The 72,089-nt window shown below is 32.9% G+C and overlaps 4 protein-coding genes and 3 pseudogenes across 7 annotated transcripts in view; 5 read left to right on the top strand and 2 right to left on the bottom strand.

Annotated features, from left to right (window-relative positions):
• The first annotated feature begins 33,492 nt into the window (after positions 1 to 33,492).
• Positions 33,493 to 36,329, top strand: LOC107646359 (acyl transferase 4-like; annotated as a pseudogene). The gene is made up of 2 exons (XR_015885909.1): positions 33,493 to 33,938; positions 35,337 to 36,329. The product of XR_015885909.1 is annotated as an acyl transferase 4-like (transcript).
• Positions 36,330 to 42,462: 6,133 nt separating this feature from the next.
• LOC107648005 (uncharacterized) lies at positions 42,463 to 45,126 on the top strand. The gene has a single exon (XM_088489412.1). It carries the CDS (start codon positions 42,463 to 42,465, stop codon positions 45,124 to 45,126), a length of 2,664 nt encoding a protein of 887 aa, XP_088345538.1.
• Positions 45,127 to 49,470: 4,344 nt separating this feature from the next.
• LOC107646358 (ABC transporter B family member 11-like) lies at positions 49,471 to 52,400 on the top strand. The gene is made up of 8 exons (XM_088490370.1): positions 49,471 to 49,719; positions 49,809 to 49,863; positions 49,958 to 50,133; positions 50,228 to 50,449; positions 50,562 to 50,800; positions 50,878 to 51,403; positions 51,500 to 51,773; positions 51,868 to 52,400. Exons 1-8 carry the CDS (start codon positions 49,471 to 49,473, stop codon positions 52,398 to 52,400), a joined length of 2,274 nt encoding a protein of 757 aa, XP_088346496.1.
• A 543-nt stretch (positions 52,401 to 52,943) lies between these two features.
• Positions 52,944 to 54,243, top strand: LOC148554564 (ABC transporter B family member 21-like). Its single transcript, XM_088489411.1, has 4 exons — positions 52,944 to 53,072; positions 53,159 to 53,422; positions 53,518 to 53,811; positions 53,887 to 54,243. Exons 2-4 carry the CDS (start codon positions 53,177 to 53,179, stop codon positions 54,241 to 54,243), a joined length of 897 nt encoding a protein of 298 aa, XP_088345537.1. The 5' UTR covers positions 52,944 to 53,072; positions 53,159 to 53,176.
• A 1,370-nt stretch (positions 54,244 to 55,613) lies between these two features.
• LOC107645658 (kinetochore protein NUF2 homolog) lies at positions 55,614 to 59,791 on the bottom strand (annotated as a pseudogene). The gene is made up of 11 exons (XR_015885699.1): positions 59,492 to 59,791; positions 59,104 to 59,334; positions 58,772 to 58,865; positions 58,514 to 58,693; positions 58,166 to 58,255; positions 57,535 to 57,642; positions 56,962 to 57,015; positions 56,663 to 56,770; positions 56,258 to 56,422; positions 56,085 to 56,180; positions 55,614 to 55,808 (listed from the first exon to the last, which is right to left on the bottom strand). The product of XR_015885699.1 is annotated as a kinetochore protein NUF2 homolog (transcript).
• Positions 59,792 to 61,443: 1,652 nt separating this feature from the next.
• LOC107645657 (uncharacterized) lies at positions 61,444 to 64,203 on the bottom strand. Its single transcript, XM_016349731.3, has 7 exons — positions 63,929 to 64,203; positions 63,750 to 63,824; positions 63,596 to 63,653; positions 63,186 to 63,241; positions 62,826 to 62,888; positions 62,576 to 62,644; positions 61,444 to 61,943 (listed from the first exon to the last, which is right to left on the bottom strand). Exons 1-7 carry the CDS (start codon positions 63,986 to 63,988, stop codon positions 61,635 to 61,637), a joined length of 690 nt encoding a protein of 229 aa, XP_016205217.1. The 5' UTR covers positions 63,989 to 64,203; the 3' UTR covers positions 61,444 to 61,634.
• Positions 64,204 to 70,505: 6,302 nt separating this feature from the next.
• The window catches only part of LOC107645656 (protein transport protein SEC23 A-like), a 3,914-nt pseudogene continuing 2,330 nt past the window's right edge, over positions 70,506 to 72,089 (top strand). The window contains exon 1 of the transcript XR_015885698.1: positions 70,506 to 72,089. This exon is cut by the window's right edge and continues 925 nt beyond it. The product of XR_015885698.1 is annotated as a protein transport protein SEC23 A-like (transcript).

Genomic DNA, 72,089 nt, shown 5'->3' with positions numbered 1-72,089 from the left:
GCTCCAACTGCTGCTGCCGCAGCCGATACAAGATCTCAAGTAACAGGCTCCAGTTCCACCAACAGTTTATGATAAACAGAGTCAGGGTAATCAACCCCTCCCAAAGAGTGGGAGGGGTGGTAGTCAATAGTGCCTGAACAATATCATGGATTGGTTTACTCCATCCAGCTAACACCAAACCGAATCCAATGACTCGTAGATTCCACTCCTCATCGCGAAATAATTTCCGTACTCTATTTAGTCTCAGAAGAATAAAGAACCAACCGAGAACTACAAGTATGAAGAACCAAAAAAGGCCTTCTTTGAGCGGAAGAGGGGAGGAAAAAAAAAAAAAGGCAAACTGCTGCCGTAAATGCAATCACATTGGCTAACTCCATATATATCTAGCTATGATTCTTCAATTTATTGAATAGAACTAGCTACAGGTACATACAATATATAAAATCCTCAAGTAGAACTAGCATAAAATGATCAAGGAGTAATCGAAGAAGGAAAGTACGTGCTGATTATGGAAAGAGAGAGAGAAATACTAACTGACAAAGAGTGTTAGGGCCAGTAACTTTTGTGATTTGTAATTATCAAGTCGTCATCAATAATGATTTTAATAGTGTAAAATTTTATTTAATGGCTCACTTTTCTTTACTAGTTGCATGTTGGCCAGAATTTAATAAAATTGCTGTCCCTAAACTTTTTCTTAACTAAAACTATGACATCTTCGACTTTTGAAAGAGAAAGTCTAGGAACAAACCCAACAAGCTAACATAATTCAATTTTATTATAATTTAAATTTTATAAATAAATAAAAATTTTAAATTTCAAATTTAAAAAAAATTCTACAAAGATTTATTCTAATCACATTTATAGTACACAATAAAAATAATTCACAAAAAAAACTTAATCTATTTCTTTAAAAACAGTCAAATTTAACTAACATTAATTTTTTAATTTCTTTTCGTGCATATGGTAAGTCATTATATATAGGAAAAAGCTTATCTAAATCTATAAGTACAATAGAAATATATTGTTTCTTAATTTTGATGTAATTTTTTTTAATCTTAGTGAGCAGTTTTATTTTAGATCTTATTTAAATTAAATTTATTAAATTTTTATCAAGACTAAATAACAACTCTTTTTATAATAAAGGTTAAGTAGGCATTTTTCAGTGTTATTATTGATTCGAGAATGATGGAAATTTTACTGGTTCTTATTCCAAAGGTTGAATCACTGGTATCTATGAAAGATTTTAGGCCAATTAGTCTCTGCAATGTAGTTTACAAGATCATCACGAAGGTCCTTGTTAATAGACTCCGTCCTCATCTTGCGGAGATTGTTGGCCCACTTCAAAGAGGATTTATTTCGGGACGAGGAACTCCTGACAACTAGGGCTAGCAATTCATACCCTACCCGTAGGTACCAAACTCGATCCAACCCGTTCGGGTAGGGTAGGCTACCTGACCCGCTGCGGGTAGGGTAGGGTACGATCCGGGTATGCCTGCGGGTAGGGTAGGGTACGGGTTTAAGGTGTACCCTACCATACTCTACCCGCACCTCATATATAACACATATTTTATAAAAATTAGGTATATAGTGATGGAAGTGAGAGTTAAACCTACAACCTCCCTTATGTAATGACTTACAATAAGTGAACAACCACTAAATTAATTAGTTAATTTAGTAATTTAGAGCATTAGTTTTTTATTTTTTATGTTATTAATATGTATAAAATTTGAAATGATTGAATTTTATATTTACTTTAAAAAAATTTGATATTTCTGCGGGTAGGGTAGGGTTTAGAACTTTAGGGTGCGGGTAGGGTTAGGGTTGAGAATCTCTCAACCCGCAGGTAGAGTAGGGTAGAGTTTTAAAAAAAATTTCAACCCGCGGGTAGGTTAGAGTAGAGTCCAAACCCTACCCTACCCTACCTATTGTCAGCCCTACTGACAACATCATTATTGCTCAAGAAATCTTCCACTTTATGAATAAGATTAAATCAAAAAAAGGCACACTAGCATTTAAGATTGATATTGAGAAAGCTTATGACAGAGTTGACTGGAGGTTTTTAGCTCATACCCTTAAGAGCATTGGTTTTCTTATTCCTACAATTAATTTGATTATGAATTGTGTTACTGCTTTCTCCTTATCTATTCTTTGGAATGGGAATTGTCTGAATGGCTTTACTCCTAGCCGAGGTCTTAGACAATGAGACCCTATGTCACCCTATCTTTTTATGTTGTGTATGGAGCAATTAGCATGCTTTATTAGTCATCAGGTTGATTTGAATTTGTGGGATTCGGTTGCTATTTTTAGAGGGGGACCAAGAATATCCCACTTAATGTTCGCGGATGACTTGCTTCTATTCTTTAAAGCTACAAAGAGACAACTGCAAAATGTGATGTTGGTTTTAGAGACTTTTTGCAAAGCATTTGGGATGAAAATTAATGTGGAGAAATCTAAAGCACTTTACTCCAAGAATGTCTCTGCAACAAGGAAAGATGTTTTCACTTGGGTGTCTCTATCAGATTTGTCCAGGATTTAGGCAAGTATCTTGGAGTTACCCTTAGCCATTCTAGGGTAACCCGTTCAGCTTTCAATGGTGTCCTAGATAAGATTTGGAGTAGACTAACAAGCTGGAAAGGGAGTTTACTCAATCGGGTTGGTAGACTCTTCTTGGTTAATTCTGTTGCAGCCGCTATTCCCACGTACCAGATGCATGTCTCTATTTTTTTCAAAGGAATCATTAGTAAATTGGAGTCTATGATGAGGAATTTTCTTTGGAAAGGACACGTTGATGGAAGATGATTGAATCTTGTTAGTTGGAAGGTACTGGTTACTCCCAAAAAATATGGAGGTTTAGGAATTAGAGATCCTTATTGTGTAAATATTGCTCTTCTTGGGAAGTTAGTTTAGACTTTTTTCCAGTAGCAAAACAAGTTATGGGTCCAATTGTGTTAGATGTCAAATACCGATCATTTCTATATGATTATTTTAGTTGTCCTAAGAACAAGGACTTTCCCATTTGGAGGAGTCTTTGCAAGGCTTGGGAAGTATTGAAGGATGAGTTTGTTTAGTGTATTAGAGATTCGAACCAGAATTTTTGGTTTTCTAGTTGGAGGAGAGAAGGACGATTATCTAATGAGATGGATTATATTCAAATTTCTGATTCGAATCTTTGGATACAGGATATTTGGTCGGTTGGTAGGTGGAATTTGGATACTCTTTATTCTTCATTATCTCAAAATCTGAAAGGTAATATTCTCTCTTACAATCCAGATGTGCAAGCAGGTCCGGAAGTGGGTTGGTATTGGTTTGGGTCTACTGCCAAAGTCTATGACTCACGCAATGGTTATTTGTGGTTGTGTAAGCAGCTGTTTGGTTGGGAGGAGCGGGAGAATTGGCTTTGGCTTTGGCGTCAGCTTGTTCCGGAAAAGCACAAGTTTCTTGCTTGGTTGTGTCTTAAGGAGACTCTTCCTACTGTAAGTTTTTGCTTTAGAAGAGGGATGTTGTCATCGGATAGGTGTCCAAGATGTCTTTCTGGCTAGGAATTAGTTTTACATTATATTCAGGATTGTCCAAAAGCTCAACTTGTTTGGCATAGGTTGGATATTTCTTGTCATCCTTTGGTTTTGAAGAACTGGTTCTTGTATCATAGTAGAAAGCATCCGTTCAAGTTCTTTTCGGGACTTTGGTGGATATAGCGAGTAAGGAATAATGACATCTTTAAGCCTCATGAAACTTCGACCTCCGAAAAAAGTGATTTGTCTGGCATTAACTTCAGAAAAGGAGCTTAGGAATATTTTTGAATTACAACGTATGTTCCTTCCCTATGCTCTAAATGGTTTTTGGAATCTCCCATCTATTGGTACTTTTAAGATTAATTGTAATGCTAGTTATCTTGGTTCGGGTGATAGTATTGGTTTTGCTTGTGTTATTAGAGATTGTAATGGGAGTTGGCAAAGGGGGTGTTTGGGAATGATTGAGAGTAATAGTATTTTTCAAGGGGAATTGTTTGCTATTTAGAGAGGATATCTCTTAGTTTGAAATGTGAGTCAACGAGATGTTATTTATGAGACAGATTGTGTGGAAGCATTTAATCTTGTTACTAATCACCAAGATGGTTTTGGGTTTATTGATCTATTGGTGCTGAAAATAAGAGATATCATGCATTGGAATTGACGTGTTGACTTTCATTTGATTATGAGATATGCAAATACGGTGGCAGATACTATGACAAATATGGTGATGAAGTTACAACTTTCTGATGTAAAACTTTCTTCACCTTGGGAGGAGTTTAAGAGTAGTCTTAAACGGGACTGTCCCTCTATTTAAACAGTTTCTTTGTTTTGTTTGTTTTATTTTTTTTTTATTTAGTTTATTTAAATCACCAAAAAAATTATTATTTAATTATTTTTTTTAATTTGTTCATCCCCTACGAATAAGTGATATTTTGTATTATGTTAGAATATTTAATTTGTTTATCAAATTTATTATTCTTGAATTATTGTTATCCTGAATTATAATATTTTATACTTTTCTATTCTTGCAGCAGTAGTCAAGATTCTGTTCAATGTTCCACCAAAGTAAAAAATATAAAAATCCAATCTCAATTTCCCTTTCATCATTATATATATCCATATATATGCATGCCCCATCCGATGCGTCATTTGTTAATTTGTCATATCTGGTGAACTTGCTTAGAAAATTATTGAGTTGTTAAAAGTTGGTGTTGAATTAAATGAGGTAAAAGGTTCAATGCAAATGCATAAGTTATAAAGCTTATTTGGGTAGTGTGCCATGCACTAAACCATATTGTTATGTCTTGCTTTCTGTACCAAATGCAGATGTGCTTGGACCTCACTACTAATAATTCAAAGGAATCAATTTTTCTATATAGTGTAGTCTAACTCTGATATCATGATCCACATAAATTAATATTTTGCATCTAGTGTTTGTGAGTTGTGCATTTCGTTCTCTAAGCCTTTCTGTATATACTATGTGCTATTTCTTTTTTTTTCGTCTTTAGTCAACGAAAAAAAAGAGTAAATTAATCGTTTATTATCATTATCGTACCGGTACTTATAAATTAATCATTTGTTAAAATCCCAATAATCAAGATTTTTTTGAAGGTGAGTCCAATATACTTTCTGTTTTGTGTGTTCAGAAGCTTGGCTATAGTGGAATGACAAGTCCAATTTATAAAATTAATTAGAAGCTGATGAACTATGAAAGTAAGTAAGAGAAGCAAAGGAAAAAGTTATATTAAACCTAAAATAAAATGGATATATATAATCTGACAAGATTTGATGTATGTTGTGTTGGGTGCTTTTTTTTTTTTATATGAAAGTAAAAGTAGTGATATATTTTAATATTGTAATTTTTTGTAATTTTTAAAAGTGTGGAAAATACACAAATCGGAGGGTTCAATTTTTATACTTTAAATTTTTTAATTTTTTTTAACAGAAATCCCTCTTTCTGTACTTTCACAAATCCCTCGATCCGATTTTACAAATCTCTCAGTCCGATTTCTGTACCCTCACAAATCGGACGGTCTGATTTCTGTACTTCTCACAAATCAGACGATCCGATTTTTGTTTATCTATTTAAACGGTTCCACATTTGAGAATAATATCCCATCAAAGTATCAACCCATATTTTAAAAAAACACCGTTGTTACTCCAATATCAAAATCAAAATCTAGTGTTGGGTATGAAGTAAAGGCTAAAGAAGAGGCTTCATGCGACAAGTAGTCTTGCACAATTATTACATTGCCATGCATGGTTCGTTCTTTTCACTTTTTTCTTTGTATCATTAAGCTATCAGAATCTGACAAGCTCAAGGCAATGTCAATATGCATTGTTGGTAGCAGCAATAAAGTCCCTCTTCTCCTCTCCAAGTGCCCTTCCCCAGCAGCTTTAAAAGAAGGATTTGGTTCAAGAGATTTTATAGTTTTGCAAGCATTTTTAAGCAAGGGTGTTCGTGGTGCGGTTTGGTTCGGTTTTAAGAAAAAAAAGTCATTCAATCCCGAACGTTTAATAATTTATGTGCGGTGCGATTTGGATTGGGTGAAATTTTTTTGGAAATCCGATTCGATCTGATCCGATTACAAGCAGTTTGAATCGGTTTGTATTTGCGATTTTTCAAATAAAAAAATTAAATACATATAACAAGTCTCAACATCAAATTTTAAATAATCAACAATGACATAACAAGTCTTTTAACAATATCTTAAAAAGCCAACGATAACATAACAATATAAATAAAATTATAAATTAATTAAAATAAATAAATAAATAACATTTTGAACATAAAATATTTATTGAATAATAATAATACATGAATGATAAAAAAATGTATAACAAATTGAACATATTTTGTGCGGTTTAGATTGGATGGGATCAGTTATGAAAAGTTGATCCAAAATCCGATCCAATCCAACGGTTTGCAAAAAATAAAATCCAATTAAATCCGAATTAGTGCAGTAGTCGATTTTCAATTTGGATTAAATTGGATGAACGGTCTAATTTAGATCGATTTGAATTTGAACACCCCTATTTTTGAGCATTCCAAAAATATTATATTAGTGTTTTTGTAATTTTAGTAATTGATCTTAATTATTAAATAAAAATATTATTTATACAATAAAATTATTTATTAAAGTTAGTCTATATATATATATATATATATTAATTTATTTATTTATATTTTATATTTTAATATGTATTTTATTCTAATAATTAATTTTAATAATTCATTTTGATGTATATCTAGCATTTTAATTATTAAAATATATTTGATTAAAATTTAATAATGAAAACTACTAAAATACTAATATTTGTTAGAATACTTGAAAGTTTAAAAGAAGGATTCGATTTAAATGAAGAGAATCTATATTTTTATATCTAATACGTTCTCTTTAGATAGATTATTAAATGTTAAGGTTTTATATCGTATACTATCTTTTTTATTAAATTATATTATGAGTTTAATTTTTGATGTACTAACATGATCATTTAATTATATTCACATGTGTATTTAGATATTTTTTGAATAATAAATTTTAATATTAATTATTTTTATTAATGTAACAATATATAATTAATTTTGTGTTTTCATACATGAAATTAAATTCTTATATTATATATCTAATAACTATTAAGTAATTTCTCTCTATCGAAAAAGTATGGGAATATATTTAACTTTAAGTAAATAATTAAATTAATTCCTTAAAGATCATTTGTTTTATAAAGTTGGTCTTTAAAAGTTCTTTTTAATCAAATTTATTTTTTAAATATTTTAAATTAATCATATTAATCATTCTGTCACTTTCTTTGTTAATGACTTTAAAGTTTGTTGATATTACATGTTAAGTGATAATACAACATACACCAGTAAAAGTTGAAATTGGCTACAAATTTTTTTTTTTTTAACGAAAGAGCTCAACACTACAATGGAGCAAAGAATCCAAAACAGGAAAAAAAGGAAAAACAAATCCAATGCCATCTCCGGCATAGCTATCAACAACATAGATTATTTACCACACCACTCTGCAGCACATAAGAAGGATTGAGCCACACAATCAACAATTTCTGTAGTCTTGCTCTGGAATATGGCCTCATTCCGTCGTAACCAAATGTTCTATATAGCTGAGAAGAACCCAATTAGCCAAAACTTGCGCCTCTCTTTTCTCATCGGCATTGATATCCAACTCTCAAAGTATTCTTTCAACGTACCGGGGGCAACCCACACCTGATCAAATTCTATGATCCATGCACACCACACCTGCCAAGAGTACTCACAAGTAACAAATAGGTGTTGTATATTTTCAACATCTTTCTTGCACAACACGCACAAATTATCATTTTGTGGTACTATTCCCAGCCTATTTAGCCGATCCTTTGTGTTGACCCGGCCTACCATAACAAACCAAGTGAATAACTCGACTCGAGGTGGAACTAAACTACCTTTCCAAATTTTCTTTGTGAATCTTGATCTTAGAAGCTCCTCATCCAAAGTCTCTTCCTGCTGCACAAATGAATTAGTCGAATAAACGCCTTCCTTGTCAAATTTTCACATAACTCTATCGTGCACTTCTGCTATCAATTTAACAAAATGCAGGACATGAAGCATCTGGTCCAAGGAATCTATTTTTCATTGACATAGTTCTCTCCTCCATTGGAAGTGTCAGACCCACTCAATCCCATCCCGAAACCCACAATCCCCAATTACTGATCATTTTTTGTTTGAAATCAAGAAGAGTCTCGGAAAGGAGTCTTTCAGCTTTCCCACTTGGAGCCAGGTATCCTCCCAAAATCTGGTAGATCTACCATCCCCCACTTCCATAGCAAGGCCATCAATCATCTTCTGCCTTACATGTTGCTCCTTTAGTTGCACTTGACAAATGTCTCTCCACGGACCTCCTCTTTCTGGCAGTTTCTGAGTTGACAGCAGGTGATTTGGGTTTAAGCTATTACAGGAGCACACAATCTTCTTCCATAGGGGGTATTCCTCCTTAGAAAAGCGCCACCACCATTTAAACAGTAAAGCCGCATTACGAATTACCGCATCACCCACCCCCAAACCTCCTAATTTCTTAGGCACCTGAATCATCTCCCACTTCACAAGAGCCATTCCAGGCCGGCCATCCTCCTTTCCCCAGAAAAACCTCGTCTGAAGAGAAATGATTCTTCGAGCAACCGCATTCGACATCTTATACAAACTCAAGTAGTAAATAGGCAGGCTATTGATTACCGACTTAATGAGAACCAGCTTCCCAGCCTTGCTTAGAACATTTGCTTTCTACAAGTTGAGCTTCTCTTCCACCTTATCAATCACCGGCTTCTAGATTTTTACCAACCGCGGATTTGCTCCTAGACTAATGCCAAGATACCTCACTGGTAAAGCCGCCTCCTGACAACCCAGTAGCTGACACATTCGTCTTACCCACTCCTAGCTGCAGTTTACTAGTATTAAGTTGGATTTTTCAAAGTTAATGCTCAATCCAGACATCATTTCAAAGCACCTCAACAGCCTCTGATAGTTTCGCACTGTCTCCTCCTCCGGCGAACAGAATAATATAGTGTCATCAGCAAATTGTAAGTGTGATAACTCTATATTATCTCTACCAACTGAGAGTGGAGATATTCGACCGTTCCTAACCGCCTCTCCAATCATTCTGTTAAGCACATCCACCACCAGCACAAACAGAAAAGGTAATAATGGGTCGCCTTGACGGAGCCCCCTCTTCATCTTAAAAGGTTTCGATGGTGACCCGTTTACCAGAATCGAGATAGATGCAGATCTAATACACTCCCAGATTCATGCCCTCCAAGTTCTACCAAAACCCATCTTCTCTAGTACAGTATCCACAAAGCACCATTTCACTCTATCATAGGCCTTTTGATAATTTAATGATTATTCTTACTCCAACTTATTCTTTTCGTCTAATGTTCTAGTGCGATTGTCTTTTGCCGCAATCGTTTACAATGCATCACATCTATGAAATACCTCCATCGAGTTGTATTCACTGATTCGGGTTTTAACTACATGGATGTAAGCGTCCAAAGAAGAGGCAGTAAACTCTATTTTACCGAAGGATGGTTGGATCTACTCACATATTATGACTAACCTAATAGAATAATGTGGGTAAAATTAGTTTTCTTGGGAGAAGCTCAATTTTTTATTGAGGAATTATTTCCACGGAGCTTTGTAGGCCAAGTTCAAGTTCCATCCCCTTCATGCTTTCTATGTCTGCTCGGAGATCTTTGAAATGAAGCACATAATGAGATTGAATTCCCTCAGTTTAAGTTCAGTTTTGCTAAATTCGTGTCAACCTCGGATATGCAATTTCAACGATTGGTAATATATTTAAATTTTATTATTTTAAGTTTTTCGTTATTAAAATAATTTTATAACATATTGTGATTTTTTTTTCAGAAATTACCGGTCTTCTTTTGCATCAATGCAATGCCATTGAGGGGAATAAGGGTCAGTTTAGTTTCTTGGTGTGACAATTCTATATCTTGCCGTATTGCATGGATAACAATGATAAAGCTTATTTAACAAGAGGATGGTCTAAATTTGCACGAATTCTAAATGTCCAAACTTATGATGTTTCAGTTGGTTGTCATTACGAGAATTACTCTAATCTATACATGTCTAAGAACTAGAATAGATTAAATATTTTTTAAGTAATTTAGTTCTAATATTATTAGTATTTGATTAAATTCATTTTACATTAATTTAAATTTAAATTGTTGTCTCAATTTATATATTACGACTATTTTTATTGGATATGTTATTTTTAAATGTTTTAGTATAAGATTTCTTTTTTCTAATATTTAAATTTATTTTTTTCTTGGATATATGTAGCACTTTTTTTCTCTTTTTGTATTTTAGATTAGTAATGTAATTTTTAATAAAAGTGTACTTAAAACAAAAAAAATTAAAATATTACTATTTAAAGAAAAAATAAAATGTAGTGAAAGAAAACAAAACGAAAAATTAAAATTGCTCTATTAAAAAAATTGTATACAATTTGCGTATGAATGAGGTTGGGATTGGAGGCTATATATGGATATCAAACATAAAAACTTATTGCACGCATTGTGGAATAATATATATATAAAAGAAAATAATTATAACAAAAAATATTTAATATATGTGATGTAAATATTTTTATGTATAATTAATATATATGTATGTATAAATAATATTTAGAATTATTTAACAAAATTAATATATATGTATACATAAATAAAGAAATTATTGTAATTTATGAAGATTACACATAATTTTTTTTCTTTTAAATAAATTTATTCTAATTATATTACAATTAGTTCATGAATAATATATAATTATATTATTTTAAGAAAATATCTTTATTATAATTATATCAAATCAATATTCAATGCATTATTAAACTAATTATCAATTATCGATATTTTTATTTATTCTAATTATATTAATTGATATAGTTCTAATTCTCATTCATGTACAATAATTTTTTTAGTAGATAGTTGTATCCACAATAATTCATGTTATAATTCTCACTCATACTAATAATGGTTCGTTAATTATATAGTTTTTTATCTTCTACTTTAATTAGTGGATAATAATAATAATAATAATAATAATAATAATAATAATAATAATAATAATAATAATAATAATAATAATATTATATAGACACAAGATTAATTAGTTAACAAATTAAATTTTAATTATTATATTTTATTTTTTACTCATATTTTTATTTATTAGTTGTTTTATTTTTTATATTTACAGTAAATATTGAATGAAAAGAAAAAAAATATTGATTGTTATCTATTTTATTTATTTAGATCTATAATTAAATTTGATATAATTGTAGTAAGTATCTATAATTAATAGTAACATGATACTATAATTTTAAGTTGTATAATATAATAAAAAAGAACATAGTAATTTATATTTGCTTCCTATATAGCAATAATATTATATATATTTATATATCTCTTCTTTTAACTCTTTCCTAAAAATATTAGCACATAATTAATGTAGATATATAATATACATATACTGAGCAATTATCTCCATTGAATTAATCATAAAGGTTAATAAAAGTAAATAACATAATTTTTATTTAATTATAGCAAGTATCTCCATTAAAAATTAAAATTGCTCTACTAAAAAAAATTATATACAATTTGTATATGAATGAGGCTGGGTTTGGAGATTATATATCGACATCAAACATAAAAGCTTATTGCACGCATTGTGGAATAATATATATATATATAACAAAAAATATTTAATATATTTAATTTAAATATTTTAAGTATAATTAATATATATGTATGTATAAATAAGAAAATATTTAGAATTATTTAACAAAATTAATACATACGTATACATAAATAAAGAAATTAATGTAATTTATGAAGATTACACATGAATTTTTTTTCAAGTGAATTTATTTTAATTATATTACAATTATCTTATGAATAATGTATAATTATATTATTTTACAAAAATATCTTTATTATAATTATATCAAATCAATATTCAATGCATTATTAAACTAATTATCAATCATCGATATTTTTATTTATTCTAATTATATTAATTGATATAGTTCTAATTCTCATACATGTGCAATAATTTTATTAGTAGATAGTTGTATCCACAATAATTCATGCTATAATTCTCACTCATTCTAATAATGGTTCGTTAATTATATAATTTTTTATCTTCTGTTTTATTTAGTGGATAATAATAATAATAATAATAATAATAATAATAATAATAATAATAATAATAATAATAATATTGTATGGACACAAGATTAATTAGTTAATAAATTAAATTTTAATTATTATGTTTTACTTTTTACTCATATTTTTATTCATTAGTTATTTTATTTTTTATATTTACAGTAAATATTGAATGTAAAAAATTTCTAAAATAATATTGATTGTTATCTATTTTATTTATTTAGAATCATAATTAAATTTGATATAATTGTTGCAAGTATCTATAATTAATAATAACATGATACCATAACTTTAAGTTGTATAATATAATAAAAAAGAACGTAGCAATTTATATCTACTTCCTATAGAGCAACAATATTATATATATTTATATATCTCTTCTTTTAGTTTTTTCCTAAATATATTGGCACATAATTAATGTAGATAACATATATAATGAGCAAGTATCTCCATTGAATTAATCATAAAGGTTAATAAAAGATAATGACATAATTTTTACCTAATTGTAACAAGTATCTCCATTGTACGCATTGTACAAATATTCTATTGGCTCCTCATACTTTCCCTATATATAAGGAGTAATAGTGAATTGTAACAATTATTTATTATCTAGAAAATTCGTATCTCAGATATAGTGCTTTTTTTGTTTATTATTTTTCATACCACCTACGATTCTATTAACAGTATTACCAATGTAGATTATGTAATGAAAAATTTGGAAAATAAAGGCAAGAATAACTAGTAAAGATGGTCTGCGAGTGCTGTTGTAAGATCACGGACACTGGTAAGATAACTGCACGATGAAAATTTTTGAGAGCTTATAATGAAAAGGTAATAACAAAATCTCTTAATTAAATTTATTAATTTATTTGTTATCTAGATTTTTTTTATTAATAATAGGCTTACCATTGTAATTATTTTTTAGTGAGAGTACATAAAGAGTACATAGTATATAAGGTGTAATAACTCAACAAAATATTATTAAAAGAGAATTTTTTATTCTCTTCAACAATGAGAAGAACTTATTTTTTCCTCTCTTCATCCCTTCTAATTCATCAAACCATAAACACCACACCTTATATAACTACTTCATTGATATACTTTATTGTTCACCATTCTTAAATTTTAGTCTCCTATGAACAAAATATTAAATTCGAAAGAATTTCGCCGGCTCAGCGGTGGTGCAGTTATAATCCTCATCAGCTCCATTGCGACTGTCATCCTCATCTGCTACCTTGTGGCTGTCATCGGATCCTGTTAGGGTGATACGTGGTGCTGATTCAGCAGATGGAAAGTCTAAGACATATGTTTATGATGAACTGTATCTAGTTGAGTCATGTTGGTGTAGGTCCACGACGACGAAGACGAAGACGATGTAGAGAAGACGGCCACGAGCTTCGATCTACAAGTCCAAAGGCGACGACGGGGAAGAGAAGAGGATGGACGGCCAAGAGCTTCGAGCTGACCCTCTATCTGTCACTGCCGGTGGCGAGACACCCTCTGGCTGACGTGAACAGTTCGGCGACGGCGGTGGCTGCTGTTGCTGCTGGCTGTGTGAGAGAGAGAGAGGCTGCTGGCTGAGAGACAGAGAGAGGGGTAGTGCCGTAGTGGGTTAGGATTTTGTGTGGGTTAGGGTTTTTTGTACTATTTACATGATTCATTTTCTTTTCTTGTTTTAAATTATAATTTTGAATACCATTAAGTGTGTGTTTGGATTTCAGTTTGTAAACGAGAGTTTGTATAAAATTAATTTTACAAATTTTGCAATGGAGCTGATGATTACAACTGCACCACCACCGCCTGGCCGGCGGAATTCTTCCAAATTTAATATTTTGTTCATAGCAGACTAGAATTTAAGAATTGTGAACAATAAAGTATATCAATGAAGTAGTCATACAAGTTGTGATGTTGATGGTTTGATGAACAGAAGGGATTAAGAGAGGAAGAAAAATAAATTTTTTTCATTGTTGAAGAGAATGAAAAATCCCCTTTGAAAATATTTGTTGAATTATTACACCTTATATACTATGTACTCTTTATGTACTCTCACTAAAAAATAATTACAATGGTAAGCCTATATTAATAAAAAATAATCTAGGTAACATTACTAAAATTTATTATTATCAATTTAAAAGATTGATAAATTCTAGGTGCTAATGGGTAATGCATTCTTATTGTACATTTATAGCTTGAGAATATTAGAATTATCATAAAAATCCGTATTATTTTATTCTCCTGATAAACAATTTTATAATTACGTTAATCATATAATTTTGTATACTAGCATTGATATAGTATTGTTTCAAGTATATTTTGCGAACATCAAAGGATAGTTTTGAGTTGTTATTTAGTGGGTTAAAATTATTTATTATTTATTGGAGAACTTTTTACATTAGAATTCTCTAATAATTTGTTATTCATTTTTAACTAATTTTAATATGTTCTTACACCTATAACAATTTTTTTTTTGGTGACTTCACCTATAACAATTTGTCAGTGAATTTAAGTATTACTAGATTATTTATGATCACATCCACTATATATGTCTGATTTATTAAAAAAATAGATTACTAAAATCGGTTAATAACTATTTTAAAGTTAATACAATTAACACTAAATTAAAAAAAATAAACAATACATAACTCATTATTTTTTTATTAATCAAATTATTATAATTTAAATTAATTTTAACAAAACAACTTAAAATTATAATTTTAATTTTATTACGTGTATGCTACGTGTAATTACAATTGTTATCTAATAATTTATGATACTAACTTTATAACATTTTCATGAAGTCATATTAGACGCACCTATATAGAGTCATGTCCTTACCTTTTGAAGTTTAGTTTACCTAAGAGGTCACAATATTATTGTGCAGAGTCTAAGCGAAAATGACCTTAATCATGTATATTAGCATATTCATTATTAACACATTATACTAATATATTTGGGAGTCTTTCGTCACTTTGATAAAGACGTATAAAACATCTTTTTTTTAAAGGTATTTTTTGATAATTAAAATTTAACACATATAATTGATTAAATCGTGTTATTTTTGTCAAAATTAAGTTAGACAAATTAATTTAACCGAAAATTGGTGAATCAAATTTCGAATTGATCTAAATTAATATTATTTTTTATAAAAAACTACTACAATACTCTTATTATAGAAAATTACTAAAATACTCTTATTATATATATTAATTTTGAAAATTTTAAATTCTAGCCTTTTTCTTTTCTGTTGTCGTCGTAGGTTTAGGATTTAGAATTTTCAAAATTAATATATATATATATATATATATATATATATATATATATATATAATATTTAATATTTAATAGGAGTATTTTAGTTATTTTTTATAATAAGAATATTGTAGTATTTTTTTATAAAAAATATTAATTTATATCAGTTCAAAATTTAATTTATCAATTTTTTGGCTAAACTAATTTATCTGGTCTAATTTTAATAAAAATATCACAGTTTAATTAATTATATGTGTTAAATTTTAATTTTTAAAAAATATTTTTAAAAAAGATATTTTTACCATCTTTATTTAAGTGACTCCTAATATATTTTTGACGTACCTAACATGTTCCCTATTATTACAACAGCTACTACTACTACTACTACTACTACTACTACTACTACTACTACTACTAATAATAATAATAATAATAATAATAATAATAATAATAATAATAATTTGTAATCTAAATCAATTTTGCCATCGTATACAGTACTTGTTTGGAGTTTTTTTTATCCATGTAGCTCGATTTTGAATTGTGAAGGTCAATTCAATTGGTAAATGGTAGTAAATTAGTCATCATTCAATGATTTAATTTGTGCATGATTTTCAGTTAGGGACTAAAAAAATAAATAGATAGTTCCAAATTGACAGAAAGATCCTATAAGGCTCACATCGGTTGGAGAGGGGAACGAAACATGCCTTATAAGGGTGTGGATACCTCTCCCTATCATGACGCATTTTGACGAGTGAGTGTGGGGGGCTTCGGCTAGCATCCCTATCGTCAAAGGCAAAACCGTGAGGCCTTGTGTGCCAAAGCGGACAATATCGTGCTAGCGGGTGGTCTGGGCTGTTACAGATGGTATCAGAGCAGTTCGTTCCTATAGAGCCTGAGGGATGGACTGATTATGCTTCTGGGCATACTCTGGTGTGTGTATGTGCTATTAGGATATCTGATTGATATATGTGGCATAAATGTTCATGTGTGAAGGGACCAGATGTCGACTCACGGACGCGGTCGCTGATCAACTTAATATCACTTGTTTGGTGTGTGAAGGGACCAGATGTCGACTCATGGACGCGGTCGCGGGCGAAGTAGAGGTAGGATAGGCACCGTTACTCCTGGCCCAGCAGGGAATGATCCAGTAGACTTCATGGCTGCCCTGGGAAATATGGCTGTGGCTATGCAGGCGACAGCCGAGGCACTGGGTAATCAGATAAACCAGGGTAATCACAGAAACAATAATGATGAGGACTAGGGGTGTCCACAGATCGGATCGGATCGGATATGACGAAAAATTCGATCCGATCCGCACAATTCTCATCGGATCGGATCGGATACAATATCCGCATTTTTCAGTGTCGGATCCGATCCGCACATTTGCGGATCGGATCGGATCGGATCGGATCGGATTGCGGATATATCCGCAAGATTAAGCTCATTTTTTAATTATCTTTTTAAGTAAAAAGTTCAATAAAAAATGTTTCTTTCACACTTTTAAACCTATTTGTTCCTAAAATAAATTTAATCAATTTTTTCCTAAATAACAAAAGTAAAATAATACAATATATAAATAACATGCTTAACAACTACTAACTAAATTACTAAAACATACAAACTAAGAGATAAGTAAATATAATAACAAAGATTCCAACAAACACTTCCAATAAGTAAAAACAAGTAAACAACAAGCACTAAAATACTAAAAGCCTCATTTAAAATAAAACAGCAACATAGTACCCCACTAAAATCTAAACAATCTGAATCTGCAAATGCTTATCAACTATCAGCAGAAACAAAACAACTTGATCCAAGATTATTTAAAATAAAATAGCAACATAGTACTCCACTAAAATCTAAACAATCTGAATCTGCAAATGCTTATCAACTATCAGTAGAAACAAAACAACTTGATCCAAGATTATTTAAAATAAAACAGCAACATAGTACCCCACTAAAATCTAAACAATCTGAATCTGCAAATGCTTATCAACTATCAGCAGAAACAAAACAACTTGATCCAAGATTATTTAAAATAAAACAGCAACATAGTACTCCACTTAAATCTAAACAATCTGAATCTGCAAATGCTTATCAACTATCAGCAGAAACAAAACAACTTGATCCAAGATTATAAGACACTAAAATCTAAGATTGTTGAAAGAACATTGAGAATGAAGTTTCTTGCTACTTAAAAATTAAACTTGAGCCATCCCTTCTTAAATCAGCAGGCAGTAGCCATCAGCAGCAAACATGAATAGTGTATTCCTATTAAAATAATACATATTGAAAAATTAGTAAAACATGTTAGAATAAATTGAACAAAAAATAGTCTAAGTTATTATACACTAATACAAGTACTTAGTTATAAACTTATAATACCTAAGATGGTTCAGGAGGATGTAATTGACTTTGAACTTCAGGATCTCCAGCACTAGTAACTCCAGAAAATTCTTTTCAATTAAACAACCAAATATGTCAAAGCCAATGGGATAAAATAAAGAATAAAGAAGAGCGAAAAATAAATGAACCAATTCATTATATACCTGAATCAACCGCAGCATCTCCTTCATCAAGCTCAACCAAAATCTTAGCAAGTTTTAACCAATTTTGAGTACAAATTAAAGCCTCTACAGTGGTGGGACTCAAAGCACTACGATAAGGGTCAAGGACACGACCTCCGGTGCTAAAAACTGACTCGGACGCCACAGTAGAAACAGGAATGGCTAATATATCTCTAGCCATGCAAGACAGAACTCGATACCTCAGAGTCTTTCCTCTCCACCACCTCAGTATGTCAAATCCACTAAAATCTTTCGCCACTTCATCTTCCAAATACCTATCCATCTCATTCTTCTTGAGCTCACTTAACTTTATCCTTTGTGTTTGTTTCCACTTGCTCATAGGGTCTTCAATCATAATGCTATCAATGTCACTCGTGTCTAAACTAGGATTTGGTGTAGTATCGGAAGAAAAACTAGTATCTTGAGTATCTTCAGGGAGGCGAGGATTCCATATGGTATATTGCTCAAACAATTTAGCAATAATATCCTTCAATTTTTTGAAGATCCTTGAAGACTTTTCACCTTCACCATACATCTCAGACAAAGTGAACTGAATATATTCCAACTTATAACGGGGATCAAGGAACACAGCAACAAGCACTAGATAATTTAAAGATGGTTTATTGGCTTTGTCACTTGAAGTGAAAGAGGAAGAAGAGTAACGGTGATCAGAATCATCCCAATACTTATCAAACTTAGCTTTCATAGCTGATGCCATCTCACGCAACACCAAATCATCACTTACAATCCATTTATTCAAAGTGCATAATATCTTACACAATACATGAAAAAAAGTATTTGAGGTGACATTCAAAGAACTAGAGAATGAAAGAGTTGCATGATAGAAAATTTGCAAAAACCGCATGAAAATACGAGCTCTACTCCAATCTTCATCAGTAGGAGGCCCCCTCATCGTCAACATATCTCTCAAAATGAGCATCTTCTCTCGCAAGCCGAGCAAATGCCCTTTCAAACTTTTCAGCCACTTCCAACATCATAAAGGTAGAATTCCACCTAGTTGGCACATCAAGAATAATCATTTGACGACTAGTAATGTTTGCCTCAAGTGCGCACCTCCTAAAGGTTGCTAATCTAGATGGAAAGGACTTCACAAACTTACAGGAAGTTCTTATCCTAGCAATAGAAGAGCTTAAATCTTTTAAACCGTCGCAAACAATTAAGTTCAAAATATGGGCAGCACATCTCAGATGGACAAATTCCCCACCCAACATAGTACAACCATTCCATTCTCGCATAATTCTAACCAAAGTATTCACAGCAACAAAGTTGGCACTAGCATTATCTACAGTTACAGTACAAAGCTTCCGAATACCCCAATCTTTTAGGCACTTCTCTAACGCTTTTCCTATGGTAGGACCAGTATGATCAGCAATCAAGTTAAAAGACAATATTTTCTTATTCAACGTCCATCCATCATCAATGTAATGAGCAGTTACACACATATAGTTCATGTTTTGAACAGACGTCCAAGTGTCAGTGGTTAGGGAAATCATCTGATGGTTCAACTCTAAGAGGGATTTAAGTTTGGTCTTTTCCTCTACATACAATTGCATACAATCTCTAGCAATTGTCTGACGACTTGGGATTTTAAATTGAGGTTGCATCTCACCACAAAAGTCCCTAAATCCAGTATTTTCTACAAACTTAAATGGGAGTTCATCAATTATTATCATCTTACAAAGTGAAAGCCTACACCGCTCCTGGTTAAAGTCTAATGCCTTCAATGTTGGTGGCTCATCTAAATTAGAATTTGTGAACACAAGAGTTTTTTGTTTTTTATCAACTTGATTATCTGGGTTCTTCGCACAAGTTCCAATGTGTTTTTTTAGATTAGAGATTCCATCCCTACGACTATGACATTGTAACCATTTCAAGCAATGTTTACATTGAGCTTTAGTTTCTTTCGCATTTTTTTTAAAGTGATCCCAAACAATAGAAGGGGGCCTGCTAGCCTTTCGTTTACCTGGCTGGCCTGTCTGTGTCTCTGTCCCAGCAGTAGGAGCATCACTTGAGGCTGGATTAGTCACTGATTCTCCTCCCCTTGCTGACTCAGAAGGTGTCGATGCAGCAACATTTGGTGGAGTAGGAATGCTCCCTACCTCAGATCCACTTGTATTGTTTGTAACTGCTTGCCTATTAGCCATTTCAAGCAACACAATCCTGCAAGAAACATCTCACATAATTACATAAATCATATAAACATAGAATAGAACACCAGCATCTCACATAATTCATATAAACAATAACATGAGCAGAATTCTTTAAAAAACACAATAACAGTAACGGTAATTACAACAGGTTACTATTATGTATTGAAAATAAGTCAAAAAATCGAGTCCAAACACAGAATAGAGAAATAGAGCATTTCAATTCAGCAGGATACTCATGAAAATTACCTGAAGACTAAAGTCCTGACTCCTGAACGCGGCGATGAGATTAGGGCCTAGGGGTGAGAGATCGGGGGCTTTCAACCAGAGAGGCAGAGAATCCAAGCAGCTGCTGCTACTGTTGCTCTGAACAGCCTGCTCAAGGATCTGAACATTGTCGTCAACGTTGAGGAGGAAGGCGACCAGCACAGGCAGGAACGGCGGGGGTGAATGGCGACCTGAACGGCATAATAGGTGAGACTCTCAGAGATTGGGAGTCACGGGGTGAACGGCGGGGTGAACGACAAAATAGGTGAGACCGTGAGAGTCTGAGAGATTGGGGGTCAGGGGTTGAACGGCGGGGTGAACGGCAGACGGGCAGAATAGGTGAATGGGTGAGAGTGAGATTGGGGTCTGGAGATTTGGGTTTCACTTTGTCTCAGGCTTTCAGCGCCGTGAAGGAAGGAAGCAAGGAACAAGGAAGGGAAGGGTTCGAAGGGAGTCACTAGTCAGGGACGAAGGGTGAACTGTGGTCTATGTCTCTGTGAAGTGTGAAGTGTGAAGTGCAAAATGAGATTAGGGTTAAGTTAGGTGGTGGCCGCAACATGGTGTAACTAACATATATATATTTTTTATTTTTTATTTTTTAATTATTTTTTGCGGATCTGCGGATCGGATCCGCGGATACAGCACAGAAATCTGCAATCCGATCCTTAATAGGTGCGGATCGGATCCTATCCGATCCGATCAGTCTACGGATCGGATCATATCCGCAATTATCGGATCGGATGCGGATAAATACCGCGGATCTGCGGATATGATCCGATCCATGGACACCCCTAATGAGGATGGTCCCATGACACTTGCTACATTTCTGAAAGTTCACCCTCCGACCTTCAGGGGAACCTCAAATCCCACTGATGCAGACAATTGGATTCAGGCTATGGAACGGGCACTGCAGGCTCAGCAGGTTCCTGAGGAGCAATGGGTTGAGTTTGGAACTTATCAGTTGCAGGGTGAGGCTCAGTATTGGTGGCAGGGGACACGATGTATCCTGCGTCCAGATGGCGCTGTGATTCCTTGGGAGGTTTTCCGAACAGAGTTCTATAAGAAATACTTTCCTAATTCAGCCAGAAATGCCAAAGAACTTGAACTGATGCAGTTAAAGCAGGGACAGATGACTGTTACTGAGTATACTAGTAGGTTTGAGGAGTTATGTCGCTTTTCTCGTATCTGTCAAGGTTCGCCTGAAGATTTTGCTGAGTGGAAATGTATTAAGTATGAAGGAGGTCTTCGAAGTGATATTCTGAGCTTTGTTGCACCAATGGAGATTAGAGTATTTTCGGAACTGGTAAACAAAAGTAGAGTTGCTGAGGATTGTCTGAGAAAGGCGACATCAGATAAGAGTGATCAGCGAAATTTTGTTAGGAGAGATCAGGGAAGGAACTTCGCCCCTAGAGGACAAGATTTTAAGCGAGGCGGTTACACCCCACAACCACATTTGGGTCAGAATAATTTCCAGAGATTCAGTAATAATAACAGCCAGGGAAGAGGCAAAGGAAAGCAAGCTCAGACCCCACCAAATGATTTAACTTGTAGGAGGTGTGGAAAGTACCACCCGAATACTCCGTGCAGGGCTGGTTTAGGTGTATGCTACTACTGTGGTGAAGCTGGGCATTTGTCTTGGAATTGTCCAGAAAAGAAGAAGAATCAAGAAGTTGGAAAGGCACAACATCAGGGACGCATGTTCACTATGACAGCGGATGGTGCTAGAAGCGCAGATACTCCGATTAGAGGTAATCACGAACTGATAATCGAAATTTACGACTGCCTTGCATAGTAAATAACACGTAGCATTCATTGTAGTACATTACCGAGTTGTGAGCCTTGTGATTTTCAACTGAGCGATCGACTAAAGACCCCCGAATGGTGAGACAGAACGATAGTGGTCAGCCTAGAAAAGTGACTAAATTCTTGGAGGATAATAGTAAGAGTGGCGCAGCAGTAGTGCATCGAACTATTATGAGTATACAACTTAAGTTATACATATGGGACCGGAAATGTTAAGAGCTGTGCGGGACAATTACCTGAAACCCAGAGATGGTAAGTTATGAGGAAGAGACATGACATAGATTGAACCCATAATTGATAATCTGTTAGGTGTCAAGAGAAAGAGTAAGTTGTGATAGATTTAGTGTCAGAGGCTGAACCAGTTTCGATAGTATTACGTATAATGACACTATTAGAATCAGCAGAACTTGAGAGCTAGATGAAGCGAGTATTAGAAGAGATAAACCCGTCGTTCTAATACCAACCTGCCTTATAACCTTTCTGCATCGAGTCTATCTTGTATCTTCCGTTTTGCGTAGACTTTTAAACCATAAGAATATCCTGGATTTACAAATAAAGCATGTCAAATTTTTCTGTTTTTCTTTGACATGTTTAAGAAAGGAAGTTACATTAGTATGAATCTTTTCCATTTTATATCAATTTTTGAGGGTAAAAATTTTTATAAGGTGGGTAGAATGTAGTGACCCTCAGTTTTAAAAATATAAATATAAATAAGTTATAACTTATTTTATAAAATTAGAATTCCTTATTTTTAGAAAATTATTTTTATTATCAGTAATTAAACTAATTTTATAATAATTTAAATTTAATCAAATCCATATTATTATTATTATTATTATTATTATTATTATTATTATTATTATTATTATTGGATATAATTGTCATGAGTATTATATGCATATTATAAGTTTATATAATTTTGCTTTCTAGTATTATATATTCATTGTTGTTATTATATTCACTACGTTATTATTATTATTACTATTATTACGTTTATTATTATTATTATTACATGATTATCATTACTATTTCTAGTATTATTATTACTATTATTAATTATAAAGCAAAGAAACAAAAGGCGGTGTTGATTATGCATTACGATTATATATTATTATTATTATTATTATTATTATTATTATGCATGTGCGCATACCAAGATTAGTGGCCTTTAAGAGGACAAGACTAGCTACTTTCGAAATATATATATATATATATATATATATATATATATATATATATATATAAAAGGCGGCAACCATTTATTTAATGGAAAGCCATTGCATACGTATACCTATATATATAATATCTAGTTATGAGTATCATTAGTCTTATTATATCATTAGCTTTATATATATAATAGTACCAACTGAAGAAATTAAGTGAATTTTTTTATTTTTAATATTAAAGTGGTAGTGGTGTTTTTCTTAAATGTGAATTATTGGGGTGTTATACTTAAATGTGGGATCGTTTAACTAGAGAAGCAGAAATCGGACCGACCGATTTGTGAGAGGTACACAAATCGGTGCCAGGGATTTGTGAGAGGTAGCCAAATCGGTGCCAGGGATTTGTGTTAAAAAAAAATTAAAAAATTTTAAGTACAGAAATCGATGTCAGGGATTTGTGTACTTCCACAGTTTTAAAAAACACCAAAAATTACCATGTTAAAGTATATCACCACTTTTACTTCCATAACAAAAAAAATTAGCCAAATTAAGTAGCATTTACTTTATTATTATTATTATACTTGCGCCGCCATATATATATATATATATATATAGGAATGAGAGGCGAGAGAGAAGAGTAACCGAGAGAGAGGAACGAGAGGGCGTAAACCCCACTAAACTTCCGACTTCGATTTCTTGCAATCCGTGACTCCAATCAAAAATCTAATCCGGTAAAAGTATTTGTATCATCCTCCTCTACACGTTGGCACCACTTTTGACCGGTAGAAGTTGACGGTGACGTAGTTCTTCTACCCCTTGAGTTTGACCAACTGGAGTTTTAGGAGGCATAGACGATTCTGGACATTTTCTTCTTCGATAGCTCAGTCAGAAAGCTTCTCCGGAGCTTTGAATATTTTGATTCCGTACAAAGGTATAGTTTTGGTTTCTCATAGTTAATGTTTAATGTCACGTGAAAACTTAGGTTAGAAGACCTTAAGATAGGAATGAACTGAGTGAATAATTGATGGATTGTGTATATGGTATAAAATATGAGGTTTAGTTGTTGTCAATAATTTGCTGTTGAAGTTGGTCAGTTTGGAAAAAGATTTAATATTGGTATTTGTTTGATTATGAAATAATTTGTTACTGGAAATGATTTGAATGACTGAGAGGTGTTTGGTTTGATAGTTGGGACCCTTGAAGGGTGGCAAAAATTTGAGTCTTAGAGGAGATATTGCCAAAATTTCTTTAAGAATTGGAGTTTTGATTTGAGGTAATATTTTAAAAGGGAAAGAGATTATTATGTGGCTTGTGTATTTGAGACTATTTGTTGACTCTCTGTCGCAAGATGTGACCGGGCACTTTAACTCCCTGAATTCCCCCATGGGCATGCATATAAATATGAATATTGAATATTATTGAGCTTGGAGTTTAACTCCATGGAATGCTATATTATTGAGCTTGGAGTTTAACTCCATGGAATACTACATTATTGAGCTTGGAGTGTGACTCCATGGAATATTATATTTGAGCTTGGAGTTTGACTCCATAGAATATTATTGAGCTTGGGGATGCGCGCACAGAGGGACTGTCCAATGGTTAACTACTAGGACTTGTCGGGTTGGCTGTATAACCGACAGATGAGACTCATCAGCCATAGGACAGGCATACATCATATGCATTTGTTTGTTTGCTTGAGTGTGCATTGTTTTGGTTTGCTTAACTGTTTAATTCTGCTTATCCGCTACTTGTTCTACTTGCTGTAAATGCTTCTCTACCTGTGCTTTTCTTGCTTAAACTATATGTGTATGTTTTCTGAGAAATCCTTCTTGGCGAAGGTGTGAGGAGAGAGGATTGTTCCACCAATGATTCGGAGGATTAGAGGAGACAGAACGTGAATTATTAGGTTAAAGTTAGATTCAGAACTATAATACCTTAGACAACTTACCTAATTTCTGGTTTAGTTGAATTCTTAAACTGAAATCTGAGTGTTGAAGTTCTAGGAATGCCTCTGGCTTTCCCGAGACCTTTTATATTAACTATGCGGGCACCTTTACCATACTGAGAACCTCCGGTTCTCATTCCATACTATGTTGTTGTTTTTCAGATGTAGGTCGAAAGGTATCTCATTAGGCGTCTGGACACCTGAAGCGAAGTGGTTACTGGGTTATTTTGGTGTGTAGTGATGTATATACACGTACTTAGCTTTCTCTCCACATAACTTATTCTTTTTGATCCTCCTAGAGGGTTATGGAGAGGCAGGGTTTTGTTTATGTACATTTTGGGTTTTGGATATATATATATGTAAATATTCTCCAGCCAGCCTTGACTTCGCGGACTGAGTGAGGAGCTTGTTATTTTGTACCTTTGGCTTTCTATTCATACTTTTATTATCTTACCTTTTATAGTTATAGTTTGACTCACACGCAAGTTGTTCCGTTTCCGGAGCGTGGCGCTTTTCATTTTGCAATTTTGTTTTACCCATTTTTCGAGGCTCCTAGTCTATTATCTTCTTTCTACTACTATAAGTATGTATTTTATTTTTTTTAGAAGTCGTAATACCTCGCCACCTCTGCTTTACGACTTAAGCGTAAGGCTCTGTGTGGTAGGGTGTTACATTATGGTATCAGAGCCAGAACCCGGATCGATGTGCCAGCGAGGGCGCTGGACTCCCTTAGGGGGGTGGATTGTAAGGCCCACATCGGTTGGAGAGGGGAACGAAGCATGCCTTATAAGGGTGTGCATACCTCTCCCTAGCATGACGCGTTTTGACGAGTGAGTGTAGGGGGCTTCGGCTAGCATCCCTATCGTCAAAGGCAAAACCGTGAGGCCTTGTGTGCCAAAGCGGACAATATCGTGCTAGCGGGTGGTCTAGACTGTTACAGATCCAAAAGTATATTAAAAAAATTAAGTGATAATTAAATTCATCATTTCTTTAATACCCATATTTAACATATATAATATATTTGAAAAACTAAAAAATTTAATTAAAAAAATATAATTACAATTCTTGAAATTAAATTAGATGAATCGAATTTGTTGTACATAAAAATAATAAATATAATATTACGAATTATAAATACATTTGAAAGAAGGAAACGTGCATTCATGTCATATCGTTTCAAAGTTTATTAATTATTTTTTAATGGAATAATTTCTTTAATTTTCAGATCTCTACTGCCGTTTTCAAATTCTTCATATTTTATATATTACTTTATTGTAAAGTAGGTTACTCATGTTTGATTAATAACTAATATGCCTACAAAAATGTTTATTCAAAGTCATTTTATTTTTTAATGCCACATTTAAATATATAAATTAAAGCTGGACCATCATGTGGCAACGTTTATATTAATCTCAGTAAAACTTCTGAAATTTGTTTAGTATATATCATGGACCTGAATGCAAAAGCCTGATGATACTAACTATAAAGCTACAAGATATTATTATTATTATCATAATTAATTAAAATGTGACTATATTATATGATTCTAACAGAAGTATATAATATATGAAGAACAGAACAAAATTAGTTAGAAGGTGGCCAAACGTGAAGTCCATGCACAATTCACAACTAATCATAAATCATGGAACATGGATCACCAAATTCAGCAGCAATTGAAGTTATCACATAGCAAACCAGAAACCACACATACACCGATACACAAAAGATTGAGACCATATGTTATAACTTTAATTTAAACTATTAAAAATTAGGTAAACAGTTGAATTAATCTTTTGAAATAAAGTAATGAAAAAGGAAAAATCATTATGAATTGCGTGCTAAAGTAAAGTTCAAAGGCAATCATGCAAAAGAAGAAGGACTAATATATTTCTGGTATGTGTGGATTAAAATAAGACCAATTGGATGGGTGTGGTTAGTTTTTGTTGTGCTCCAAAAAAGAAAGCACTGGTTTTTCTAGAATGGATTCGATAAGTTTGGTAGGTTGATTGTTTCGTTCCTGCGCCGCCGGCAGAGTCACTGTGACAAAATAAATTAGATTTTTTATTTATTCATTTGTTTATTGTAATTATTCAAATTTAAACTTATTATTTATTATGAAATTAACTAAATAATTCTCAAATATACTTTTTAAATATATAAATAATAAACATTAAAATACAGTTAATATATTAATAATAATAATTCTATAATATATTATTAATATTATGATCTAGATCATTTTTATAATAAAGTAAAAATTAATGAACACATTATTCAATATATGAGTAATAACAATTTTAATTTTTCATCTCTTTAAACTAAATTAATAATTCTATTTAGTATCTTTGCACTAAAACATATATATATATATATATATATATATATATATATATATATATATATATATATTATGGAAATTATTTATAAACTCAACAAATTCAAAGCATCAATAATATTATTAAGAGGTAAATATCAAATCGGTACCCAAAATATTTTGGCGCTGGCAAAATAGTACGTGATTTTTGTTATTGACAAAATAGTCCCTAAAAAATTTTAAAATTTGACAAGCGTGTCCTCAAACTCGCCAGAACAAATCTCCAACAAGTAAAATGATGACGTGGCCACCATATTTTGATGACCTGGCAAACCACCACTAAAGCCCCCTCCCCAACACACACTCTCCCTCCCCGACACAGCCCCGCTCCCAACGCACATTCCCCCTTCCTCTCCCTCCCCATCGCAACCCCCTCCCTATCGCAGCCCCCTCCCCAATGCACACTCTTCCCTCCCTTCGTCAACACCCACACAACTTCCACAAGTACCTAAATCCCGGTGCCCTGGTCCAAATCCGCAATTTGCGTATCATCAGCGCCAGATCTCACTGGATCGGCTCTATCTGCCAGATCTCTCTCCGTCACACTTCTCCTCTTTCCTCCTCATGGCATACGCCGCAGGACGCTACCGTCGCTCAGTGTAACACCCTAACTGTTAGCACGTCATGATCGTACCAAAAGTAAGGCGTTACGGACCTGATTTCCTTTATTATAAATTTACTATTGAGCCTTTACGTCGATATCGCGTTTCCGTTTTTAAGAAAATTTCAGAAAATAGATTTTAGTAATTAAAAATCACATAACAAAAGATCTTCAAATAATAATAATCACATAATTACTAATAATAATAGATGTTATACGATTAAATTCAATGTAAAACTCAAATACAATACCTATCCCTCTGGATAAAATAAAAACCCTAAAGTAACAAGGACGAGGGAACTCTATAAAAACAACAGGAATCACAAGTAAATCTACGAATCATCTGCAGCTTTTTACTGAATCTCCGAACCTGTGTCACTGAAAGGGTGGAAGATTTGGGGTGAGAACAAACCACACGTTCTCAGTAGGGAATGAGAATGCCGTAAAAGTAATGATATAAAGTACAAATAATTAACTTTACTCAATAAAAATATATTTTTATCAAACCCTTTGAAAATACTCTTGGTTCTACTTTAGATAATTAATTACTTCCTTTTAAAATCTCTTAACTCAAAACAAAACTTAAATATAAAAATTAGTCACATTTTCTGTCTCTCAGCCACATAGTTAATCCTCCGTCAAATGTCAACTCGTAATCACTTTAATACACTCACAAACAAGTAGTGCAAGTAAGAGATTCAATTCAATGTACAAGCAAGTCACAACAAGACAAACAATACAATCACAAAGTAATAAGACAAGCAAGCGCAATCAAATGCAAATGTGCAAACAACATGATGCATGTCTATCCCTAACGCAGGCCATGAGCTCATGTGTCGGTTGCCTACCCGCTCCCGACATTATCCGGGCACAAGTCCCAGATATGGCTTTCCAGATGCATCAGTGTGCTTATAAGTCGTACGGCTAGGCCGCATCAGTGTGACTTTCCAAATCAATAAGCGTACATCTGGAAAACAGTTCTCAGTGTGTGGGCGTCCCCACTTTACATTTGGCACTAAGGCCCAAACAATGTCACATCTGCTCTCCTGTGGCAGACACTTCATTAATTAATATATTCTTTAAATCCTTGTTCTCTGCTCTCCTGTGGCAGAGATTCCTTTTCTTAATAAACTGAGCTCAAATCTTTACTTAAAACAAAATCTCTCCTTAAAAGATTGGGTTTAAAACATTATATTTTTCTTAATAAATCAAACTTTAAAATAGAATAAATTTTCCTTAACTAAATATATTTTAAATAATTTAATTTTCCAAAACCAAATCTTTTAAAATAACTTTTCAAATAAAACCTCAGATTTTATAAAATTTCGGCGGCATTTTCTCTAAAATTCGGTCTAAACCACCCTTACGGGTTCCTTATTCCTCAACAATTCACCAGCCTTTTTCTCAACAATTCTCAAATCAGCGAAATTCTTAGTAATCAGAAAACAGTCACATTCACAGCAATAATCCATACTCAATAACATTACTATTATTAATATATATATATTTGCAATTATTCAATTAATTTTGTAGGCATTCTAAATTAAAAACGTTTATCTTTAAAAATAAATCCCCTACCTTCATACGAAATTAAAATTATCGAAAGCTCCGGAGAAGCTTTCTGACCGAGCTGCTGAAGGAGAAAGCGTCAGAAATCGTCTGTGCTTCCTAGAACTCCAGTTAACCGAACTTAAGGGATAGGGGAGCTACGTCACCGTCGACTTCCACTGGACAAAAGTAACGCCAACACGTAGAGGAGAAGGATACGAACACTTTTATCGGATTAGATTTTTTATTGGAGTTACGGATCGCGAGAAATTGAAGGCAGAAATTTGATGGGTTACGGTTCTCTCTCTTTCTCTCTCGGTCACTCTTTCCCTTTTGCATGCAATGAGTTTGAAACTGAATGATAAAGTTTTGTTGAGAAATGGATGCTTATGTGTCATCCATTTGATCTTCCGTCATATATATATGTACATGCATGCATAAGCCTTTGCCTTTTTGTTTTTTCTTTGTTTCCTTAGTGAAACCACCGAAGGACCCTAGAAATAATAATAATAATAATAATAATAATAATAAAATTTAATTTAATTACTTTTAAGAAAATAATTTTCTTTAAATAAAATAATAGATCATAATTAACTCATTAGTTAATTATTTAATTTTCGAAAATTTGGGGTCTTACACTCAGCCTCAGGCCAACACTGTCGTTTCCACTAACAGTTTTTCGTTCTTTGTTGCAAGGATCTATGGACCTCATTGTCCAATTGAAAACATTGCTTCGTTTATGATTTTCGTTGCCAAACCTTATTGTGGCTACGATAGTGGTGATGGTGGTCCTTGATGGTTGAGATTGTTGTTGTTGTTGATGTTGAAGTTGTTGTTGCTGTGAGTGGTGGTGTTGAAGGAGGGAGGGGGAGTGATGGAGGTTCTGGTACCATTTTATCAGTTTTAGAATCTTTCGAGTACCGATTTGGTATTTATCTCTATTATTAATCTATTAATAATACAGATTGTCATAAGGGAGTCACTCAGATAAACACGTTTAAAATGTCTTTTTTTTAAAGATATTTTTTAGTCATTAAAATTCGATACATATAATTGATTAAACTATGTTATTTTTATCAAAATTATATCAGATAAATTGAATTGGCCAAAAAATCAATAAACTATACCTTGAACCGGTTTAAATTAATATTTTTTTATAAAAAATAACTATAATATTCTTATTATAAAAAATGACTAAAATACTCTTTTTATTATATATATATATATATATATATATATATATATATATATATATATAAATTTTGAGAATCTTAAATTCTAACCCTTCTCTTTTCTCTTTGTCGTTATAGGATTAGGATTTAGGATTTCAATATATATATATATAAAGAAGTATTTTAGTTATTTTCTATAAAAAAAATATTAATGTAGATCAGTTCAAAGTTTGGTTTATCGATTTTTTGGTCAAATTAATTTATCTGATCTAATTTTGACAAAAATAATACTATTTAATCGATTATATGTATTAAATTTTAATTACTAGAAAACATCTTAATCTGAGTGACTCCCTTATCATAAAGTTACAAATCGATAAAGATTTATCAATATAAGAATAACATGGATTAATTAAAATTTTACGTATATTAAAATTCAATTAAATTTACATATATTTTACTCAAAATCAATTAAAATTTTATGTATATTTTGAGTAAAATATATATAAATTTAATTAAATTTTAATATACTTAAAATTTTAATTAATCTACATTATTCTTATATTGATAAATTTTTATCGATCTATAACTTTATGACAATATGTATCATTAATATATTAATAATATTATTGATGCTTTGAGTTTGTTGAGTTTATAAGTGGTCTCCATAATATATATTATGTTTTTATTTCGTTTAGTATTAGTAGCCTACTCATAGTGAATTTTAATACAAAGATAACAAATAGAATTATTAATTTAGTTTAAAGAGATAAAAAATTAAATTTGTTATTACTCAAAAAAAATTTACTATATATCAAATAATATGTTTATTAATTTTCACTTTATTGTAAAAATAATCTAAAACATAATACTAATAATATATCATAAGATTATTATTATTAATGTATTAATCGTATTTTAATATTTATTATTTATATATTTAAAAATTATATTTGAGAATTATTTATTTAGCTTCCTAATGAATTATATTTTAAATTTGAATAGCTTGTTAATTAGTTTGTACTTATTATACTATATATTTAATAATTTATTAAAAATAATATTAATATAATTATTAATAAAAAATAATTTAAAAAAATATTATTTAAAAAATAAAGACAAATAAACTTTTAACTAATTTAAATTTAGAGACAATTAGATCTATATTTATTTCTAAACCTCATACGTTAGTGTTTTCTGTTTAAAATTATCAGAAAAACACCCACAAAAACTGTCATATTGTGTCACAAAAATAAAGATAAAGGACAAAAACAAAAAAAAATATTTTTATTTTAAAAAATTGCATTATCACTCTAAAAAATAAACAAAAACTAGATTGGTAGCTCACTCAATCTATAATATCTCATTACACTTCATAGACAGGTATAATAACATAAATTTCCGTAATATTCTTGAATGTTGAGTGATATATATATATATATATATATATATATATATATATAAAGAGAATATTGGACAAAATTAATGTATATATTTTTTTTAAAATATTTTTTATTAAGGTGAATTATATAATAAAAATGTAAGTTTACAGATCTTTTTTTTATAGGATGAAAAAGAAATTGAAAAAATTAAAACCCACATTTTGAATATTAATAAAATAATAAAAAATAACTATAAAAAAATTTATATTCCCTCTGTATAACTTCAATCTATATAGGAGAGTGCCCCTTTTATTAAATATAATTTATAATTTTTTTAATTATCAAATTCGAATCCATAATTTTGTAGCTTTAATGTAATATGCTTACTATTTCGATTAATATCAAATTTAGTACTATTATTTATATCTAATTTATAAAAAAAGGAATTAATAAATAGTACACTAGCATATATAAAATCCTTGAAACAAAAGCAGAGATATCAGAGCAAATAAGAATAATAATAATACAATTTTTTTAAACAAGTAGTTTTTAGTATTTTTTATTATTATTTGATCAATATTAATAATAAATTATTTTAATAAATAAATTTTATTAATTTATGTGTATAAATTTTAAAAAATTTAGATATAAATTGTATTAATTTATGTGTGCAAACTCTGATAAATATAAATACAAATAAATTATATACTCTTTATATGTAAAATATCTGTAAATATAAATGCAAATTATTGTTAAACAAAATAAAAAATAATAATATTTTTGGATATCTAATATAACTAGTAATAATAACAAGAATAAGAAGAATAAAAAATTAAAAATGCTTGGCGGAGGAGTGCAGTTTTGTACTTAATCCACCAAACAAAAAGTTCAGACTTAAAAGCCAAGAACCTGAAATAGAAAAATATTCCAGTATAAAGATTTGATCAATTATAAATAAACATTAGAATTCATATTGATATGCCAAAAATTGGATCTCCATAGCAACCTTTCTAGTTAGCATGATGGGCATCGCACCATGTGTGTGATAAGAACAAAACGTAGTGTCGTTAAGCCAGCTGAAGAGACACCATTGACCACACTAGACCTATCATTGATCGATAAGATACCTGTTCTAAGGTGCGATGCCAGAACGTTGCATGTGTTCAGCCATGGCCCTGAAGCTGCAAGTGTCATAAGAGAAGCCTTGTCTAGAGCATTGGTTCCTTATACCCTCTTGCTGGGCGCCTCATTCACAAATCGGAACAAAATGATGAAGCAGGGTGCCTCCAAGTTCAATGCTCCGGGGACGGTGCCTGGTTTGTTGAGGCTTCTACTGATTGCACTCTTCAATCTCTTCATTTCTTTGATGACATTCAGTCTATTCCGTATGATCATCTTCTTCCTGATGATGTTCCTCAAACCGAAGGCATTGACCCCCTTGTCAAAATGCAGGTATATATGTCTTTGATTTGATAAACTTTAGTTAGTTAACTAATAAAAGATTTTGATTATTCAAGTTCACCAATACATGACCAACAATATTTTTGGCCTAACACTTGGAAAAAAAAATATTTTTTAAATTTTAATTAAGTATTAAATTTTAAATTTTAAATACAGATTTATAAATTCTAATAGTGTAAAAATATTAATATTAATAAGTTTTAATTTTATTCCGAGTCATTAATCAGATATAACCTAATCTTGATATATAATATGAACTAATTTTTATTATAAACATATTAATTGTACACAAAAAATCAATTATCAAATTAATTATGTATATATAATATATGTTAAAATATATAAGGTACAAAATAAATATCACATATATTTATACAAATACATAACGGATTTTTTGGACAAGTTTTTAAAAAAATAATTTTTTAAAATAATTTTTTAAAAAAATAAAAAAAAATTTAATGTTTAAATATTTTATATAAAAATATTATTTATTTATTTATTATATTAAAATATTTAAAAAAAATTATAATTTCTAAAAAATGTATATTTTATTTTTTTAATATTTTTATTTTTACTTTTAAAATTTTTTTAAACTCATTAAAAAATCTTTAAAAATAATATTCGTATACTAAAATTAGTCCCTAATTACTTTTAAAAAAGATTTTATTATTCAAGTTGACCAATACATGACCAACAATAATTTTGGCCTAACACTTGGAAAAAACATTATTTTTTAAATCTTAAATATTAAATTTTAAATAACAAATCATAAATTTTAAAAGTATAAAAATATTAATATTAATAAAAGTCTTTAATTTATTTTGAGTCATTAATTAGATATAACATTAACTAACTTCTATTATATACATATTTGTTGTACATAAAAATTAGTTATTAAATTAGTGATGTATATATAACATATATTAAAATATGAAATATAATAAGATTATAACTTCTAAAAAAGGAGTACTAGGAATTAGCAGAATTTGTGATATGTAGTCATCAATTAACTATTATTAATATTTTTAATAATGTGAAATAACATCTAATAATTAAGTACTAACTAAATTTTAATAATGGTAATGCTAGGGGCTAACAATTTTGGTATTTTATAATCATTAATTGGCCATCAATAGTATTTTTAATAGTGTGAGATTACATCCAATGATGAGAAATCACTCACTTTTCTTTTGATGATTAAGTGCCGGTCAGAAAACACCAAAATTTAAACTTTTCCTTTTAATAAAGGTGCTGTAGGCTTTCTCATTTTTTTTTTATAAACATGCTCCATAACTAATTTAGTGGCAAATTTTTTGTGGGCGGGTAGTTTTTTGTTTTGATTTTGGTTGCCCGTTAGATTGAATGATTTTTCATGCATCTTATGATCAGGTGACACAATTTGGATGTGGAGGATTTGTGATAGGCCTCGTATTCTGCCACACCATATGCGATGGCCTTGGTGCTGCTCAATTTCTCAACGCCGTAGGGGAGCTAGCTAGAGGTCTTCACAACCCCACCATTGAACCGCTCTGGCACAGACACTTCGCTCCCTCACCACCACCATCACCGTCGCCACCTCCACTCCCTAAACTACCACCAACCATGCCAAGCTACAAGCTAGAACACGCTACCGTAGACATCCCCATGCATCGAATCAACAACCTCAAGCAAGACTTTCAGCGGCTCACCGGACTCGCTTGCTCTTCCTTCGAAATCGTAGCCGCGGGATTATGGACAAGCAGAGCAAGAGCCATTGATTTCGAATCCAACGCCGAGCTGAAGCTTGTGTTCTTCGCTAACTGCCGTCAAATCTTGGACCCTCCTCTCCCCGCTGGCTTCTACGGCAACTGTTTCTTCCCAGTGACGATCACCGCTTCCTACGAGTCGCTCAGAGACGCGTCGCTCTTCGATGTGGTGAAAATGATACAAGATGCAAAGACCAAATTACCGTCCGAGTTTGGCAAGTATTTGAAGGGTGACTGTTGGGATGACCCTTTTGCCCCTCCTTTGAGCTACAGGACGCTCTTCATATCGGAGTGGGGGAGGCTGGGATTCAACCAAGTTGACTTCGGGTGGGGTCCACCGGTACACGTGGTGCCCATACAAGGGTCAAGCATAATCCCCGTAGGAATTGTGGGGTACATGCCTCTCACCCTCCTCCCAAACAAAGGAATTCGTTTGATGACGTGGTGCGTTGAACAAGATCATCGCCATCCCTTCCTCCATCAAATGCATGCTCTCATGGATTATTATTATTATTATTATTATTATTATTATTATTATTATTATTATTATTATTATTATTTTTACTATTATTATTATAAGCTCTTTTTTAATATCTCTCAATCAATAATGCATATGCTAAGGTCTTTGCCTATTTAGTGTTTACGTGATCCCATGAAATAAAAATATATCATTTATACTAAACATAAAAATAGTTAATATATATAAATATATATTATTTAATTTATTTTTAAGATATATTTTATATTTTAATATATATTTTATATTAATAATTAATTTTAGTAATTATTTTTAGTATATTTATAATATAGTTAATATGGTAAAAATGCATGTTCTGAAAATAATTAAATAATAATATTATATATATTAATTAATGAGTTATAACTCAAATGGCATAGTCTTTTCATATTCATTTAAGATATTGTATTCGAGTCTTTTTATCTTCAATAAAAAAATATTATATATATTAAAATATTAAAATTAGTATTATTATAAAATATATATTAAAATATACAATAAAAACAGGGAGGACATAAGAGGCGAGTGGAGGCCTCGACCCTATCTTTTTTTAAAAAAAATTAATAATAATAAGTTATTATGCATATTTAATTTAAAAAAAATTATTTAGTATTTAGTCTAGTATAAATAAAAGTTCAGTCTAATTTAAATATTAATAATTTTTAATATTTAAAAAGTAAGTAATAATATTTAAAAAACTGAAAAAGATATTATTACTAATATTTTTAATTAAATAAAAAATTTTAAATCTCATAAAGTGAATTCTTTTTTTTTGTGACCATCATTTTTTATTCATTTGATATTAATTCTCTCTGTTTCAACTGCTACAATTAAGAGATTTTTTAACTATGAATATTGTGAAAAATAACTAAGAAACAAAATGAAAGATGAATTTCTTGCTAATTATCTTTATTATATTAAAAAGAAAATGGTTGAAAAATTTGACACAAATTCTATTATCGATGAATTTTATGATACGAAGAATCGATCACTTCGTTAGTAAAAAATATCCACATATTTTTTGTACTTTAAAATATATTCTCTATCGGTATATTTTTGTAATACATCTTATATTATATAATTTTTTACATAATTTTTAATATTATATGTGTTATTGGCCTCCTATGATAATATTTCAGGATCCGTTCCTGAGTAAAAATAAATTAAATTATATATAAATATATAACGATAGATTTTAATAACTGATATGTATGAATAGTATTTTTTTTATAATTAAATTGTACATTCGGTTAAATCCTACTACATACGTACTCTGATATATATACCTTGCTTCTGCTTCACTTTCGTCTTTCTATTCTAGCTTTGTCTATTCTTAAAGGAGAGTTGACAAATTGATTCAAATGGAAGGATGAATGTAGGTCCTTTGCTTGGACCTTGTTTTGGTTACGTGGCCAATTCTTTGAGTGAGTTTATTATTATATTGTTGTGTCGAAGAGTTGTGATTTCTTCAAAAGTTGTTTTTGGTTCTTCATTAAATATTTTTTAAATAAAAGCGCTGCTTAATTTTTAGAAAACACCGCATTTTTTACTTTTTATGGAGGATATTAGTATTGGTTGTTAAAGAAACAGTTTAAGAATTAAACCTTTCTTATACCATAATGCTATATGAGTAATTCTATATCTATATATATAATAAGAAAAGTTCAGGTATTAATATATTATCTGCCAACTTATTGCCAATAATGATTAATTATTATATTTTAAACACATATATAAAGAAATACATCCAAAAAATATATCTATAAAGACATTTCTATTAAACACAGCTATAAAAAAGACATTTTTATTAGACACATCCACAATACATTCACAAAGACACTTCCATTAAACACACTTATAAATAAGAGTTGGCAGATGTTGGCAGAAATGTTGTTGGTAACTTAGCGGGATTGTATATAATAATATGCAAATTTAATGCATCGGATGTATGAGGAAGCAAGCCAGGTTGCTCATGATGCAGTTGGAAGTATAAGAACAGTAGCATCTTTCTGTGCTGAAGAAACAGTTATGAAGCTATACAGAAAGAAATATGAAGGTCTAATGGAAAAAGGAAAAAGAAAAGGCTTGATCAGTGGAATAGGATTTGGGGTTTCATTTTTCTTTCTCCACTGTGTCTATGCAACCTGTTTCTATGCTGGAGCTAGATTTGTGAAGGATGGCAAGACATCATTCTCAGATGTTTTAAGGGTACTTAGTATTAACTCTTTTAGCACCACTTAATCTGATTAAACATATCAGAGTGACATTGTTAATCATTAGAAGCCTCCTTCTCTAAATACTATGTTTGACCCTCCATTCACCCTTATTTCAAACTCTATTTCATGTTAGTATCAACATGATGAAAATGCATTTTAATCAAATATTGCAACTGGATGAAGCCACTGGCCACAGTGCATTGGATGCAGAGTCAGAGAGAGTTGTGGCACATGGTCTATCCACAATTAAAAATGCAGATGTCATTGTTGTGGAAAAGGAAAGGCATGAGACTCTGAGTAAGGCGGACGTATTTTATGCTTCCTTGCTCCAACTTCATTCTAGTGCCCAGTGCCCCAAGAGTTTAACAGTAGGTCAGTTTTCTGAGGGTTTTTAAAAGGTAGTTAGAATCGCAAAATCGATTCTCATTCTATTCCTCCCTTTCGTCACGTTCTTGCTCTGCGTCTCAGAGAAGCAGTGTTAAGCACGCCAAATCGCCAGGCTTGAACCCTAGGTTTATGTGTGTTCAGCTTCATGCCTCCATTCTCTCCTATGTGCTGCTGGCGCCGTAGCGGTGGCTCAACCTCTCCCAGTCTCGCACCATCTTGATCGCTCTCCTCTCTTCTCCTCTGTCAGTACTCTGCCTGTCCTGCTTCTCTCTCAATCTCTCCTTTCATTTCTCTTCTCGCTGCTGTGTTGTTGTTGTTGCTGCCGTTGGCTTTGCAGATTCTTCTATGCTCCTTATCGATAGGTTTATTTTTGCTAGTTCTATTGAATATCTGGTTGCTTGTTGCCTTGTTTTCTTACAATCTTACTCTAACCTAGTTTATATATATATGGATGCTACACATCCATGTAACCATGTAATAAAGTTGGCCCAACACAAAAACAAAACCCAATACCATTAAATGAAACGTGAAATACACGCGCTCAATACACACGAAATCGTCCCACGCTTCTTCTCCCTCACACTTCTTTTTCTTCTCCCGCACTTCTTCTTCTTCTTCTTTTAACGCTCGTTTACGCACGGAGCGTCTTCTTTTTATTCGCCTTCTTCTTCGCGTTCCTCGTTCTCCTCCTTTTTCGCGTTCCTTTTTCTTCACGTGTTTTCTCCTTATCGTCATTCTTTTGTTATTGTTGCTACTGTATTTTTTGTCTTTTCCTCCTTCTCTCTGGTGAAGAAGTAGTACTCATGATGAACCGAACACAGTACTCATGGTAAACCGAAAACAATACAATTGTATAGTACTAAGTGAACGAAACATAATCCATTATATAAAATCAAATTCAAACAGCTTTCTGCAGAATGAACCGAACACAGTACTCATGGTGAACCGAAAACATAATCCATTATATAAAATCAAATTCAAACAGCTTTCTGCAAAATGAACCGAACACAGTAATCATGGTGAATCGGTACTCATGGTGAACCGAAAACAACACAATTGTATAGTATTGAGTGAACGAAACATAATCCATTATATAAAATCAAATTCAAATAACTCTGCATACAATTTACATATTATCAATTCAATTCAATTCAATTCAGTACACCTCCGTCCATTTAATTCAATTCAAATTAGCAATTGCATTCCATTCAATTTGATTCAAAATTGAATAATCCAAACTTTGTCAGTTTGATTTGTTTCAGAAGAGTAATCCAAATCGCTCTCCTGTTTACCAAAAAATTATGAACCCCTAAACTCTAAACACTAAAATCAGAACCCTGAACACTGAACACTGAACCTTGAACCCATAAACCCTAAATCCCTAAAACCCTAAAACCTAAACCCTAAATCCTACACCGTAAAACCTAAACCCTAAACCCTAAACCGTGAACCCGAACCCTGAACTCTGAACTCTAAACCCTGAACGCTAAACCCTAAACCCTAAACCCGAACCCTGAACACTGAAATCTGAACCCTAAATGCTAAACCCTAAACCCTAAACCCTGAACCCTATCGTAAACCCTAAACCCTACCCTAAACCTAACCCCTAAAACCCTGAACCCTGAACCCTAAACCCTAGACTCTTAAGCTCTAAACTGTCAACCATGAACACGGTGAACCGAAATTAATACACGGGACAAACCGAAAGTTTAAAACACACTGAACCCCAGTATACTGAACCCTGAACCCATAAACCCTAAACCCTGAAACCCTATCATCATTCTTTTGTTGTTGTTGCTGCTATATTTTTTTTTTCTTTTCCTCATTCTCTCTCTGGTGAAGAAGCAGTAGAAGGTGAGGAAGAAGAGTTTTGAATAGTGCAGAATGAACCGAACACAGTACTCATGGTGAACCGAACACAGTACTCATGGTGAACCGAAATCTTAGTTATGGTGAACCAAAATCTTACTTATGGTGAAACAATTATATAGTGCTTAGGGAAGAAAACAGAACATATTGGTCTAATTTTTGTTAGACTCCTTTCTGCGGATCGAACCGAAAACATGAAAGTGATGAACCACCTCTTTAATACTTACCGAACCGAAAAGTTACTCACATTTACTCAGAGTTACTCACAATTACTGACACTCACAATTACTCACAGTTACATATTATCAATTCAATTGAATTCAATTCAGATGTAGATCACCTCAGTCCATTCAATTCACTTCAAATAAAATTAGAAATTTCATTCCATTAAATTCGATTCAGAATTCAATAATCCAAACCTCATCAAATTGATGCGTTTGAGAAGAATCATCAAAATTGCACTCATTCAATTAATTTGAAGTTGATTCATTCATTGTTTCAATTCAAAAGTGTAGATCGAAGAAGAAAATGAAAAAGAAGATGAACAACGAAGATAATTGCGTTGAATCAATCCAGATCCATAATGCAAAGAAGAAAAACATGAAAGAGGAGAACAACGAATTTAATTAGGTTAAAGAAGAAGAAGAAGAAGAAGAACGTGAAAGAAGCTTACGTTGTATGAAAAAGTTTACGTTGAGAAATATTGATAATGCAAAATAAGGATTCGTTATCTAGGTTATAAGAAGTACGTGTAAAACAAGCGAAGATGTAGGACGTGGAGTAAAAGTTACATAGATACCATCCATGTAATTTTTACAAAAATCATCCTTTAAATGATTTACTTGAGATTTTAATTGTTTATTTCTAGTAATTTGGTTTATTTAAGATTCACATTTTTTTATTTATTTAAATTAATTTATGTCATCAAATTATATATATTTAAAATTTACGAGTTAGGTTTACATTTCTTAAATTTTGATTCTATATTAACACTTTGAGTTGAGGTAAAAATTACAATTGTATTATATCTGTCTATCTATTTATAATACCAAAAAATCTAATATCCACTGTCCTATAGAAATTTAATAGCTTAATGGATTAAAAGAAGAGTGTTAAGGGCAGTATATTTTGTAATTTGTAGTCATTAATTAATTATTATTAATATTTTTAATAGTGTGAGATTACATATAATGGTATAAAACTGTTTACTTTTTTTTTACAGATTAATGCCGGTTAGATTTTAATAAAATTGCTACCCCAGACTTTCTCGCATTAAAAATTAGAATTACTAAATTTTTGTACGTTACATGGTATTTTGAACAATTTTAAATATCTTATATCCGGTAACAATTTACATAAATTAAAAGAAGAAAAAATTATTAAGAAAAAATAACTTAAGGCAATATGATAATTTTAGGGCAAAAAACTAGAATAAACCAAGGAAAGTTGCAAATTACCTAAATGAGCCAAAGTGAAATTCGTTTCTGCAATGAGCCAAACCCTATATTTATATAATTCGAACCAGTATGGTTCGAACTCTATTCATGAGTAATTCGAACCAGGGTGGTTCGAATTACTAAGAGAGAAATTGATTGAAGTAAATCGAACCAGGGTGGTTCGAATTACAGGCGAGGAAACTGTTGCACATAATTCGAACCAAGCTGGTTCGAATTATATGGGGAGACGCTGCATCAAGTAATTCGAACCAGGCTGGTTCGAATTATACAAACCGAATTCGAACCAGTCCGGTTCGATTTAGTGGTAGACAGTGCAGTATATATATGGTTCTAAACGTGAGTTGCTCTCATAGAGGGTGTAATATGGCTAGTGAGGAGAGTTTTGTGATTTTGGTTCACCACAGAGGATCCATAAAGAGGAAAACTCGCTCCGGTGTGAAGTTTACAGATAAGGATCCTCTCTGTATTGTCGTGAAACCAACGACGAGCTATGATGACCTTGTTAGATCTGTGCTGATTAAACTTGGTCTGGAAGGTGCGAAGCGAGTGAAGAAGTTTTTCTATCGCATTCCAATCACTGTCTTGCAGGATACCGTGAAGTATGATTGCTTCACGATTGGTAGTGATGAGGACCTGCAAGTCATGTTTCTATGTCGGAGGCAGTTTCCCGAGGTGAGGACACCAGAGTTGTTGGCAAAGTTGGTTGATGTGGTATCCAGCTCAGGGGGTTCGAACCGGAATGCCACCACTGAAGCAGCGGCAGCCGGTTCGAGTTCCAGGCCTGCCGTTGCTTCTTCGTCCGTCCCTGTGTACGAGCCAGCGGTCCAACCAGTCGCCTCCCCGTCTTTTGCTGTTGATCTGAATGATGGAGTAGGCGATGTGGTAGGATCAGTTGATATTCTGCCGAACGCTTTACAGGGAGTTCCACCGGTTGGCGTCGGAGACGGAGTGTTGGGTGATGTAGAGGAGGACGACGTCGAGCCGGATATGATTGAGGATGACAGCGGCGACGAGGTTGGAGCGACTGAGCCTGCATTGGTGGTCGGTGGATCTAGTTCTGGCACACAGCAGTATCCACCACATTTTTCCTCTTTGGACCTGGATGCCATGAGGCAAGAGGGTGTTTCAGGGCACTCTGTTGGATTCGGAGCTAGAGATGCTGAAGGGACTGCTGGTTTGACAGAGTTCCAGGTTGGTCAGCAATTTCAGGATAAAGACGAGGCCCTGTTAAGTGTGAAGACTTACAGCATCCGGCGAGGGGTACAGTACAAGGTTGTGGAGTCTGATCATCGCCGTTATGTGGGCAAGTGTTCTGAGTTTGGGAATGGGTGCACATGGTTGATTCGACTGAGTCTGCGGAAGCGCAAGGGCATTTGGGAGGTCAAGCGGTACAATGGACCTCACACTTGTCTTGCGACCTCCATCTCGAGTGACCACAGGAGCTTGGATTATCATGTGATTTTCACGTTCGTTATGCCAATGGTTAGGGCTGATGCATCCGTCAGCATCAAGGTGCTCCTAAATGCCACGACAGCACACTTCGGGTTTAGGCCGACTTACAGGAGGGTCTGGATGGCGAAGCAGAAGGCAATTGCCCTCGTATACGGTGACTGGGATGAGTCATACAATGAGCTCCCCAGGTGGGTTTTGGGAGTCCAGTTGACGATGCCCGGTACTGTTGCAATCCTACGGACGAGCCCCGTTCGAGTTAGTGGACAAGTAGACGAGTCTCAAGCTTTTTTCCACAGACTTTTCTGGACGTTTCCACCGCTCATCCAGGCATTTCGCCATTGCAAGCCCCTAGTTAGCATTGACGGGACCCATCTGTATGGGAAGTACGGGGGTACTTTGCTCATCAAGATTGCACAGGACGGGAACTCCAACATTCTACCCGTTGCATTCGCACTAGTAGAAGGTGAGAATGCAGAGTCTTGGTCTTTCTTTCTCTCCCACCTTAGACAGCACGTGACACCGCAGCCCGGTCTTCTGGTTATATCGGACAGGCATAACGGCATAAAGGCTGCGCTTGAGGCTCCGGACGGAGGTTGGTTACCTCCATCTGCATACCGTGCATTCTGCATTCGACACGTAGCGGCTAATTTTGCCCTTACCTTCAAGGGCAAGGACGCATGTAGGCTTCTAGTGAATGCCGCATATGCCAAGACCGAGGTTGAGTTTGATTACTGGTTTGATATTCTTCGGTCTGAAGACCCGGCGATGTGTGAGTGGGCGAACCGGATTGATTATTCCTTGTGGACTCAGCATCGTGACGAGGGACGGAGATTCGGTCACATGACGACGAATATCTCGGAGTGTGTGAACTCAATCCTAAAGGGTGTCAGAAACCTCCCTGTATGCTCTTTGGTGAAGGCAACATATGGAAGGCTTGCGGAACTCTTTGTTCGCAAGGGGAGAGAGGCTGAGGCCCAGATGGGAACCGGACAGCAATTCAGTCAGTACTTGGTGAAGTGTATAGAGGCCAACTTGAAGACTGCGAGGTGCTTCACGGTGACTTTGTATGACCGGGATAACTCCGAGTTCACCGTAGCCGAGACCACTCCGACGGGCTCTTTCTCATTGGGTACCTACAGAGTATCGCTTGCGTCTCGGACCTGTGACTGCGGGTACTTCCAGGCACTTCATTTCCCGTGCCAGCACGCACTTGCCTGCTGCGCCTACTCACGGGTTACCTGGTCCTCTTATGTTCACAGCGTGTATCAGATTAGTTCAGTGTTCCGTGTGTACCAGATGGGATTCACACCGCCGATACCGGAGGGCTTCTGGCCACCTTACGACGGGCCAACCGTGATCCCGGACCCTGCCAAGAGGCGTGCGAGAGAGGGTCGTCCGAGATCCACTAGGATACGGACGAATATGGACGAGGCAGATCCGAATCGGCCAAAGAGGTGTGGCCTTTGTCGCCAACCCGGACACACCCGCAGGAGTTGCCCACAGCTTGGAGGACCGTCTCACACGGGGGGCCAGTAGTAGCGATCTTGTTATTGTTAGTGTTTATTGATTTTTTTTTCCTTTTAAATGTTATGTTAGATGACTTATGTAATCTGTTGATCTTTTTACCTTCTAGTAATGAAAAAGTTGCATCTGAATTTGAATATAGCTAGAAATCCCATGAATACAAAAGTTGATAACTAAAGTGTTATATGATTCAATGATAATACATATTCACTAATCCACTAGGTAAATACCAGATTTTTAAGTACAATAAGATGAAGAAATAACAAGGAAAAACAGCTCTAAAGTAACAACAGTAATCCACATGGGTCAGGTACATGAGTGAACCCTAACGTCCAAAATACATGAAAAGTAAATCATCTAAACAAGTGGGAGCCTGTCCCACAACGACGGGGTACCCGTGGCCTCTGACCTCTGCGGATAAACGGCTCCTCATCCTCTATCTCATCTGCGTCCTCATGCGGGGCAGGCTGTGCGGGTGGCGTAAAATGGACAGGTGCGGCAGACGGCCCGGCGACAGACTGTGATGCAGCGGTGTAAGCGGAATGTGGGGTACCTCCCAAACCAAACTGGTCACCAACAGGTGTCGTAGCAGGCTCGTTCAGATCAACATCTAAGGGTGCCTGCGTGCCAGGGGTCTGAGGACGCCTCCTGCCCGGCTCGTCTTCCTGCATGATAGCCGTAATCTCCTCTAGAAACCGTGGACTGCCGAAGTCCGCATCAAGCGTATCTGCCCCAAGGAAGTCCTGCCACTGTGATCCGGGAATAACCCATGGAGTACCGTCCTGCTGAGGCTGGTCGTCGGTGGGTACTCCAACAAAGTAATATCCAAAAGGACCCGACCCAAGTCCAGCGTCACTAGGCTCAGCCCCGTCACCCATCCCTAAGCCATACCACTCACCTTCGTGCACCCCATCCTGGGTACTAACACCAACAACTGCAGCCGTCCCTGCACCATCCCCGCCCTCGGGCCCATGCTGATCATCGTCATCGTCCTCAGGGTCAGGTGCAGCGGCATGAACCGCAGCACGCCCTCTACCTCTGCCAGGATGGCGTCGTCGTCGACCCCCAGCGGGGCCGGCCTCGTCATCATCCTCCATAGCACGCTCAAGCCACCCCCAGTCACGCTTGCAAGATGGTAAAGACCAGCCATCTGCAGGTACGGAACGTATCTGTCATCGAGGACCATGCCCTGCTGCCGCCGCATGCTCCTGATGCATCGCTGAGGCTGCGGAAGAAATGAACCGCATTATTAGAACCAACTTAATTACCAGTGACAAAGATAATCAACACGATAATTGATAAAGCAAAAAATCGTACCAAATATAAGCGCTTAAAATTCCATGAACGAGTACCACTAGCATAAACAACTAACATAAGAAACCAGCATAAACCACTGACATGAAAGATCTAACATTAAACAACCACAACTAAACCGCTAACATAAACCACTAACATAAACCACTAACATAAACCGTTAACTTAAACCACTTACATAAACCACATAGATAAACCACTAAGATAAACCACCAACATAAACCGCTAACATAAACCGCTAACATAAACCACTAACATAAACCACTAACATAAACCACCAACTAAACCACCATCTAAACCGCATGCAAAACCACTAACATAAACCACTAACATAAACCACCATCTAACCCGCATGCAAAACCACTAACACACATGTACTGGTAGAACAAAGTTATATCCGTACTAACCTCCTCGTTGATGACCCCAGCTATATGGGCGACTCCGTCCAAGCGATATAACCGTGCCGGATCGTCCCCCATCAGCAGAGTATTCCGTTCAGGTCTTTGTCGGAGAGAATCTGGGTCGTTTTCTCTGAGATTTGGTGGGGTAGGGGAAGCTGAGAATAGTTCGAATGAGGCTGATTCGAACTCCTTATATAGCCCAATCACTAGTAATTCGAACCAGGGTGGTTCGAATTACTAAGAACGCAGGTTAAGTGTAATTCGAACCAGGGTGGTTCGAATTACTTGAAGAACCTAATTTACCAATAATTCGAACTAGTGTGGTTCGAATTACATGCATTGCTAGTTCGAACCAGCCTGGTTCGATTTACCAACAATTCTTTCTTCCTAATTCGAACTGGCCTGGTTCGATTTATTCCTAAATGCAGTTCGAACTAGCCTGGTTCGAATTACATTAAAATACCATTTGGCTTATTGCTGAATCGATTTTCCTTTTGGCTCATATACGTAAATTTGAAGTGATGTTGGCTTATTATGGTGTTTTGCCCATAATTTTACTTTCAATTAATTTAGTTAAATCGTTTTGAAACAAAGTTATGCGTGGTTGATTTTTTTTCTTCCTCTCTGGTCCTTGTTCAAGATTTCTCATAAACATGGGTGCCTTGGTGGTATAAATTTTTTATATTTTATATAGTGATTAGAAACAAAATACTTACGATGATTGTTTTTAGATCTATTTATTTTAGAAGCCATTACAATTTTATTTCATTTTTAATTTTAATTTCTAAATCAATTAAGTATTATAATTTAAAATTTTTGTGATCAAGAAAAAGTTTTTTTGTTAATATTTACTTACAATTATTATTTTATCACCATAAAATAAAGTATAAATCCTAAAATTTTTTTCTTTTTTGTATATTTACTTACAATTATTATTTTACCACCATAGAATAAAGTATAAATCCTAACTAAAAATGAAGTTATTGTCTTTCTTAAAATAAGTAAAATGACTAGTTTCAAATAATTAAATGAAAAGGGAGCTGTAAGAAAATAATCTTAATGCAAAAATACTAAATACACGTTAAAACTAAATTAGTTATTATATATATATATATATATATATATATATATATATATAAATTTTTAACTAAATAATTAAATTATTCATAGTAGAATAATTAAATTTACTCTAATAGAATAATCAAACTTTTTTACATTAGGATAATAAGTTTTTTTTTATGAAATATTAGATATGTATTTTTATACGGTGTATTTCTATACTGATTTTTATGTACCGAATCATAGTTGTTCGTAATATAATATAAGTATATAATCCATAAACTAAACATATTTTTATCTCTTTCCCTCCAAAATTCAACTCCTAACGGAACAACTTAGAAACTGTTTTATTAATAAATAAATGCATGTGTATATTGTGGGCGAGGTGCTCTCTATTTATGGCTGGAAAAATATTTGTCAACCCCTTTGTTTTTCTGGGTTTTTACACTTTTACTACATAGTTTTGACTTTTGCGTGTGGTTTGGGCCTCTTGATATATAATACATATGGAACCATGCATGATGTCAATCAAAGTCTTGTTTAAGTTACCGCATTTTGTGATGCAATCCACACTCCCACTAAGTTGCTGGTATTTTAATTGTGAATATATAATTTTACCGGTTATTATTATTAATAATATCTTCACAGTAGTATTTATTTATCTCCTATACCAAGTTACTATCCAATAGACCAATACCATGACTAAGTAATATATAATGCATGAATTTTTGGCATTCTGTTGTTTAGTTTCTTTCTGCGGCAGTTAGTTAGTTGGTTGGTCAGAAGATGGAAAATATTTTCGGTCCCTCCTTTACCTGGATAAACAACCCAAGTGTGTGTTTCTGTTTTTCTGCAAAATTATAGTACTTTCAAGTTTCAAGTCTCTGGATAACCAACCCAAAGTGTGTGTTGCTGTTTTTCTACAAAATTATAGTACCTTCAAGCCTATATTAATTGAATTGGAGAATCAATAAAACACACTTCAATTTACTTCATTAACATTTTTTTTGGTTGCCCATATTATTCTCCGACCCGACAGACTAAAGATTAATCCGTCGCGGATCTAAGTTCCATTTAAGGGTTTGCCGCTGACCAATGAGTTGTTACATGCACAAGGCGGAATTCAAATCCCGACAACTGCTTCAGCGGACTAGTGAGCTGACCACTCGACAAACCCAAGTTGATTTATTTCATTAACATTTTATTTATGTATTTATAATTTGGTGTTCTTGTTTTTGAAAATCCTGTGGGATAAGTCCATGTTCTAAGATTAAAAAAGAAAAGGATATCAACCCTTTGCATCATTATGGAATGGCCATGAAGGAATCTACCTTAGGGGTACTTCCAGGAAACACACGTCGCAATAATATGTCTATGTGCTCCTTTTGTTTGTTGCTTAGCCTTCACGTATCTTTAGAGTTTCACATTTAGTCACAACTTGGTATGCTATAAAACGTTATTATATACATGATAAGAATTTTTCTAAGTTGTTTGGTTCTGTTTCAACCTTATACTGCTTCAATAATTTTGTTATTTTGTAGTAGTGTTACATAACATAGGACTTAAAGAGTGTACTAGGGAGATGGGCCGTGAGAACGGTTACAAACGTGATGATGAGACAAGTTCATCAGAGAACCAAAAAGAAACAGTTCCATACTTCAAGCTGTTCTCGTTTGCAGATTCCACTGACATCTTGTTGATGATTGTTGGGACCATTGCCGCCATTGGAAATGGTATGGGAATGCCTCTCATGACATTAATATTTGGCCAAATGGCAAACGTCTTCGCTGATAACCTGTACAGTGAAGATATTGTCAACCAAGTTTCCAAGGTAAAATCCAGGAAACTAATATTCAGCTTAATCTGTATGTAATTGTGAAGAACCAAAATAATATTTAGTTATGCTGACCAAAATTGCAGATCAGTCTGAAATTTGTGTACTTGGCAATAGGCATAGGTGTTGCAGCATTCCTTCGTAAGTACCCCATAATTAGGTCACTGATTTTTGTTAACTCAATACAGTTATATATGAGTTATTCAGCAATGAAGATCATTGTTTCATGCTGCAGAGGTGGTATGTTGGATGGTGACAGGGGAAAGACAAGCTGCAAGAATAAGGGGTTTGTACTTGAAGACTATTCTAAGACAAGATATTGCTTTCTTTGATAAAGAGACAAACACTGGTGAGGTCATAGGTAGAATGTCAGGTGACACAGTCCTTATTCAAGATGCCATGGGTGAGAAGGTAATAATACTAATAATACTACTATATCTATATCTATATATGTATCATATGCTGCTGCAACATTCATATACTAAAAGCTTGCTTGCATAAACAGGTTGGGAAATTTGTGCAGTTAATTGCAACATTTGTTGGAGGGTATGTGATATCATTTGTCAGAGGGTGGCTTCTAACTCTTGTCTTGTTGTCTGCTCTTCCAATTCTCGCTATAGCTGGCGCAGCTTTGGCCATCACCATAGAAAAGATGGCAACCATAGGTCAAAATGCTTATGAAAAAGCAGCACATGTAGTTGAACAGACAATAGGTTCTATAAGAACAGTATGTTAACAAAGCCTAAATAAATATCTTTTGAAATTTATTGTTAGCTTCAGAGTCTTATATCAGGTTCTGCCATGATATTGATTATTTCCCTTTTTACATATATTTCAAGGTTGCATCCTTCACTGGGGAAAAGCAAGCAGTATCTAGTTATGAAAAACGTCTTGAAGATGCATACAAATCAGGAGTTAGCGAAGGCATAGCAGCTGGAATGGGTTTTGGCGTTGTTACCTGTGTCATTTTTTGCGGTTATGCTTTGGCTGTATGGTATGGTTCAAAGATGATAATGGAAAAAGGATATAATGGGGGTATGGTGGTCAATGTCATGGTTGCTGCGTTAAGTGCTTCCATGTAAGTATATAGATACCTTTGGAATAAAACTAGATGCATTCTATTTGCTTGCCTAATTCTGTGTATGTATATGTTAGGTCTCTTGGGGAAGCAAGTCCTTGCTTAAGTGCTTTTGCTTCGGGTAAAGCAGCAGCCTATAAAATGTTTCAAACAATTGAGAGAAAGCCTGAGATTGATGCTTATGATCCTACTGGAAAAACATTGGAAGATATTCATGGCGATATAGAGTTGAGGGATGTCTATTTCAGTTATCCGGCCAGACCCGAGGAGCTGATATTCAACGGATTCTCTCTGCATATTCCAAGTGGCACAACTGCGGCTTTAGTAGGACAAAGTGGAAGTGGGAAGTCCACAGTTATCAGTTTGATGGAAAGATTCTATGATCCACAGGCAGGTGAAGTTCTTATTGATGGCATTAACATTAGAGAATTTCAGGTTAGATGGATAAGAGGAAAAGTTGGCCTTGTCAGCCAGGAGCCAGTGTTGTTTGCATCTAGCATCAAGGATAACATTGCTTATGGAAAGGAGGGAGCAACAATCGAAGAGATTAAAGTTGCAACTGAACTTGCAAATGCTGCTAATTTCATTGATAAACTGCCAAAGGTTCTACAATATCAAAGGAATTTTTGGATTTATAATCTTTGTAACTCGTTAAGTAAACTTATTTAAATGCTTTATAACCTTGTGATGCGTATATAGGGATTGGAAACAATGGTTGGTGAGCATGGAACACAACTATCTGGTGGACAGAAGCAACGCATTGCCATTGCAAGAGCTATCCTAAAAGATCCAAGGATTTTGCTTCTAGATGAAGCCACAAGTGCACTTGATGCAGAATCTGAAAGAATAGTGCAAGAGGCCCTAGACAGGATCATGATCAACAGAACTACTGTTATTGTAGCTCATCGCCTAAGCACTGTGAAGAATGCAGACATGATTGCTGTAATTCATAGAGGGAAAATGGTTGAGAAAGGTACAGAGCATGCAAAGATAAGACATGGATTCTCTCATCATGATAAAATTTTGTTTTATATATATTTGTAACTGACTTCATGTTTATCAATCAGGAACACATGTTGAATTAGTCAAGGACCCCGAAGGAGCTTACTCTCAGCTAATACGTTTACAAGAGGTAAGAGAGGAGGATTCATTAAAGAATGCAGACAATCAAAACAAGTCTGAACTCTCAAAAAGTAAAAGGTGGTCATTTCAAAGATCAGAATCATCTGTTGGTAGCAGTTGCCGCCACTCGACTTCCTTCGGCTTACCTACAGGAGCTAATATCCTTGATCCTAAAGTTGAAACTCCAAGAGAAGAGGATGTACCATCACAAGAGGTTCCACTATGGTGGCTTTTTTCCCTTAACAAACCAGAGATTCCAGTGCTTCTTATGGGATCTATAGCTGCCACAGCAAATGGTGCTATATGGCCAGTGTTTGGTTTGTTGCTTTCTAGTGCCATCAAAACATTTTATGAACCATTCAATGAGTTAAAGAAGGACTCAAAATTTTGGGCACTAATGTTTGTGACCCTTGGACTTGCATCTTTAATTGCTCTTATAGCAAGAGGATACTTTTTCTTGTGGCTGGCCATAAGCTAATCCAGCGAATTAGGTTGCTATGTTTTGAGAAGGTGATCAACATGGAGGTTTCATGGTTTGATGAGGCTGATCATTCGAGTGGCGCAATCGGTTCAAGGCTCTCGACGGATGCTACATCTGTTCGTGCCCTTGTTGGGGATGCATTAGGACTACTAGTTCAAAATATTGCAACAGCATGTACAGGCTTGATCATTGCTTTCGTTGCAAGCTGGCAATTGGCGTTGATCATTGTTGTCATAGCCCCTCTTGTTGGATTGAATGGATATGTTCAAATGAAGTTCTTGAAAGGCTTCAGTTCAGATGCAAAGGTGAGACTTTTCCATCTCAATACTTTGCTATGAAAGTACTTCATGGTTTATTAGACTCATCGAAAAATCCTATGATAATATGCATATTTTTATGCAGCGGATGTATGAGGAAGCGAGCCAGGTTGCTAATGATGCAGTTGGAAGCATAAGAACAGTGGCATCTTTCTGCGCTGAAGAGAAAGTTATGGAATTCTATAAGAAGAAATGTGAAGGTCCAAGGAAAACAGGAATAAGGCAAGGCTTGATTAGTGGAATAGGATTCGGGGTTTCATTTTTTCTTCTCTATTGCGTCTATGCAACCTGTTTCTATGCTGGAGCTAGATTTGTGAAGGATGGCAAGGCATCATTCTCAGATGTTTTAAGGGTACTTAGTACTAACTCTTTTTAGCACTTGCACCTGAATTTTCAATATTTCTTCACTAAAAGCTTCCTTCTTTGGATTTGTTGTAGGTTTTCTTTGCTTTAACTATGGCAGCTAACGCAATTTCCCAATCAAGCTCACTTGCACCTGATTCTAGCAAAGCCAAGTCAGCTGCTGCTTCCATATTTGGACTTCTTGATATGAAGTCAAAGATAGATCCAAGTGATGAGTCTGGGACAACACTGGATAATGTAAATGGTGAAATTAAGTTTCGCCATGTAGGCTTTAAGTATCCATCTAGACCGGATATACAGATTTTTCGAGACCTAAGTTTGACCATCCATTCTGGCAAAGTAAATTAAGCACTCTTCTTTCAAGCTCCATTTCATGTTATCAAATTGATGAAGATGCATGTTATCAAACTAACCATTTCAATCAAATTTTCCAGACAGTGGCCCTTGTTGGTGAGAGTGGAAGCGGGAAATCCACAGTGATTGCTTTGTTACAAAGATTCTTCGATCCAGATTTTGGTCAAATCACACTTGATGGGATAGAAATTCAGAAATTGCAGCTCAAGTGGTTGAGGCAGCAGATAGGGCTTGTAGGTCAAGAGCCAGTATTATTCAATGACACCATTCGTGCCAACATTGCATATGGTAAAGGAGGCAATGCAACTGAAGCAGAAATCATACAAGTAGCAGAACTGGCCAATGCTCATGGCTTTATTAGTGCCTTACAACAGGTAAAAAGCAACACTCAACTTGTTGGTATTTGTGTTTTTTCAATTGAGTTATGGTTTTTGGATTTGGTGTAATAGGGTTATGATACTGTGGTGGGAGAGAGGGGAATACAGTTATCTGGTGGGCAGAAGCAACGTGTAGCCATTGCACGTGCTATAATAAAGAGTCCAAAGATATTGCTACTTGATGAGGCCACAAGTGCATTGGATGCAGAGTCGGAGAGAGTTGTTCAAGATGCATTAGACAAAGTGATTGTGAATAGAAGCACTGTGGTTGTGGCACATCGTCTATCCACAATTAAAAATGCAGATGTCATTGCTGTAGTTAAAGATGGAGTTATTGTGGAAAAAGGAAGGCATGAGACCCTAATTAGCATGGAGGATGGTTTTTATGCTTCCTTGGTCCAACTTCATTATAGTGCGTCAACAGCATGACAACAACTTTGTTATGATGCTAGGCAATTCGTTATCCTTGCTTATCTTTTCCAATTTCCAAGATGAAAATTGGTACGTAGTGTGACTAATGTAATAGTTGTGTTGAATTCTTAGTAAAGAATTGGAAATAGATCATGCAATCACCATTAGGTAACGTTTGGAAGAAAGACAGAGACTGAGAGACTAAGACTAAAATAAGTTCTAGTATTATGTTTGATATAAAGTAGGAGACAGAAATTAAAATCAGAATGAAGTTCTAATTTAATTTGCACAAAAGATAAAGTTGAAATTAATTAATTGAAATTGGGATATTTTAAGTATAAAATGTTATTAAAATTTCAATTTCCGTCTCCAAAATTTTCAATCTTCTGTGTCCCTACTTTTTTAAAGTACTGAAATACTGAAATTTTAGAGACAAACTAAAAATTTTAGTAACAGTTTCTAGACCAACAAATATACTGAGTCCCAATCTCCGTCTCAGTACTTCAAAACAAAAACAAATGCTACCTTAATATTTTAGAGAAAGCAAAAAAAGTTTATAATATCCTACAAAAAGGTTAGTATTAAGAAAATTTCACCTTACGCACATACACATACATGTATTTGTTAATGTTGCAAGTGTGAGGAATGTATGAAGTTAGTCTCATATCAAAAAAAGCAAGGAAGAATGAGAATTTTATAAGATGAGAGACCCATTAACTTATTACCTTAGGTAGCGTTTGGTGAAGAGACAGAGACGGAAAGACTGAGAGACAGAGACGGAAAGACTGAAATTAAAAAAATCTCAGTATTCTGTTTGGTGCAAAGTGAGAGACAGAAATTGAAATAAGAATAAAATTCTAATTTAATTTGTACAAAGGGTAAAATTGGAATTAATTAATTGAAATGAAGGTATTTTAGGTATAAAATGTTATTAAAGTTTCAGTCTCATTCTCTAAAAATTTTAGTTCCTGTGTCCCTACTTTTTAGAGGTACTGAAATACTAAAATTTTGGGGATAGAGACAGAAATTTTAGTACCAGTCTCTGAACTCAGTCTCTGTCTCAGTACTTCAAAATAAACGCTACCTTAAGGTTTTGAGTTGGATGTAGTATCATTTCATCTTATGTTATCTCAATCTCCGCAGACACGGTACTTAAAATGGACTATTTGTATCCAAAATGCATTTTATCTTATTAGTAGCCTTAAATACCAGATCCCAGATATCTCAATTTCAAATTTAAGATACACAATTTAGAGGATAAATCTGCCTATTTTATATTAAAGTGACATGCATGAACAAGAACTAACTAGATCATGAGCCATAACCAAAACGCATAAGCTAAAAGAAGCCAGGAAGAAATAGTTTGATTTGTCCATACTGCCCTTTCATCAAAGATCACAAACTTCAGGTCTATATTATCTTCATAAAAAATATATATACAAAATGAAATAAAGATACTTCACTGTTGTGTTTTAGCAAAAGTAAAGGATGTAATGCAAATTGCTTATGAATTAAATATCAAAACCAACGCCTTCTGGCCCAGATTCAACCACACGTGCAATCGAGTTTGCATACTTTCGAAACTGCAACAATCAGTGCATTATAGTTAGCTATTTCTCATTCATTATTACACCACCACTAAATTTTCAATCTCATCAGTGCTAAGAGTAAGGATTTAAGCTCTTAGAGAATTGGACTTCTGTAGTAGGTACAAGTATAACAAATATAGCTCAAGTCATGAATCTTAATTTTCATTTCCTTGTGATTAAGGAGGCATTATGGATGCACTGTAAAGCTATTCAAGGCAACAAGGAGACTAGAACAGGCACAAATAGTAAAGTAAACAATTGACCATGTACCTCTTCGATTATCTCTTCAGACTTGTGACCTAACAGTTCCACTTTAGCAGCTCCAGATTCCTTTACTGACTTCATTTTACCATTTGTAGCATCCACCTATCAATTGCAGAAGAAATAACAAAAATTCACTCTTTCGTCACAAATTACTTTATTATGAAACTCAGAAATTGTACCTCTTCTAACACGGCCTCAACATTTCTCCGTCTTGTTTCAATATCACGTTTCTTATATTCCACATCGGATGTTGTACCATTTAGGTATTTTGTTGATTTTTCCCGCATAATAGTGCACTCTTTCTCTACCTGCCTTTTCGTTTCTTCCATCTGCAAAACTAAGGAAGGGAAACAAGTAGAGAAGTTGCATGGTTTTATACTAAAAAAGCATTACAAAATAATCTAGCATATAGTTATGCCGCATTTCAGTAAACAGATGCCATTGAAAAATTTGAAGAGAAAAATACAGCATTGGGTGAAAATAATTTAGGTCATTTGTGAACAGCTTTCAGCAATGTCTTCTGTAAAAATAGCAATATAAATTGGAAAAGGAAATGCGAGCATTGCCTGCCCAAGAATGTACCTTTGTTTTTCAGCCAATTTGGACTCAAGCGACTTCTCCAATACTTGTTCATCGCTAAGTTTAGCTTTCAAAGCTTTAAGCTCCTTTTCAACCGATTTAGCAGAATTTACCTATATGAAGTGCTACTGATATCAAACAAGAGGTTTTGCACAATAGTAATCATTGAAGGAAGTTATATATATATAACAAAAGAAGCAGCTTTTCTCTCCATGGACCATGTTAATGTGGAGAATTCATATTATATTTTCAATCACTAAGACAGAATGAAAGCAGAACACCAATGGCAAAAGTACGTTGATACCTGTTCCTTTATAGCCAGCATTTGCTTGTAGTGCTTTGACATTTTCTTGCCAACCTAAGAAAAGAAGTTAAAAAGATAAATTGATTTGTACAAGTTAAGCACAAAAGATTATTTATATATGCATGTTCATCTTGACATTGTGAATTTTATAGGTGGATTGATGGCTAGAAGCTGAGACAAGCTGTGAATAAAATCATTTAACAGTATGACACTGAAGAAGAAGAGGAGGAGGAGAAGGGGGGGGGGGGGGGGAGGGGTCAGGAAAGACAACATATAGGCATCTTGGGTTCATAGAGTGGAAAAACACAATTCATAATAATAAAACAGAAAACTTATTTTGGAAAGTGAAGTCTGCTGCTAAAATGATTTCTTTCAAGCTAGGCAGCAGTATCCTAACTCTGAACTCTTAACAGAAAACAACAATCAGGAATTAGAAATACTATGGTGGCCACCTAAGCTTTTTCATACTATAAGAAGAAGAAAATAAAATAAGAAAATGTCTATACTAGATTACTTTACGGCTGCCTAAAATACAGATGACGGAAAAAAAATACCTGCCCTGGAACAATATACCTTGGAATAAACTTCAAGGAGAGAAGTCTTCTCATGGAAAGTTTGCATTGCCAACCTTTCAGCTTTCATTGCCTCTTCTCGAGCTAATTTCTTCTCTTCTAAAGCCCTCTTTAGCAAAAAGTAGAGAAGATAATTTACATTAGTGAATAGGCAGAGAAAATATCTTAAGTCTCTACACAACAATAAAGAAACATATAACAATTAGTCAGTTATGCAAACAGAACATGTTAACTTGCATCATTAACAGAACAGAACAGAACAGTTTAGTTCAAACCTCACATAACAAAACACAATTTAACATAAATATAAAAAAGTAATAAACAAATAATGATTAGAAAGAAGTAGCTTGTTTCATGGCAATTTTCATCACGCAGACACCTAAAAAATGGAAAGCATTAGTATCTGATCATACTTAAATTACTAAGAAGACAGTAAAGTAGTCCAATAATCTCCAGTTTAATGTTCACACAAGCAGGCTTGCAGGGAGAAAAGTATACAACATATTGGTTGCAAAGAACATAAAAGCAATTAACTTAGGTGATGCCTATAAAAGAACAATGAAGTGAACATCATCAACAAAGTTAATTTGCAATCGAGCTAATTATTGATACGAAACAGATAGAACTTGTACCTGAATTTTGTCAGGTGATTGGGCAATTTTTGAACGTAGATTCTCATTTTCTTGAGCATTTTGTGACAGTGTAAATTCAGCATTAGAAATCTGCATTAAGAAATGGAGAATAAGTCTATGATAAGGTTAACCATTCATTGCTGATTGTTATAATTAGCTTGTAATATATTCAGAAGTTGCATTATCTATTGAAAGGAAATAAATTTTTACTCCTCTATAGATGTTCTGCCCATATACCATCCAAAATCACCAAGAATAAGCCAATAAGGCATAAGATTTGATAACTCACAATGATAAGCTTCTATAGACCAAAGCTACAGATGATATGATAAGGGACAATAAACTCACCTTCGCATCCATTTCTTCTGCCTGGTCCTTTGACTTCTTTAAAGTAGTCCTCAGTGACACCTGATTTTTATTAAGGGTCATGATAGTGTTACGAAGTTCCGCAACCTTTGCATCAACCTCCTGAACAACAGCCATCTCTTTTTCCCTAGCTTCATTCAAGTTGGAAATCTCTGATTTCACCTGCAACCAGAAACGGTCAACAAAGGCTAATACTCAAGTAAATTCAAAAATGATTATGTGATCCATCCACAAATAAACCTGAGGAATCTCATTCTCCTCCAAATTTATTCGCTGCTCCTCCAGAGCGCTGACTTCGTCTCCAATTTTTTATATCTCAACCAATTTCCCTTCCCTACAATTTTTTAATTGAAGAAAAGAAAATGAGAATTGAAAACAAGCAACAAGTATGACAATTAGGCAGTTATGCCAACACCATATATTAATTTCCCTACAGAGTCTATGAACTATGAAGAAACCATCTCTAAAAGTATATGAGAGACATATATGGATGCAATCACTTGGATTATTGTGCTAAGAAATGCTTATCAGTTTCTCCTAACTTTCTATAAAAAGGGCAAAGAAGTATCCACCTATAGAGAACAAAATTGACAATAGCGCCGATGAAAAACTCGGTGCGCTGAGTGTCCGGCATAAGGAGATCAGCGAACGTGAACGTGAACGTGAACTTCCCAGGGCACTCGAGTATGGCCAGCACCTCCTTAATCCTGTAGTGCAGTTTTATAGCGCGGATGGACTCCATGTGAAGTTCAGGATCATCGAAATTCGACACCGCTTCAAAATCAAGCTGCTCATTCTCTTCCCTGTTGACAGAGACACCAACTCGCAAATTCGAGAACACAAAACGGAAATAAGAATGGTGCATCGTAACTAACTTTTTTGAGTAACAGAATTCAGGTAAACGCAAGAAAACTAACTCGTAACAGAATCAAAAACGAAGAAAGAGTAACAAATTAGTACTCAAGAAAGTCGAGGTGGAGGAGGAGGCGAGTATAGAGTTCGAAGATCAAGTCAGGGTTTGGGTGGATGAAGTCTTGCTCAATCATGTTGGCAATCTGCAATTGCGCTAAGGTTGTGATTATCTCTGGTCTCGAAAGCCTTGGGTACTCGTACTTCGACGTCGCCATTGTCGTTGTCTTCTTCTTCCCCAGAAGCAAAATCGGCAGACTGAGAAAGCCGGAACAGTGATGATAATAAAAGGGAAAAAAACTAAAATAGAAATTAATACCTAGTTGCACTGGAAATTAAAATAGCGATAACTTTTCCCGCCATTTACTTGTCTTGGATTTGGCTGCCTGGTGGTAGAAGTCCAATGTTGAGTCCGATGGAGGCTACTTATATACAACATTGTTCGCGTATATGTTAGGCCCAATGATTATGCCACTATGCCAGTGTCTAAGTGAGTTGAAACTAAGCCCATCATGTCTTCAAAAAGAAAAAATTAAGCCCATCATGGACACTACTCGTATCGAACATAAGCCAGCTGCAGCTGAGACTTAGCTCAAATGATCAAACCATATGTCTCTTAATATGTTGCACCTGGGTTCAAACTTTAATGAGTGTACTAGCGTTTGGTGGAGAGATAGAAACGAAAAGACTGAGACTGAGAGACAAAGATTAAGAGACAGAGATTAAAATAAATCTCAGTATTCTGTTTGGTGCAAAGTAGGAGACATAAATTGAAACAAGAATAAAATTCTAATTTAATTTATACAAAGGGTAAAATTGGAATTAATTAATTGAAATGAGGATATTTTAGGTATAAAATGTTATTAAAGTTTTAGTCTCCATCTCTAAAAATTTTAGTCCCCTGTGTCCCTACTTTTTGGAGGTACTGAAATACTGACATTTTAGGGACAGATACAAAAATTTTAGTACCAGTCTTTGAACCAACAAACATGATACTGAGTTTCAGTCTTCCAGTCTCTATCTCAGTATCTCAAAACTAACGCTACTTTAGTGTTGAATATAAACTCTTAAATGTTGTGTGAATAAGTGTGTAGTGTGAATGTCTTGTGATATTTAGGATTGGGAGTTATTAAAAAAAAAAAAAAACCCCGGCTTATTGTTAAGCCGCCTAAATACTCCATTTTTTTCCCCGTAAAATTAGTCAACTTTCAGCAACTAAGGCTTGGGAAAGATAGAGGAACTGTTAGACTCCCATCAAGCTGCAATAGGGTTTGAACAAATTTCCTTTTATATATTCTAATTTCTCAGCTGATCTTTATTAATGAATTTACTCTGAGCTTTTTTAAGTGCTATTAAATTGTTAAAAAAAATTAACAAAAAAAATTTATTTTTTAGTATATTTGACAAATTTTTAAAAATAAAATTAAAATTATTAGTAAAATAAAAAAATATTTTTTTTTAAAAGTTATAATTTATATTTTTTAAAAGATTTTTTATTTAAAAAAGTATTTTAACATAATAAATAAACAAAAAATACTTTTATATTGATATTTCTAAACATAATTGCTAGATCAAAAGACATTTTATCCTAGATGTCCAAATAATAAATTACTTTTACATTTTTAAAAAATCTTTTTAAAAAATCACTCAAAAAACATTTTTTTCGAAAGCTCAAGCAAACAAATCCTTCATCCAATACTGATGGAGAAGGAACTAAAACCTAGACCGTTTGTGCTGCTTACTTGATTTAAAATTCATTTCACCGAAAGGTTAGGTCAGATATGTTATTACATAACAGACAAACTGAAAATAACTATTTTAGGAAAATTTCTTGAGAAAATAATGTAAACGATAATCACGCTGCACCCAATTGTATATGATAACTTCTTTTTTTTTTTTAAGACGTGTTTTATGGTAACAGTCCCCAAAAAAGAAAAGGAAAAAAAAATTCTTTGAAAGTAAACGGCTATCATAATTTAAATTTCAACAAGAGCCAAATCCTATTCATGCTCAATTTTCTATTCCACAAATAAAAAATGTACATGGTTAAGTTGGATGTGATTGTGATGCCTTGTTGCCTTTTAGGCATCCACAATGGAAGTGTTAGGCATGAAAGATATACAACAGATAACTAGAGGCTATGGCTATATGATAAGGAACAAGATCTCTAACTCATCACAATACAAAAATCAAATTACAAATCCTCATCACTTTCGTCACTGTAGGAAACAAGGGCATTTAATGATTGTGCTGGCTCTGAAGACTTAGGCTTATCATTTTCAGTAGTAGTTTCAGCTTTAGAAACATCAGCATTTGCTCCATCTATCTTGGCCTTTTTAGCTTGGGGTTCACTATCATCATTCTCGAGAGTGGTTTCCGCTTTTGAAACTTCTTCAGCATTTTTTTCATCCGCCTTGGCCTTTTTAGCTTGGGGCTTGACTTTTATAATCATGCTTAATGGACGCGAGGACGGATTCTTCTTTACTCCAGCAGACTTTTCTTCCTGCAAGAGAAAAGAGGTTATTCGATAACCATGAAAATAACAAAGTTCTGACATTCAATTGTCACAAAAATCATCAAGCAATGATCTATTAATCAAATCCAGATTAAATGAGTATTTTTATAATGCCTCAGTGCAGAAAGCTGCATAATCATCCATGAAGAACCTTATTAGATGCTAATTTCATAGGTTGATGCATTATGTATTCAATAAGCCATATAATGTGCATATCAAATGACAACTTGTGTTTCTTAAATGCACAGTTATCATTTTAAAATCACATGCATTGCTTTCATTGATCAACAAATTAGGCATCCCTTCAGAGATTGACCCTTGCAGCACTACAACTTATGGCTTCTATTTACTTCGTAGTTGAATAAACACAGTTAAATGTGCAGATGTCAATAATAAGATAATATAAGCAGTCTATAATACCGCCACAAAATAAGACAGTCTTCATTTGGGAAACCACCATGAATGATTTTGTATAAACTTTGAAATCATGGAAAATAGAACTAGGGATAGGAAAATGCTGATGGTGGGCATTAAGTAAGGATGTTATTCGAGAACTCAGCAAATCAGTAGTAACATTAATTTAAGTTTGGAAGCAACGCACAAAAAATTCAAGCACCAACCTGAACCATAGGTAAAGGGGCTTTTTCCTTAATTTCATGCACAAAATTGGATTGTGCTGCCACCGCTGCCTGAAATTAAAATACAAGAACAATATTTATAAAATAAATATTGACTAAATAATAGACTCGTATTATTAAATTCAGTTCACCAATTATGTTATTTTCAAGTGAATATTCCTTGAGACGTACAAGAAAATGTGTATACTACTTCTTAAAGAAAAGTAAAGAGACAAGAGATAAGATGACCAACCTGAAAGTTACGTAATTCTTCAGCTTCTGCGTCTGCTACTTTCCGTTCATATTCCCTCCTAGTCTGAAAGTTGGAGATAAAATGAACAAAGTTTACTTAAGAAAAGAAGAAGCTTTTCATAGTTTCATAAACTTTGTGCAACAATGTGTTCAGGCAGGCATTTCTTAACCTCTACATGATGTTGAGGACATCAAATTGTTTCTGAACAATCTAAAATAGCTATTTGTACATCCCTTGGAGCAATGTGCTTATGTACATATCAAAATCAAATAAGATAAATTTTCCCAAATGAAAATTCCAGACTCTAGTCATGAAAAACTCTAGAAGAGTGATGCTGTAAAAACAAAATCAGAAACTCACTGTTTCATAGTTATCAAGAAACTCAGTCTCATCTTCATCTAAAGCTTTAGGTGGTCCTGTAATTATTAAAGACGGGTCAAAATCGAATCTGGAACGGAAACTAAAACCACATGCACACAAGAGAAAGGCATAAAACAATTAACACAACCTAAACCTGTCTAAGAGGGCCAATCAATAATCCAACTCAAGTGTTCACTTAAACTCGTGAAACTTAGGTAAACTCTAGTAAATTTCAATTAAACTTGATATGAGACCTAAGCTTGTATGAGTAAACTCACTCAAGGGTGATAAGCTTGAACATAATGCACGGATTTATTAACAGGTTGACAATCAGTATTACTACACACTATCACATTCAATTCTTCCAAGTAAGAAACGAGTTACATATTCAATGCTTGTTGAACACTCACTGTGCTTAAACCTTTCATTAAACTCCGCATCCTTCTTATCTTTATTCTCCTTTAGAATCTGCCAAGGAAATATTTTGAAATTAAGGGGAACCGGGAAAATATTGAAAATTGTGAAAATTGGGAAGTTTTGAGAATTTAGCAATAACGAGCGAACCTCGTAGAGAGGTCTATCCCTCTGAGCAGTTCCATCTTCGACTCGTTCTCCCCTTGTTCGTTTAGCCTCCACCAGCTGTTCCCATGCAAAATTAAGAAGTAATTTTGAAACCCTGCCCTAATTTATGGCGGTAAAAAGAATATTGAAGAGCTTGTGCAAGGGAAAGGTAGATATTTTACTTGGTCCTCGGAGACGAAGTTCATAATCCTGAGAGGGCGATCGGAGTCGTCTTCAGCCATGGATGGTTTTGCGATCTGCAAAGGTCTCAGAATTCAGAATAACGAACAGAGTTTACTGATTTTGCGATTTGGATTTCTGTTTCAGGTTCTGAAAGCTTTTGGGCCCTTGTGTTATTGTAACATTTGAATCCAATCCAAAAAACAATTTTGTAAGTTTATGGTGTGGGTAAGTTGGACTTCGGAGTTTCTGGAGTTAATATTTAGAGAAAACACCCAACTCAATCTTTACTTATTTTTAAAGACAACGCGATTCTAGTTAAAAGATGACACTAAATTTTAAATTCTAAACTTTAAAAAATGACACTTCGATCTTTAATTTTTTTATTTTTAGACAATACGATTTATCTATTAAAAAATTTATTAAATAATAACAAAAATTAATTTTGTAGGGGTTTATTTGTATTTTGTGAGGGTTTTAAACCTCCACGAACTATTAATAAATTTGTTTTTGAAAAATTTCTTCATTAATAGTGGTTAAATGAAGAAAAACCATTGATAAAAATAATGCCGTAAAAAAATAGTTATTGTAGTACAAATATCTTTTAAAGAAAAAAAATAACATCGAATAAGAAATGAAAGAAGAGAAATTTAGTGTTAATAATATTGGTATTGGTGATCATGACATGAGAAGAGATAATGATGATGATAAAGTATGGTGACATAATAAAAATAATAGAAGTAAGAGTGATAATAATGACGACGAATAAAGTAGTGGTAGTAATTGGTTATATTGTTGAAAAAAATTTTGTAGGGTTTAAAACTCCCCACAAAATACAAATAAAATTTCCACAAAATTAATTTCTGTTATTGTTTAATAATTTTTTTAACAGAGGAATCGTATTGTCCCAAAATAAAAAAAAAGTTGAGGATCGAAATTTCCATTTTTTTTACTGGGATCGTGTTGTATTTTGTGAAATTTTAGTTATCTTTTTTTAGTTCCCAAATTTTGTAAATGTGACTCATATTAGTCTTTGAGACAATTTCTGACACAAAAACGTTAATGAGGCACTGACATGGACAACCAAATGTTATGCTAAAACTTGTAAAACGATGCCATTTTGGTTGGATTCTCTAAATTTTGAATTTTCACTTTAGAGGATAAAGTATGATATCTCGCCCTTAAATTGTTTCTCTTTCATATCTACGTCACTTGTGTATCGAAAATCATCCCATGGACTAACATGAATCACATTTACAAAGTTTGGAGACTAAATAGAGGAAACTAAAACTTCAGGGAGTAAATTGAGGTTCGCGTTCAAGTCGAGGGACCAAATTGAGTATTATCTCGAGTTTGATGGTCTTATAACTATTAAATAATTTTGATGGTAAATACCAATTTGGTACCTGACAGATTCTGGCCGTGACAAATGATATCTGACTCTTGTTATTAACGAAATAGTCCTAAAAGTTTTTTAATTTTGACAAAATACCCAACCGTGAAAAAATAACGTCACAGTGAGCTCCGATGATGGCAGAGAGCTCCAACGATCTTCTTCTTCGTGTTCACGGCTTTTTCTTCTTCAACACGATGTTGCGTCCCCTTTTGCCATGGCAGCTGAAAAAAAAAAAGACCACCATGACACGCGGCTGCACCTCATCGCATTCTTTGTGTTCGCCACTTCTTCTTCTTCAATATGCTGCTGCATCCCTTTCCGTCATGGCAGCACCTCGTTACTGCATCCCCTTCTCTGCCATCATCAAGGCTCTCTTCTGACAGCCACATCAGCATTTTTCATTCACTGTGACGTCATCTTTTTTACGGTTGGATAATTTTGTCAAATTTTAAAATCTTTCAAGGACTATTTTGTCAATAACAAAATTAACTACCGTTTGTCAGCACCAAAATTTTTCGAGTACCAAGTTAGTATTTACCTCATAATTTTAATAATAAAAAAATATTTTTAAAATTTTTTAATAAATATAAATATTTTTTTATTTTATTTATGAATTAAATTTTATATGTTATTTAATTCTAAAATATGTTCTGTATTTTATATATTATTATTTTATTATCTATCATCTATCATATCTTTATAATTTTATTATTAATAATTTGACATTTTTTTAGTATGTATTTTTAATTTCTTTCTCAATTTGATTTTAAATTTAAAATTCTAATTTTATCTTTTTCAATCATAAAATTAATAATTTCTTAATCTATCATCAATATTTTTTCAATTGTCAAATTCTAAAATGGTAATTGTTTATTATTCATTGTGATTAATTGACTTGTTTGAAAATCCTTTTCTTTTTATAACAATCAATTGTTTTACAAGTAAAAGTTTAATTTTTTTTAGATAATCGATTTTATTACCCATTCATTTGATTGGTTAAAATGACCAATTAATTGATTGAATTGTCCAATTAATTGACGGAAAAAAATAATTACCTAAATATCTTTAGAATTTAATTTTTTTTAATACAAACAACAACCAATTGATTTAAAGATTTTTTTTAATCCATTGTATTTACCACAAACACACTTTTTTTATTGTTTATACCAATAAACATATCAAATATACAATTTATTATATAAATTATTCTCAAATGGTTTACGTTATTTTTTCTTTTTTTTCCAAGTAATAGTTTAATTCATAAAAATAATAAATATTGAATCTTAATTTTCAATATAACATTTGAGTTTGAGAAATCAAATTAGTTAAAATTATTCCTACATCAAATTCATGATTATATTCATAGAACATATTAAATCAAAACTAAGGTTACTATTGATAGATGTTCTATTTTTTTTTATCGTTTTAAATTATTAACAATAAAGTTATAAAGATAAAATAAATGATAAATAATAATTTATAAAATAGAACACAAATTTTAAAATTAAATAATATATAAAAACTAATTAATAAATAAAATTAGAAAATAACTATTTAGTAATTATTTAAAACATATTTTATTACAAAGATCATTTAATAGTCTAAAAATATTTAAGGATCATTTTAAATTGTAAGTGGGATTTTATGTTTTCTTTTTGTTTGTGTATCCGAAGCAAACCAAATTGATTAAAAATGTATTAGTTTGGATGGATAATTGGATATCCGATAAAATAGAAATTTAAAAAAAAAAAAAATGAGAAATTGTTTTAGAAAAATTATATATATGATAAACATATAATATCAACTAATAAGTCAATATTATTTTAATAATAACAAAATACCTATAAATTAATAATTATAATAGAGTTAGGTTTATTAATGTAAAAATTATATATATTATTATAATATATATTTTTTTATTTAATCAAAAGATCAGAGTTTGTGGGTTGGTTTAAGTTTCGCTTTTTTAAAATTAATATTCGAGTCAATCATGATCGAATATCATTAAATTGATCTAATTATACTCGATTATCTATTAGTTCTATAACCAATTTAATTAATTCAATTTGAATTTGAACGGATAATGTGATTATTTGAATTTGTGAATACCCTATTTTTGTTGGGTAAATTGTAATGCAAAATAACTTTAGAGTTTAGAGAGTATTTTGGGAGGAGATGAGTGTGATTGTTCTACTTGCGTCAATAAAATTGGAAAGTAATTACTCTTATTAATACAATATATTATTACCTGACTAAAATATAACAAATTTTTCTATCTTGCGACTTGACTAGTTGACCCTCTTAGCCAACTAACCACACAATATGTTATCTTACAATATGTAGCATTCTTGCGTTAAAATGTTAAGGTATTATTATGTTATAGTATATATATCTTTTTTTATAATATTTTAAAAGAATATATTTTTTAAAATTATATAAAAAATATCATTTAATAACTAAAATTCTACTAATTATTAATTATTTTAATAAATCTAAATCATATCTTTCTTATATTACCTAATAGAAATAATAGTCATTTTAATTGTAAAATAAATCATATTTTATATATTTAATAATTAATAAAAATCATAAATATTACTCAAATTTTCATGAGTCAATTTTAATGGAAATAAACAATTAATTTTTTCATGGGTCAGAATTTGTCTATTTAATTTTAATAAACATACCTATACAACTAATAAGATTTACATGAATATATAATATTTTAGGAAAATATATGTATGTTCAATTCTCTGCACAATTTCTATTATAAATTTTCGTACGATTGAATGTTATATTTGTGGTTTTTTTATCATTTATAAATATAAATTTTAGAGTCAAAGTATTTTATTTAATTTATTTTTGTTTCCTTTTTACTTCGTATATTTATTCCAAAACTTTTTATTAATATTATAATAAAATATTTATATAGAAAGAGAAAAATGTATTATTAGTTGCACTAAAATTTTTTATTAATATTTTGCTTTGAACCAATCATGTATAATTATAGTTATATATTTATTTTTAAAATAGCTAATCAAATTAATTTAGCATTAATTAAAATATTTTTTCTATTATAAACTATATCAATCCTATTATATACTATTATCGTATAAATTCATAATTATTTTATTCAATTATATATGTAAGTTAATATTAAGAAACATTAATATGAAAAGAAATTATCATTTAAAAATAAGCTATCATATATTGTTATTTATTCCCATCATGCATAATTATAATTATTTATTTTTAAGATAGATCATCAAATTAATTAAGTATTAATTAAAATTTTCTTTGCTTATTTTAAAGTATATCATTTCTGTTATACTGTTATTCTTTTTTTTTTTTGGTGACTTGTTATACTGTTATTCTATGAACGCATAATTATTTTAATTAATTACATAAAATTAATATTAAGAAATATTAACATGAAAAAAACTATCATTTAAAAAAAATTGTCGGATATTATTAATATTATAAATCAATCATGCATAGTTATAATTATTTATTCTTAAAATATATAATCAAATCTATTTAGTATTAATTATTATTTTTTATTTTAAAGTATAACAATCCTATTATATTACTATAGTAGTATAATATAGAATTATTTTAATCAATTAAGTAAAATTAATGTTAAGAAATATTAATATGAAAAAAATTATTAATTAAAAGAAAACTGTCATATATTAATTAGATTATACACCAATCATACATAATTAAAATTATTTTTTCTTAAATTATATAATAAAATTAATTTAGCATTAATTTAATTTTTTTCTATTTTAAAGTAAATCAATCCTATCGTTATTATTATTATTATTATTATTATATAAACTAATATTAGAGATATAAACTAAAATTTTGATTGCTTACAAAAAAATATATATATATACACATATTTTTTTATAATAACTAAGACATTTGTTTATTACATACTATGTCTTTTATTTAATTAAAGTATTTTGTTAATTTTTGTATTATAAACCTTTGTTTACTTTTTGGATAGATAACAAAAAATAGATGAGATTAATTTTAAATTAATATATTCTTAAATATTTTTTTCATTCAACATATATAAGACATAAATAAAAAATAATTATTTTTTATACATGGCACTGATATATACACATACACTAATTATATTTAAAAGATGTAAGAATTTAAATGTGTTTCGAGAATTAAAGAATAAATTGTTTTTTATATTATTGTATAATAAATTAAATTATATACATATTTAAATATAATATAAATGTTATTTTATTTTTATTTAAATATAAAATATTATATTTGGTATCATTTTTATTATTATAAAATTATAAAATTTAAAAAATACTTATATAACATTTGTGTATATTTGATGTATGTTTTAAAAATTTTTATACAAATTATAACTATATATTAAATATTAAATTACAAGATTTTTTTTTCTTTTTTCTTTACTTAAGCCTAATGCTTGCTTTTGTTTCGGTGTAATGTAAGTAAAAAAATATTCTCTTGAGCTATGAGTGTATGTAGACTTGAAGCTTATTATCGAATTAATTTACTTAAAGCAAACTAATCAGACACATAATTAAATTTTTAGTCCGTAATAATTTTTAGTTATCATCAATTAATTTTTTGTTAGTTCTTTAAACTCAATAATTTTTATACAAAATTATAACTATATATTAAATATTAAATTAATTAAATATATAATTATTTTATGAGCTAAAAGTAAAAAATAAATTTGCTAAAATATAAAAGGAGGACAAGACTAGGACAATAGAAAGGGTCACGTGATTTATTTAAAAAAAAAAAAAAAGTGGCGGTGGCTTCTCTGGCTCGAAGTGAAGGAGTGTCGTAGGAAGGTCTAAGGTGCGGTGCCAACAACAATTGCCCTGAGCAGCAATCCGAGGTTGAGGAGGTTTCAGTTTCACTGTGAGGAGGCGCTGTTGGTTTTTTAACTTGTCTCTCAAAATAAAATAAAAACCAATAAAATAATAATAATAATAATAATAATAATAATAATAAACCACCCCATTCCGAATTACTCATACAATTGGAGAAAGAGAGTGAGGAGGGGACATAACATTCATAAGCATAGCATTCCCCCATTTTTCCGAATAATCCCTATCTTATGGTATTTTACGGTACCATAAAGTCTACAATTTTGATATTCACCTCTGTCAGGTACATACTTCTCTATGATATTTTTTTTCTTTATTTTTTTATTACCGTTATCATTCCCAATTTTGAAAGCAAATCTTGATCTCCATTCAAAACCCTAGCTCAGTTCTTGAATGTCTGTTGGATCCTTTCTTTTTCTCATTCGATTGGGTACTGCTGGATTACTTGCTATCTGCAGGGGGGGATACCAGAGAAGAAGCTTCAATTGTGAAGAGATTTGATTGATTCATGGTTGGTGATTGGCTATTCACCTGAATTCGTTCAGGGAAGGAAAGAATTCCCCCTTCTATGATGCCGATTAAACCAGGTCAAGTAGAATTTTCCTTGGGAATCATTATCATCTCTTTTGGGGGTTTAAGGTCTTAGGAAGGTTTTACGTTTTCCTCATGCAAATTCTGTGGGCTGAAAGAAGAATCTTGTTGAGGCTGATCTCTGTTCTTTCTTGGTATAGTCTTTGATTTGTATCACTCGTACATTTGTATCTGTAATACTGTAAAGTTTACTTCTTGATACTGGGTTTGTAAGTATTGTTGCGTTTTGTGTCTGATTTGAATTTCAATGGCTAACCCAACACAACCTAATGTTGGGTATACCACTTCAAACCCGGATAGACAGAGTCCTACCCCTGACAAGAGTCCCATACCACCCCCTCCACCTTTTGCATCACCACCTAGATTTCCTCCCCCCATATTGCAATTGCAGCAAGATCAAGCTTCTTCCCCTTCGGTTAAACCCCCAAATTCGTCGTCCCCAGCCAATGGAGTTAAATCTGGCAGCCTTGTTCCTCACATGAGCACCCCGCCGGGGCCTCCTGTTTTTACATCGCCTGTCCGGCCGGCAGCTGTTCCTTTTCGCACATCACCTGCCTCGCCTCGGCCACTTGCTTTCTCTTCAGGATCATCTTTGCCGACTTCATCGCCACCGCGATTTTCAAATGGATCGGTTGAGTTGCAACACCAAGTTTCTGATAGCATAGAGGACCATGTTCAAACTGGGAACAAGGGACCTGGTTTTGTTCCAGTTTCAGATTCGGGAATGTCTGCCCCAGTTGTTCTTGTTATAGATGAATGCTTAGATGAACCCCACTTACAGCATCTACAAAGTTCCTTGCATGCTTTTGTTGATTCTCTTCCTCCAACAACAAGATTAGGAATTGTACTATATGGCCGTACTGTGTCAATATATGATTTTTCAGAAGAGTCAATTGCATCTGCTGACGTGCTTCCCGGGGACCAGTCACCAACCCAATAATCTTTGAAAGGATTGATTTATGGTACTGGCATATACTTGTCAGCAATGCATGCCTCACTACCTGTAGCACATTCCATATTTTCATCATTGAGGCCCTACAAGTTAAACATACCAGAAGCTTCTAGAGATCGGTGCCTTGGAACTGCTGTTGAGGTTGCTCTTGCTATAATTCAGGGCCCATCTGCTGATCTGTCATGAGGGGTAGTTAAAAGATCAGGGGGCAATAGTAGAATTGTTGTCTGTGCCGGTGGACCAAATACTTACGGACCTGGATCAGTTCCTCATTCTTTTAATCACCCTAATTATCCTTATATGGAAAAGACAGCAATAAAATGGATGGAGAA

Source organism: Arachis ipaensis, chromosome B6 (genome assembly GCF_059453495.1).
Source record: "Arachis ipaensis isolate K30076 ecotype BB chromosome B6, ASM5945349v1, whole genome shotgun sequence".
In the NCBI taxonomy this organism is placed as follows: domain Eukaryota; kingdom Viridiplantae; phylum Streptophyta; class Magnoliopsida; order Fabales; family Fabaceae; genus Arachis; species Arachis ipaensis.
Note: the sequence above shows the minus strand (reverse complement) of the source record. Positions and strands in the feature narration are given on the sequence as shown.

What these genes read in the sequence shown, in the direction of transcription:
- LOC107648005 (XM_088489412.1), top strand. Translation starts at nt 42,463, where the DNA reads ATGGTTCTAAACGTGAGTTGCTCTCATAGAGGGTGTAATATGGCTAGT.
- LOC107646358 (XM_088490370.1), top strand. Translation starts at nt 49,471, where the DNA reads ATGGGCCGTGAGAACGGTTACAAACGTGATGATGAGACAAGTTCATCA. An exon ending in AAGATGCCATGGGTGAGAAG is followed by an intron (nt 50,134 to 50,227) that starts GTAATAATACTA and finishes TTGCATAAACAG; the next exon opens with GTTGGGAAATTTGTGCAGTT. An exon ending in GCTGCGTTAAGTGCTTCCAT is followed by an intron (nt 50,801 to 50,877) that starts GTAAGTATATAG and finishes TGTATATGTTAG; the next exon opens with GTCTCTTGGGGAAGCAAGTC.
- LOC148554564 (XM_088489411.1), top strand. Translation starts at nt 53,177, where the DNA reads ATGGCAGCTAACGCAATTTCCCAATCAAGCTCACTTGCACCTGATTCT. An exon ending in TGACCATCCATTCTGGCAAA is followed by an intron (nt 53,423 to 53,517) that starts GTAAATTAAGCA and finishes CAAATTTTCCAG; the next exon opens with ACAGTGGCCCTTGTTGGTGA. An exon ending in TTATTAGTGCCTTACAACAG is followed by an intron (nt 53,812 to 53,886) that starts GTAAAAAGCAAC and finishes TTGGTGTAATAG; the next exon opens with GGTTATGATACTGTGGTGGG.
- LOC107645657 (XM_016349731.3), bottom strand. Translation starts at nt 63,988, where the DNA reads ATGGCTGAAGACGACTCCGATCGCCCTCTCAGGATTATGAACTTCGTC. An exon ending in GGGATAGACCTCTCTACGAG is followed by an intron (nt 63,654 to 63,749) that starts GTTCGCTCGTTA and finishes TTTCCTTGGCAG; the next exon opens with ATTCTAAAGGAGAATAAAGA. An exon ending in TTCTTGATAACTATGAAACA is followed by an intron (nt 62,889 to 63,185) that starts GTGAGTTTCTGA and finishes TCCAACTTTCAG; the next exon opens with ACTAGGAGGGAATATGAACG.